Source organism: Hypanus sabinus, chromosome 27, assembly GCF_030144855.1.
Source record: "Hypanus sabinus isolate sHypSab1 chromosome 27, sHypSab1.hap1, whole genome shotgun sequence".
Lineage (NCBI taxonomy): Eukaryota > Metazoa > Chordata > Chondrichthyes > Myliobatiformes > Dasyatidae > Hypanus > Hypanus sabinus.
In genome coordinates, this window is record NC_082732.1 from 356,192 (window position 1) to 428,280 (window position 72,089).

Sequence of the window (72,089 nt, forward strand, 5' to 3'; positions counted from 1 at the left end):
GCAGGAGGCAAAGAGTGGGAATAAAGGGAGCCCTTTCTAGTTGGCCCTCAGTGACTAGTGGTGTTCCTAAGGGGTCTGTATTGAGACTGCTTTTTTTGTCTTATAAGTCAACAATTTGGTTGATGAAATTGATAGATTTGATGCAAAGTTTGCAGATGATATGAAGATAAGTGGAGGGGCAGGTAGTTTTGAGGAAGTAGAGAGGCTACAGAAGGACCAAAACAGATTAGGAGAATGGGTAACAAAGTGGCAGATGGCCTAACTCTGCTCCTATATCTTACAGTCTTACAGTTTAGAGCAGCGTGAACTGCCTTATCAGTTATTGCTTGGTGCGAGCCACACCTACTGTGATGAAAAAATTTGAGAGGTTGTTCACGGCTAGAATTAACCCCTGTCTGAACAAGTTCAAAGCTTAAAATAAAACTTATTATCAGAGTACATACATGTCACCACATACAACACTGAGATTCTTTTTCTGTGGGCATACTTAGCAAATCTATAGAATAACAGCAAATATGATCAGTAAACGGTAAATGAACTGTGCAAATGCAGATATAAATAAATAGCAATAAATAACTAGCATGAAATAACAAGATCAAAGAATCTTCAAATGAGTGTAGTTATCCCCTTTTGTTCAACAGCCTGATGGCTGAGGGGTTGTAACAGTTCTTGAACCTGATGGTGTGAGTCCTAAGGCACCTGTACCTTCTACCTGATGACAGCAATGATAAAAGAGCATGGCCTGGGTGGTGAAGATCTTTGATGATGGATGTTGCTTTTCATGTAGATCCACTCAATGGTTGGAAGGGTTTTACCCATTATGTATTGGGCTGAATCCACTACCTTTTGTAGGATTTTCCACTCAAAGGCATTGCTACTCCCTTACCAGACCGTGATGCAGCCAGTCAGCTCATCTTCCACCATACATCTATAGAAATTTACCAAGGTTTTTGATGATGCCAAATCTTCACAGACTCCTGAGGAAATAAATGTGCTGCTGTGCTTTCTTTGCCATTATATTTATATGATGGGATTATATGATGAGAACAAGGATCTGGACACGCTGAAATTTGAGCATTGCCATAACAGATCTACAGCAGATGCAATTTCACTGGCTCTTTACTCTGTTCTGGAGCACCTAGACAATGGTAAAATATATGTTCAGCAGCTGTTTATGGATTGCAACTCAGCTTTCAACATCTTCACCCCCTCACTTCTAATCAATAAGCTGCAATACTGAAGATCCCTTTGCAACTATACACTCAATTTCTTTATTTGGAGACCGGTAACAGCATCTTCTCATCACTAATATTAAACATAGGCGCACTTCAAGTATGTGTGTTTAGCCTACTCTCTCTGCACTTACATCTGTGTGGCTGGACACAGCCTAAATGCTATTTATAAATTTACCGATGATGCTACTTTTGTTGGCGGAATTTCGCATGGCAACAAGTTGGTGTACAGGAGTGAGGTAGATTAATTAGTTGTGTGGTCTCATAGCGACAATCTAGCACTGTGCTACTGCTGCAAGACAACAGATTTTCCCTTTAAGATGGCACTGGTGAAGCACAGTGTCTGCTTACTGGTAGCAAACAAAACTATAAATTACTGTATTAATCACCCTTTTTAATCAGATATAATCATTTCAATCAATAGTATGTATCTTCCCTTTCAGAGTCGAGCTTTTGAACTGTTTGTATAACCTGGCATTTCTGCGATGTGAACGGAAGTCTCAAAGGTGCAGGATAGTTGTGGTGTGGCATATATTGGTCAAATCGAGGCAATGAGGCCCGGACCCAAGAGCGGGGATTGAACTAATGTTTGGCCATTACTAGAGCAGACTTGGAGGTGATTCAATGTGGTTGAACCGAGGTGAGGCGAGTGGAAGCAAGGCAGAGTTCAGGCACTGGGGCCCAGACTTGGGCCCCAAAGCAAAGAAATAACCGAGGTTTGGTTGAGAAAAGCACGGGTTGATTGGAAAGGTTAGGGTTAAGTACAGGCCAAATCAAGGTGGCAGGGCCAGTGCTCACATGAGTATTGAAGCAGCAGTGTCCTGGTCCGAAAGTGTGGAATGACCCAAGCTATGGATGATCTAAGTGCTGGGTGGGGCTGATTGAAAAGGTCAAGGCGAAAGGGATAGAGATGAGGAATGGGCTGGTTCAGTTTGCTGATTCACAAGATTTGCTTGTCTTAGTACTAAAGTGGGCTCCTGAATTGGCAGCAGTGATGACTGGGTTTGTGGCTGTGGACTCATTTTCGTGAACTACAGTTCTGAATGTTATTTGCTTACCTTCACTGTTTGGATTTTTTTCTGTACATTGGAAGTTTGACAGTCTTTTTTAAATTCAAGTCTATTTGGTTTATTTGTTTTGTGGCTACCTGTAAAAAGACAAATCTCAAGTTCGTAGATAGTATATATACTTTGATAATAAATATACTTTGAACTTTGAACACGTGTCAGTGATAATAAACCTGATTCTGATTCTGATTCAAAGAACCCTTTAGCTCTCCTCATCCCAAAGATGCCATGATTAGACATCTGAAATGTCTGTAGTTTCCAGCTTTTTACCAATAGAAACTGATAACAGAATTCCAAAGGTCAACAAATCACAATACAAAAACACGGATAATACCTGTGAAAGAGTACATTCCTCAGATTTCCTCACTGCACCTGTAGGTGGCAGAATAAACCAAGTAAAATCTCCATCTTAAAGCTATTTGCTGGAAATGGAAGTTACTGGTCTCTTTGAGAGTTTAAACATGCAGTTGGTGATTTTGCTGTGCGCGTCTTTGAGATTAAGTGAACAGTTTATGATCCTGGTATGGACATGTTTATTTGAGCCATAATTCCCAAATCAAGGCTCATATCCAAAACAGTGATAATTGAAACACTATACCTATGAAGGCAGGACTGAATTAGCACAATGCAACAAGCACAGCCATGATACTAGAATGAGATGCTGCTGGATTTGTGGCTGGTTATCTTGCCATGAATACTCCAGTCTTCTCCACAATAAGAGTTTTCTGCACTACTAAATAATCATTCAAATAAGCTCTCAAAGGGATTTAGCCTCTGAACAAGAGTCAACTGCAACCCAGGTATATTCTTGAGCTCTGATACTGTGTGGGATAATTGTGCGTCAGTCTGCTTCTCTGCATCAGGAGGATATATGTTACAGATGGGGAGTGGCAGATGTTCACCAGATTGCCTCCTGAAGGCAGGACTGCCATAAGAGAAGAAACTGAAAAGTCTACGTTGAAAGTTGCTCGATATTTCACTGAAACAGAAAAACATAGAAAACCTACAACACAATACACGCCCTTTGGCCCACAAAGCTGTGCCAAACATGTCCCTACCTTGGAACTACATAGGCTTTACCCATAGTTCTCTATTTTATCTAAACTCCATGTAGCCATCCAGGAGTCCCTTAAAAGACCCTATCGTTTCTGCCTCCACCACCCATTCCATGCACTCACCACATTCTGCGTGAAAAACCTACCCCTAACATCTCCTTTGTACCTGTTTCCAAGCACCTTAAAACTATGCCCTCTTATGCTAGACAGTTCAGCCCTGGGTAAAAGCCTCTGACTATCCACACGAAATTTAGAAGAATGAGAAATTATTTCACTGAAATATACAAAACCCTGGTGGTGTTTTGTAGGAAAGTTGTAAGGATGATATTTTTAGAATCAGAAGTCAAATTGTTGTATAAATGTGAAGATGATTAACGTTTTACTGCATCCTGATGAAGGGTCTTGGCCCAATACATCCTGTGTACTCTTTTCCATAGATGCTGCCTGGCCTGCTGAGTTCCTCCAGCATTCTGTGTGTGTTTCATGGATTTCCAGCATCTGCAGATTTTCTCTTGTTTGTGATAACAATACTAGTGCAAGACTGAGTGAGAGAAAAATGGGAAAAATAGAATAGGGTAGCGTAGAATTTTGTTTGAGAATCTAACAGCAGTGGGTAAAAAGCTGATGTTGAACTTTGAATTGCCGTTTTTTAGGCTCCTGAACCTTCAGACATTGTGAACAGGGTATAGACGATAAGACTATTAGACATAGGAGCTGAATTAGACCATTCAGCCATTCAATTGAGTCTGATCTGTCATTCCATAATGGCTGATTTATTATCCCTCTCAACCACATTCTCCTGCCTCTCCCCACAACCTTTGATACCCTTTTTGATCAAGAGTCTATCAACCTCTGCTTTAAATATACCCAATTACTTTGGCCTCTACAGCTGTCTGTGCTCCAGATTCACCACCCTCTGGCTAAATAAATTCCTCCTCATCTCTGTTCTAAAGGAGCATCATTGTATTCAGAGTCTGTACACTCTGGTCCTAGACTCAACCACTATAGGAAACACCTTCTCCATGTCCACTTTAGCTAGGTCTTTCATGATCCCCTTTCATTCTTCTAAACTCCAGAGTACAGGTCCAGAGTCATCAAATGCTCCCCGTGCGTTAACCCTTACATTCCCAGGAACATTCTTATGAACCTTCTCTGGATCTTCTCCAATGTTTCTGATATAAGGGGCCCAAGACTGCTCATAATACTCCATGCAGTCTGACCAATGCCTTATAAACGTCAGTCTTACAGCCTTGCTTTTATATTCTTATCCTCTGGAAATGAATGCTATTCCTTTTCAAGAATACAACCTGTAAGTTAACCTTTAGGAAATCTTGCACGACAACTTCCACAACCCTTTGCACCTCTGATTTCTGAATTTGCTCCTTGTTTAGAAAATAGACTATGTCTTTATTCCTTCTTCCAAAGTACATGACCATACACTTCCCTACACTATATTCTATCTGAAACTTCTCTCCCCATTCTTCTAATCTGTGTAAGTCCTTTTACAGGCTCCCTATTTCCTCACCACTACCTGTCCCTTCATCTTATCTGTGTATTGTCTGCAAACTTGGCCACAAAACCATTAATTCTGTCATCTAATATGATATATATAACGCGGCACCTTGTCAAAGGCCTTTTGAAAATTCAAGTAAATGATACCCACAGACTTTCCTTTTTCTATCCTGCCTGTTATTTCCTCAAAAAAATCCAACAGATTTGTCAGGCAAAAATTTCCCTAAAGGAAATATAGGACTTCAGTCTATTTTAACATATACTTTTAAGCACCTTGAAACCTCATACTTAATGGACTCAAACATCTTAGCAACCATTGAAGTCTGGTTAACTGGCCAATAAATTCCTGTCTTCTTTCTTAAAGAGCAGAGTGGATTTGAAATGTTCTAGTCCTGGCATAGTGGGTGGGTGTACCTGATGATGGTGTCACCTTCTGAACACATCACCTCTTGTAGGTGTCCTTAGTGATGGGGAAAGCTGTCGTCATAGCTACAAACGTTTGTAAGTCTACCAGTCCTAGTGTCTTGCATTCCTGTGAATTTGAGTTGTCATATCAGGCTTGGTACAACCAGCCAGAACGTTTTGCACTTTTGAAATTTTTCAGAGTTTTCGATGCCAGGCTGAATCCCCTAAAACTTCTAAGGATGTGATAAGCCTTCTTCATTCAGTTTCTTCTTCAGGATGCATCTGTGCCCTGGTCTCAGGATGGATCCTCCAATATGCTGACACCCAGGAACCCTTTCTATTGCAGCCCCTTAATAAAGATTGGTGCCTGTTTGCCTGATTTCCTCTTTCTAAAGTTCCAAATCAGCTATTTGATTTTGCTGACATAGAGTGAGGGATTGTTGTTATGATACCACTCAACCAGTTGACCTATCTCACTCATGTACACCACCTTGTCACCATCTATAATTCTGCTAACAATAGTGGTGTCAGCGGTAAATATGCTTAGCCTCATAGCCATAGGTACAGATGGTGTAGAGCAGGGGCTGTGCATGCAACCCTGAGGCAGGTTGGTGTTGACGGTCATTGAGGAGGAGATGAGGTTCTGATCCATACAAATTGTGAAAGTTGAGGATCCAACTATGGAATGAGATGTAGAGGACCAGATACCGGAGTTTGTTAATGTAATTTGGGGAATGTTAGTGTTCATCACTGAGCTGTAATCAATAAAAACAGCCAGTCAGAGTTCAAAGTAAATTTATTATCAAAGTATATATGTCACCATGTATTTGCTTTCTTGCAGGCATACTCAGTAAATCCAATAAAAACACTGAAGGACCGCACGCAACAGGATGGACAATTAACCAGTGTGCAAACGACAACAAACTGTGCAAATGCAAAAGGAAAAATAAATAAGCAACAAGTATCAAGAATATGAGATGAAGAGTCTTGAAAGTTAGTCATAGGTTGTGGGAACAGTTCAGAGATGGGGCACATGAAGATGAGTGAAGTATCCCATTGGTTCAAGACCCTGATGGTTGAGGAGTGATAACTGTTTGTAAGCCTGATAGTGTGAATCCTGAGGCTCCTGTACCTTCTTCCTGGTGGCAGCAGTGAGAAGAGAGCAGAGCAAGGAGAACAGACGTAGGTGGTAGGGGTCGCTGATGATGGATGTTGATTTCCTGCATCTACCCTCCATGTATGTGTGCTCATTGGCAGGGAGTGATTTACCCATGATAGACTGGGTCATATCCACTATTTTTCATAGGATCTTCCATTCAAGGGCAGTGGTGCTTCCATACTAAGCTGTGATGCAGTCAGTCAATATACTCTCCATGACTCTCCACATATATGGAGGAATTTAAGGTGGAGGGTTATATGGGAAGCAGGGTTCAAGGGTCAGCACAACATTGTGCGCTGAAGGGCCTGTACTGTGCTGGATTGTTCTATGACTCATCTATAGAAGTTTGTCAAAGTTGTAGGTGTCATGCCAAATCTTCATAAACATCTGTGGAAGCAGAAATACTGCCGTACTTTCTTTATAATTGTACTTATGTGCTGGGCCCAAGTTGCTAACCCTCTCCACCTCTGATCCTGCAATAAAGACTAGCTCAAGGTCCTCTGACTTCCTCCTCCTGAAGTTAATAATTAGTTCCTAGGTTTCGCTGACATTGAGTGAGATGTTGTTGTGGCACCACTCAGCTAAATTTTCAATCTCTTCCTATATGCCGATTTGTCACCATTTTTGATTCCAGTTGTCCAGGTGGTTCAGGGAAGAATGGAAAGCCAGTGAACTAATGTCTCTCTTTGAGATAGGGATGAGATCCATAATTAGCTCAGTGATATAAATCCAACCTGAATGTACAATTAATGCCCTGGGTAGGGTGATGCAATAGAAAGACCTAGGAATACAAACAAATAGTTTGATGAAAGAGGGTCTACAAGTAATGAAGGTGTACAGCATACTGGCATTCATCAATCAGGGCAGTCAGTATGGTAGTTGGGAACTTCTGTGGCAGTTATATCCTGTATGATGTTAGTGAGACCTCACTTGGAATATTGCAAATAGCTTTGGTTACCCATTTATAAAAATGTTACTAACCAGAGAGAGTACAGTAAAAATTTACTACGATGTTGCCTGGACTTGGGGGCATGAGTTATTGTGAGAGTTTATGTAGACTAGTGTTGCGTATGTGACTGGTTACATGACAAAACTATAAATAAAAACACTAGAGACTGGAGCTAAGTTAACAGGGGTTCTTTACTTATGGAACCTGAACTAATGTCCTCAGTACAAGGTAGAGGATACTGTACAGTGCGGAGGACTGGGTTAACAGTCACTTTAAAATCTCCACAATGCACACCTTGCTTTGTTTTCCTGGTTTTATGCTGGAGGTTTTCTTCATCACTAGAACAACAGGTGTGACCCATTCACTCTAATCCACCTTTGACAGGACCCCAGTGTCCTCCAGTCTGCCTCTACTGTGGGACGGATTGCATATGGTACTGGCCTGGCTTTGTGAAATTTTGGACATGCATTTACCTCAATCTCAATCTTTGCTTTCATGCCCTGAAGTGTTCCTATTCCTTTCATGAACACTTCCTCAGAGTCAGCAAGTATTTGTGACAGTCACTCAGATGTAGCCTTGCTGCTTTCCTTTGCTGACACATCTAGTGCCTTGATGGGGTGCCAATCCAACTGGATTTTCCTGAGCTATTCACGTCCCAGCAACAGTCGTCCTCCATTTCTCAGTACGTAGAGGTTCAGCTGCTGCGTTTTACCTCTGTGGGTCACTGTCACTTTAATTTTGCCTTCGGGCCACACTTTCTGTCCTGTGTAAGTCTTTAGCGGTAGTTTAGATCATTTCAGAGGTATGTGAGGAAACAGTTATTTGTAGTTGTGTAAAGAGATCACTGTTAAAGCTGATCCTGTGTCCAATTCCGTTTTCAATCTCATGCCTGCCACTTGTGGAGTGATCCATATTACTCTTCGATCATCTCTCTCCTCCACGCTGTGAAGTGGCAGACAACACTTTTGTCTGAGTCATTTTCATCAGAATTGCTTTCTTTCGTTTTGTGCACATTGTTGTATTTTCCTTTCTGGAGTTTCTTGTTGCTCTGTATTTTGCCCTTTTTCTGCTGTTTAGCTTTGCATACTCTGCCAGTGTGACCCTGTTTGCCACAGTTTTGGCATTCTTTGTCTTTAAACCAACAACCATCAGGATAATTTGAACTGTTCCCACAATGATAACATTTCTATCCTTCATTTCTGCGCAGTAACAGTTTATTCATTGCATATTCCAGGGATTTTTATTGGAAGAGGTGCTAAAAACAAGAGAACATCAGTTTAAGATCAGAGGTGGGAGTCTGACCTTATGGCTCAGAAAAGTAGGGAAAGGAAGAGGAAGGCAGTAGTGAGAGGGGACCCTATAGTTATGGGGTCAGACAGGCAATTCTGTGGACGCAGGAAAGAAACGGATGGTAGCTTGCCTCCCAGATGCCAGGGTCCAGGATGTTTCAGATTGTGTCCAAGTTTTCTTGCAGTGGGAGGGAGATCAGCCAGAGGTTGTGGTACATATTGGTAGGAAAAGGGAAGAGTTCCTGAAAAATGAGTACAGAGAGTTAGGAAGGAAGTTGAGAAGCACGACCACAAAGGAAGTAATCTTGGGATTACTGCCTGTGCCACGTGACAGTGAGAATAGGAATAGGATGAGTTGGAGGATAAATGCATGGCTGAGGGATTGGAGCAGGGGGCAGGGATTCAGATTTCTGGATCATTGGGACCTCTTTTGGGGCAGGTGTGACCTGTACAAAAAGGATGGGTTGCATTTGAATTCCAGGGGGGCCAATAATCTGGCGGGGAGGTTTACTAAGGCTACTGGGGAGAGTTTAAACTAGAATTGTTGGGGGGTGGGTACCAAACAGAAGAGACTGGGGAAGAGGAGGTTGGCTCACAAATAGAGAAAGTTTGTAGACAGTGTGAGAGGGAGGATAGGCAGGTGATAGAGAAGGGACGCTGTAATAAATCTAGTCAAGAAGAAAAGAAAAAAATTTAAAAAAAGGTTCAGAGAGCTAGGCAATGTTAGAGATCTTGAAAATTATAAGGCTGCTATGAAGGAGCTTAAGAAGGAAATTAGGAGAGCCAGAAGGGGCCATGAGAAGGCCTTGGCGGGCAAGATTAAGGAAAACCCCAAGGCATTCTACAAGTATGCGAAGAGCAAGAGGATAAGACGTGAAAGAATAGGACCTATCAAGTGTGACAGTTGGAAAGTATGTATGGAACTGGGGGAAACAGCAGAGGTAGGTACTTAATGAATACTTTACTTCAGCATTCACTATGGAGAAGGATCTTGGTGATTGTCGTGATGACATGCAGCAGACTGAAAAGCTTGAGCATATAGATATTAAGAAAGAAGATGTGCTGGAGCTTTTGGAAAGCATCAAGTTGGATAAGTCACCGGGACTGGATGAGATGTACTCCAGGCTACTGTGGGAGGTGAAGGAGGAGATTGCTGAGCCACTGGCAATGATCTTTGCATCATCAGTGAGAATGGGAGAGGTTCCAGAGGATTGGAGGGTTGCAGATGTTGTTCCTTTATTCAAGCAAGGGAGTAGAGATAGCCCAGGAAACTATAGACCAGTGAGTCTTACCTCAGTGATGTTGATGGAGAAGATCGTTACAGGCAGGATTCATGAACATTTGGAGAGGCATAATATGATTAGGAATAGTCAGCATGTTGACGTGTAGCCAAGTGGTTAAGGCATTGGCCTAGTGATCTGAAGGTCGTTAGTTCGAGCCTCAGCTAAAGCAGTGTGTTGTGTCCTTGAGCAAGGCACTTAACCACACATTGCTCTGCAGTGACACTGGTGCCAAGCTGTATTGGCCCTTGCCCTTCCCTTCTACAACATTGGTGGCATGGAGTGGGGAGACTTGCAGCATGGACAACTGCCAGTCTCCCATACAACCCTGACCAGGCCTGTGCCCTGGAAACTTTCCAAGGCACAAATCCATGGTCTCTTGATGCCTATAAAAAAGGGCAGGTCATACCTTACGAGCCTGATTGAATTTTATGAGGATGTGACTAAACACATTGATGAAGGAAGAGTAGTAGATGTAGTGTATATGGATTTCAGCAATGCATTTGATAAGGTATCCCATGCAAGGCTTATTGAGAAAGTAAGGAAGCATGAAATCCAAGGGGACATTGCTTTGTGGATCCAGAACTGGCTTGCCCACAGAAGGCAAAGAGTTGTTGTAGTTGGATCATATTCTGCATGGAAGTCGCTCACCAGTGGAGTGCCTCAGGGATCTCTTCTGGGACTTACTCTTCGTGATTTTTATGAATGACCTGGATGAGGAAGTGGAGGAATGGGTTAGTAAGTTTGCTGATGACACAAAGGTTGGAGGTGTTGTGGATAGTATGCAGGGCTATCAGAGGTTACAGTAGGACATTGATAGGATGCAAAACTGGGCTGAGAAATGGCAGATGGAGTTCAACCCAGGTAAGTGTGAAGTGGTTCATTTTGATAGGTCAAATATGATGGCAGAATATAGTATTATTCTTGGCAGTGTGGAAGGATGAGAGGGATCTTGGGGTCCGAGTCCATAGGATGCTCAAAGCAGCTGCGCAGGTTGACCCTGCGGTTAAGAAGGCATACAGTGTACTGGCCTTCATCAATCATGGAATTGAATTTTGGAGCCGAGAGGTAATGTTGCAGCTATATAGGACCCTGGTCAGACCTGACTTGGAGTACTGTGCTCAGTTCTGGTTGCCATGTGGAAACCATAGAAAGGGTGCAGAGGAGATTTACAAGGATGTTGCCTGGATTGGGGAGCATGCATTATGCAAACAGGTTGAGTGAACTCGGCCTTTTCTCCTTGGAGTGATAGAGGATAAGAGGTGACCTGATAGAAGTGTATAAGATGATGAGAGGCATTGATCATGTGGATAGTCAAAGGCTTTTTCCCAGGGCTCAAACAGTTGCCACAAGAAGAAACAGGTTTAAGGTTCTTGGGAGTAGGTACAGAGGAGATGTCAGGGGTAAGTATTTTACTCAGAGAGTGGTGAGTGTGTGGAATGGGCTGCCAGCAACGGTGGTGGAGGCAGATATGATAGGGTCTTTTAAGAGACTTTTGAATAGGTACATGGAGCTTAGAAAAATAGAGGGCTATGGGTAACCCTAGTAATTTCTAAGGTAGAGACATGTTCAGCACAACTTTGTGGGCAGAAGGGCCTGTATTGTGCTGTAGATTTTCTATGTTTTTATTTTTCCATGGCTACTAGTGACCCTGATCAGGGGCTAAGCAAGTGCTACACCTTGTCCAAGGATGACCTGCAGGTTAACGAAGAGAAGGAGTGACTTACACCTCTTTTGGCAGAGACATATCTCCACATTGCCGCTGCTTAGACTCAATTACGCTAACACTCTCTTCAGTTTGTAAGATCAACCTTTACCTTCCAGCACCCTCTGTCTCACTTCCCCTGACTTCAGCCTCTTATACTGTAGGAATGAAAGCTGAAGGACAGCACCTGTACTGTGATGTATACAGAACTTGGAACCCAGGACCTCGTAGAGTAACTTCAGCAGATAAGTTTCCAGTTTGTTCCTCAGCATTCAGTCCTTCTCTTGCCTCCAGTCGGTGGTGACCATTTTGACATTGAGTTAGAGGGCAGGGTCAAGAGTTCCAAGAATGTATCCAACTCCTTAAGGGGAACGTCAGGAAATGTTACATCCACATTAGAAGTAAATGGTGACTGATGGGACCAGTCCTGGGACCAGGGAGTGACAGTGATGGAGAATGACAAAGTGATCTGAGGACATTCACCAGTCAGTCTGCTGTTGATGGGACATTTTTCCAAATGGTATTCAAGGTTTTTTCAAATGGTACTCAACATTTAAGGATTCAGAATAAAGTACAGGCCTCAAATTATAGGAGAAATATTTAGTCCAAATCTTATAAAGTCAATAACTTCATTTACTTGGCCAGCCTCCTTGTGGGATGACTTGGCAACCAATGTTCATCAACAACTACTTGGCTCAGCTTTGCCTTCATGTTGATGGGAATTCTGGATCAAGTTGTGCAACAAATGAGTCACCACCCCCCTCCCTCTCAGCAGAAGTTGTCATGAATGCTTCCACTTCTGTTTTCTTTACAGCAAGGACTTCTCCTTAAGGTAAGTTCTGATCTTTCCAAGAACAGTTCATTGGAAAATATATGCAGTTATATTGTAAGAAATGTGCAGATATGTGAACAGAATCTCTGAATTTAGACTGTTTTGCTTCATTTCTTGTAAGTTAGAAACCATCCAAAGAATTTAAGAGAGTAGTGTTACAAGGGATCTAGCTTCAGCAGTCTGTTCAAACTTTGGTCCACTTCTGTACTCTCACTTTTTCAAGTTTCAAGATTCAAGGTTATTTAATGTCATTTCCAGTACACAAGTGTAAGCAGACAAAATAATTGTTAGTCTAGATTCAATGCAGCACATAAAACCACAATAAAGATAAAGTACACAATAACAATAAAAAATACAATAATGGTGGTCCTGGCATGAAAGCATCTCTTAATAATGAAATTACATACTTCAGCATGCCATGAATCACTATTGAAAGTGGAATGAATATAATGTGATATATTTTAATGAAGTATTAATGATTAAGTACTTACAGATAATGTCACTTTTGAACTGACTTTGAAAACTGTTATATGAAGTTCTATCCATGTTTTGCTTATGTAGCTTTTAACTCCTTTTAAACTGTTCGAGTTGATGTAAAGGGATGGTTAAAAATCTGATGTGAAATGCCAGTGGTCTGACTAGATATGTGAAAATTCTATGGAATGAAGTGACCCTTAGGCAGGGCTGCATGATGTTCAGTCCACTGAAGTCAATAGAGACAGCTGTCCATCGTCACTATTTGTTTTCCATTTCTGTTCGGAGTGGAATCACTTGAAACAACCATGATCGATAGTGGAATATCGGAACCAGATGCTGGAAAGGCCATTCCATGCCTTTTCATACTAGGGGCGGAGTTTTTATCAGTGTGATCTTCCTGAACTACTCCAGATTCCTTCAGTCCCTTAGTAACCAAAAATCTGTTGATCTCGCTCACTCTCATTTTAAAACTCAATGTCTTTTCCTCCAGAGCCTTCTATCCATCTGTGCCTTGAATATGAACTGCAAAGGATCTTCAACACCCTTTTGGATAGTTTCAAGAGATCTATCATCCTGTGAGAGAAGATTTTCTTTCCTATTGCAGTCAGCCAGTCCCATATTCTGAGATGTGATCTTCTGGTTTTGACAGGAAAAATATCACTCCTACATCCACTCTGTCATGCCCAGTACAGATTTTAGCGTAATCTCTTCACCCAGATGCTGTCTATAACCATATAACAATTACAGCACTGAAACAGGCCATCTCAGTCCTTCTAGTCCGTGCCAAACGCTTACTCTCACATAGTCCCACCCACCTGCACTCAGCCCATAACCCTCCGTTCCTTTCCTGTCCATATACCTATCCAATTTTACTTTAAATGACAATATCTAACATGCCCTCTACCACTTCTACTGGAAACTCATTCCACACAGCTACCACCCTGAGTAAAGAAATTCCCCCTCGTGTTACCCCTAAATTTTTGCCCACTAACTCTCAACTCATGCCCTCTTGTTTGAATCTCCCCTAGCCTCAATGGAAAAAGCCTATCCATATCAACTCTATCTATCCCCTTCATAATTTTAAATACCTCTATCAAGAGCCCCCTCAACCTTCTACACTCCAAAGAATGAAGACCTAACTTGATGAATAGCTCAGACTCAGCAGAAAGCAGCTGACTGGGCAATCGAGGTCAGGTGACCAAGCAGTTTGAAAAGCTCAAACAAATAAATAGAGGGTTACCTCAAGCGGAGCGGCTTGTGGAAAGTGGCCAGTGAAGGAGTGGAGATTTGAGGCTTTGACTCGAGAGGCTTTGACAAGAAGAGGCGGAGGATGAGCTTGTTCCCAGTTAGTCTTTACAATGCCTCCTGAGACGGTGATGTGCCTCTACTGTGAGATGTGGCAGTCTTGGGGGAACTCCCCTCTCCCGCAGAGTCACACCTGCTGGAAGTGCTTGCGGCTGGGTGATCTGGAAGACCATATGAGGAATCTGGAGCAGCAGCTGGATGACCTTCGACTCATAAGGGAAAATGAGACAGTCACAGATGAGAGCTACAGGGAGGTAGTCACACCTAGGCTGCCGGAAGCAGGTCGTTGGGTGACAGTCCGAGGGGAGAAAGCAAAGGAGAGTAGACAGGTAGTGCAGAGCACCCCTGTAGCCATTCCCCTGAATAATAAGTTTACTGTCCTGGATGCTGTTGGCGAGGACGACCGACCAGGTGTGAGCCACGGTGGCAGGGCCTCTGGCACTGAGTCTGACCCTGTGATGCAGAAGGATGGGACGGAGAAGAGGAGAGCTGTCGTCATTGGAGACTCAATAGTCAGGGGAGCAGACAGGAGATTTTGTGGACGTGAGATGGACACCCACGTGGTTTGTTGCCTCCCGGGTGCCAGGGTCCGGGTTGTCTCTGACCGGGTGCATGACATCCTGGTATGAGAGGGAAAGCAACCAGAAGTCGTGATTCATGTTGGTACCAATGACATAGGCAGGAAGAGGGATGAGGTCCTGAAGTGTGAGTTTCGGGAACTGGGCAGAAGGCTGAAGAACAGGACCTCAAGGGTGGCATTCTCAGGATTGCTGCCAGTACTACGTGATAGTGATGGTAAGAATTGGAGGAGATGGCAGTTGAATGCATGGCTGAGGAGTTGGTGCAGGGGGCAGGGTTTTAGATTTTTGGACCATTGAGATCTCTTCTGGGGAAGGTGGGACCTGTACAGATTGGATAGGTTGCACCTGAACTCGAGGGGGAGCAATATCCTTGCTGGTAGGTTTGCTAGCATGGTTTGGGAGGGGTTAAACTAATTTGCAAGGGGGATGGGACCTGGAGTGATAGAGCAGTGAAAGAAGTGCATGGAGTAAAGCCAGATCTAACATATAGAGAGGCTTTGAGGAAAGAGCAGCAGAATAAAGGGTTTAAAGGTAGTAAGGTAGAAGGGCTAAAGTGTGTGTACTTCAATGCAAGAAGCATCAGGAACAAAGGAACAAAGATGAACTGAGAGCTTGGATACATACACGGAATTATGATGTAGTGGCCATTACAGAGACTTGGCTGGCACCAGGGCGGGAATGGATTCTCAATATTCCTGGATTTCAATGCTTTAAAAGGGATAGAGAGGGGGGATAAAGGGGAGGAGGGGTGGCATTACTGGTCAGGGATACTATTACAGCTGCAGAAAAGGTGGGTAATGTAGCAGGACTCTCTTTTGAGTCAGTATGGGTGGAAGTCAGGAACAGGAAGGGAGCTGTTACTCTACTGGGGGTATTCTATAGGCCCCCTGGTAGCAGCAGAAATACCAAGGAGCAGATTGGGAGGCAGATTTTGGAAAGGTGCAAAAATAACAGGGTTGTTATCATGGGTGACTTTAACATCCCTAATATTGATTGGCACTTGATTAGTTCCAAGGGTTTAGATGGGGCAGAGTTTGTTAAGTGTGTCCAGGATGGATTCCCGTCACAGTATGTTGACAGGCCGACTAGGGGGAATGCCATACTAGATCCAGTATTAGGTAACAAACTGGGTCAGGTCAGAGATCTGTCAGTGGGTGAGCATCTGGGGGACAGTGATCGCTGCTCCCTGACCTTTATCATGGAAAAGGATAGAATCAGAGGAGACAGGAAAATTTTTAATTGGGGAAGGGCAAAATATGAGGCTATAAGGCTAGAACTTGCGGGTGTGAACTGGGATGATTTTTTTGCAGGGAAATGTACTATGGACATGTGGTCGATGTTTAAGGATCAGAGGGCATGGATTGAGAATAAGAGGTCAGTTATTTAAAACAGAGTTGAGGAAAAACTTCTTCTCCCAGAGAGTTGTGGAGGTGTGGAATGCACAGCCTCGGAAGACGGTGGAGGCCAATTCTCTGGATGCTTTCAAGAAGGAGCTAGATAGATATCTGATGGATAGGGGAATCAAGGGATATGGGGACAAGGCAGGGACTGGGTATTGATAGTAAATGATCAGCCATGATCTCAGAATGGCGGTGCAGACTCGAGGGGCCAAATGGTCTACTTCTGCGCCTATTGTCTATTGTCTTGCAGGATGTTAGGGATAAATTTGTCCCGGTGAGGAAGATAAAGAATGGTAGGTTGATGGAACCATGGGTGACAAGTGAGGTGGAGAATCTAGTCAGGTGGAAGAAGGTAGCACACATGAGGTTTAGGAAGCAAGGATCAGATGGGTCTATTGAGGAATATAGGGTAGCAAGAAAGGAGCTTAAGAAGGGGCTGAGAAGAGCAAGAAGGGGGCATGAGAAGGCCTTGGTGAGTAGGGTAAAGGAAAACCCCAAGGCATTCTTCAATTATGTGAAGAACAAAAGGATGACAGGAGTGAAGGTAGGACTGATTAGAGATAAAAGTGGGAAGATGTGCCTGGAGGCTGTGGAAGTGAACGAGGTCCTCAATGAATACTTCTCTTTGATATTCACCACTGAGAGGGAACTTGATGATGGTGAGGACAATATGGCTTATTCAGAAAGTCAGAAGGCATGGGATCCAAGGAAGTTTGGCCAGGTGGATTCAGAATTAGATTGCCTGCAGAAGGCAGAGGGTCGTGGTGGAGGGAGTACATTCAGATTGAAGGGTTGTGACTAGTGGTGTCCCACAAGGATCTGTTCTGGGACTTCTACTTTCTGTGATTTTTATTAACCACCTGGATGTGGGGGTAGAAGGGTGGAATGGCAAGTTTGCAGATGACGCAAAGGTTGGTGGTGTTGTAGAGGATTGTTGAAGATTGCAGAGAGACTTTGATAGGATGCAGAAGTGGGCTGAGAAGTGATAGATGGAGTTCAACCCAGAGAAGTGTGAGGTGGTACACTTTGGAAGGACAAACTCCAAGGCAGAGTACAAAGTAAATGGCAGGATACTTGGTAGTGTGGAGGAGCAGAGGGATCTGGGGGTACATGTCCACAGATCCCTGAAAGTTGCCTCACAGGTAGATAGGGTAGTTAAGAAAACTAATGGGGTGTTAGCTTTCATAAATTGAGGGACAGAGTTTAAGAGACACGAGGTAATGATGCAGCTCTATAAAACTCTAGTTAGGCCACACTAGGAGTACTGTGTCCAGTGCTGGTCGACTCACTATAGGAAGGATGTGGAAGCATTGGAAAGGGTACAGAGGAGATTTACCAGGATGCTGCCTGGTTTAGAGAGTATGGATTATGATCAGAGATTAAGGGAGCTAGGGCTTTACTCTTTGGAGAGAAGGAGGATGAGAGGAGACATGATAGAGGTGTATAAGATATTAAGAGGAATAGACAGAGTGGACAGCCAGTGCCTCTTCCCCAGGACATCACTACTCAGTACAAGAGGACATGGCTTTAAGCTAGGGGGAAGGAAGTTCAAGGGGGATATTGGTGGAGGGTTTTTCATTCAGAGATTGGTTGGTGCGTGGAAGCACTGCCTGAGTCAGTGCTGGAGGCAGATACACTAGTGAAGTTTAAGAGACTACTAGACAGGTATATGGAGGAATTTAAGGTGGGGGGTTATATGGGAGGCAGGGTTTGAGGGTCGGCACAACATGGTGGGCCAAGGGGCCTGTAATGTGCTGTATTATTCTATGTTCTATGTTCTATGTTGTTCAACCTTTCTCTGTAACTTAGGTGCTGAAACCCAGGTAACATTCTAGAAAATCTTCTTCGTACTCTCTCAATTTTGTTGACATCTTTCCTATAATTCAGTGATCAGAACTGCACACAATACTCCAAATTTGGCCTTACCAATGCCTTGTACAATTTTAACATTACATCCCAACTGCTATACTCAATGCTCTGATTTATAAAGGCCAGCATACCAAAAGCTTTCTTCACCACCCTATCCACATGAGACTCCACCTTCAGGGAACTATGCACCATTATTCCTAGATCACTCTGTTCTACTGCATTCTTTAATGCCCTACCATTTACGATGTATGTCCTATTTTGATTATTCCTACCAAAATGTAGCACCTCACACTTATCAGCATTAAACTCCATCTGCCATCATTCAGCCCACTCTTCTAACTGGCCTAAATCTCTCTGCAAGCTTTGAAAACCTACTTCATTAACCACAACGCCACCTATCTTAGCTTCATCTGCATACTTACTAATCCAATTTACAACCCCATCATCCAGATCATTAATGTATATGAGAAACAACATTGGACCCAGTACAGATCCCTGAGGCACACCACTAGACACCGACCTCCAACCTGACAAACAGTTATCGACCACTACTCTCTGGCATCTCCCATCCAGCCACTGTTGAATCCATTTTACAACTTCAATATTAATACCTAATGATTGATACTTCCTAACTAACCTTCCATGTGGAACCTTGTCAAAGGCCTTACTGAAGTCCATACATCCACTGCTTTACCCTTGTCAACTTTCCTAGTAACCTCTTCAAAAATTCAATAAGATTTGTCAAACATGACCTTCCATGCAAATCCATGTTGACTGTTCCTAGTCAGACCCTGTCTATCCAGATAATTATATATCCCATCGCTAAGAATACTTTCCATCAATTTACCCACCACTGATGTCAAACTTACAGGCCTATAATTGCTAAGTTTACTCTTAGAACCCTTTTTAAACAATGGAACAATGTGAGCAATATGCCAATCCTCCAGCACCATCCCCATTTATAATGACAATTGAAATATTTCTGTCCAAGCCCCTGCTATTTCTACACTAACTTCCCTCAAGGTCCTAGGGAATATCCTGTCAGGACTCAGAGATTTATCCACTTTTATATTCCTTAAAAGTGCCAGTACTTCCTCCTCTTTAATCGTCATAGTTTCCATAATTTCTCTACTGGTTTCCCTTACCTTACATAATTCAATATCCTTCTCCTTAGTGAACACCGGAGAAAAGAAATTGTTCAAAATCTCCCCCATCTCTTTTGGCTCCACACATAGCTGTCCACTCTGATTCTTTAAGGGACCAATTTTATCCCTTATTATCCTTTTGCTATTAATATAACCGTAGAAACCCTTTGGATTTATTTTCACCTTACTTGCCAAAGCAACCTCGCATCTTCTTTTAGCTTTTCTAATTTCTTTCTTAAGATTCTTTTTACATTCTTTATATTCCTCAAGCATCTCATTTACTCCATGCTGCCTATATTTATTGTAGATCCCCCTCTTTTTCTGAACCAAGTTTCCAATATCCCTTGAAAATCATTGCTCTCTCAAACTTTTAATCTTTCCTTTCAACCTAACGGAGACATGAAGATTCTGTACCCTCAAATATCACCTTTAAATGATGTCCATTTCTCTATTACATCCTTCCCATAAAACAACTTGACCCAATCCACTCTCTCTAAATCCCTTCGCATCTCCTCAAAGTTAGCCTTTCTCCAATCAAAGATCTCAACTCTAGGTCCTGTCCTGTCCTTCTCCATAATTATATTGAAGCTAATGCTATTGTGATCACTGGACCCGAAGTGCTTCCCAACACATACATCTGTCAGCTGACCTATCACATTCCCTAACAGGAGATCCAACACCGCTCCTTCTCTAGTTGGTACCTCAATGTATTGCTGCAAAAAACTATCCTGCACACATTTTACAAACTCCTAACCATCCAGTCCTTTTACAGTATGGGCTTCCCAGTCTATGTGTGGAAAATTAAAATCTCCCACAATCACAACCCTGTGTTTACTACAAATATCTCCTTACAAATTTGCTCCTCCAATTCTCGCTCCCCATTAGGTGGTCTATAATACACCTTTATAAGTGTTACTATACCTTTTCCATTCCTCAATTCCACCCAAACAGTCTCCCTAGACAAGCCCTCTAATCCATCCTGCCAGAGCACCGCTGTAATATTTTCTCTTACAAGCAATGCAACACCTCCCCCTCTTGTCCTTCCGATTGTATCACACCTGAATCAATGAAATCCAGGAATATTTAGTTGCCAATCACACCCCTCCTGCAACCATGTTTCACTCATAGCTACAACATCATATTTCCAGGTATCAGTCAATGCGCTAAGCTCATCCACCTTTCTTACAATGCTAACCTGTTCAACTTCCTGGTATTTTTATTTCAGATTTCTAATATTTGCTGTTCTTTTTGGATTCCCATGGAAATGGTGTATGTTTCTATGATTTCTATGCTAATTAGAAACAAAGTTGTAAATACATAAGAGGTTGTGAAGATGCTGGAAATCTTGACCTGGAGAAGCAAATCAGGAGGAAAATAAACAGTCCAATGGCCTTCGCCTAGAATATCTGCTGTTTATTTCCCTTCAAAAGTTTCTGAGTTCCTCCAGCATTTTTCAGGTGTTGCCCAAGAATTATAGGCATGGAATCTGTACTTGAATTGGCAAAGTTTGGGAGGATATGCACCGAAGGTGGGCAAATGGATTAGTATAGATGGACAGAATGGTGAGCATGTTCATGGTGGATCAGGGAATCCCTTTTTGTACTCTACAATTCAATGACTCAATGCGTATGCACAGAGACATTTAGTATTGATGAGGAAAGCTTGGAGAGCATGAATAACTTCCCACACCTCTGTAGCCATGTGCAGGAATAACAAGAGAACTTTTGTTCCATTATATACCAAAATAATAGTATATTGTTAATGTTTTTCATCTTAGGCTGTTCACTGGGATCAGATAACATTTTTGTGAGCATGGAGTACCAATGAGACCAACACAGGGCCTGCTAAATTTTCTGCTGATGGACAGGATGAACCAGTTTGTGATGTAGGTCCCTCAAAACTTTCCCCTCAAATCCCTTTAATTCTCCTTCCTCTCACCTTAAATCTATGCCTTCTTGTTTTTGATACTTCCACCTAGGGAAATGATTCTGCCCATGTCCCCTTTCCATTTGATACTTCCACAGAGGGAAATGATTCTGCCCATGTCCCCTTTCCATTTGATACTTCCACAGAGGGAAATGATTCTGCCCATGTACCCTTTCCATTTGATACTTCCACAGAGGGAAATGATTCTGACCATGTACCCTTTCCATGACATATAGAATTTGATATACCTCAGATCAGTTTGGTATCTCCTGGACTCCAGGGCAAAACAAACAATACCTTTTTAAACATTCCTTATCACTAAAGGCCACCAATCAAACCAACATCCTGATGAGTCTCCTCTACACTCACTTCAGTGTAACTATATTCATCCTACAGACTGGTTTCCAAAACTGCACATAATACTCTGTGTGGCCTAACCAATGCACTGTAAAGTGACAACGCAATGTCCCAACTCATATATTCCATGTTCTGATCTTTGAAGGCAAGCATGCCATATGCCTCCTTCATCACCCCATCCTCTTGTATTCCTGCCTTCAGGGAACTTTGGACTCAGGTCATGCTGCTCATTAGCACTCACTTGTGCCCTGCCATTTGCAAGATGTGTCCTACCCCTATTTGACTTCTCAAATTGATCATAAAGTACAGGAGCAGAATTAGAGCCATTTGGTCATTGAGTCAGACCCTATGTGGAGTACTGGTCACCTCACTACAGGAAGGATGTGGAAGCCATAGAAAGGGTGCAGAGGAGATTTACAAGGATGTTGCCTGTATTGGGGAGCATGCCTCATGAGAATAGGTTGAGTGAACCCGGCCTTTTCTCCTTGGAGTGACGGAGGATGAGAAGTGACCTGGTAGAGGTGTACAAGATGATGAGAGGTATTGATCGTGTAGACAGTCAGAGACTCTGGTTTAGGCTTCCCCACAATAGGAAGCATCCTTTCCACATCCATGCTGTCGAGGCCTTTCAAAATTTGATAGTTTTCAATGAAGTCACCCCTCACTCTTCTGAATTCCAGAACCACCAAACGCTCATCTAGCCTTTCAATCATGGATTCATTTTTGTGAACCTCCTTTGAAACTTCTTCAATATCAGTATATCTGTTTTTTAAACAAGGGGCCCAAAACTTCTCACAATATTCCAAGTGAGGCCTCACCAGTGCTTTATGAAGCCTTGGCATTCCGTCCTTGCTTTCATATTCTGGTCCTCTCAAAATGAATGCTAATATTGTCTTTGCCTTCCTCACTACTGACTCAACCTGCAAATTAACCCTTAAAGAATCCTGCAAGTATCTTTGCAACCCATATTTTTTGAACTTTCTCGCCATTGAGAAAGTAGACTATACTTTTATTTCTTCTACCAAAGTGCAAGACCATACACTTCCCGACACTCCAGTCCTTCTGCTACTTCTTTGCCCATTCTCCTAGTCTGTCTAAGTCCTTCTGTAGTCTCTGTGCTTCCTCAAAACTACCTTCCCCTCCATCTATCCCTATTATCTACAAATCTGGCCACAAAGCCATCAAATCTATCCTTGTAAAAGGAAACGGTCAAAAACACAGACCCCTGTGGAAAATCTCTAGTCACTGACAGCCAACCAGAAATGCTCCCTTTATTCCCACTCTTTGCCTCCTTTGAATCCCTAATGCCCTATCCATGCTTGAGTCTTTCCTGTAATACCACAGGTTCCTAACTTGTTAAGCAGCCTCATGTGTGACATCCTGTTAAAGGCCATCTGAAAACCCAAGTACACAACATCCATCAATTCTCCCTTGTCTATCCTGCATGTTATTTCTTCAAGGAATCCAAGCAAGTTCGTTAGACAAGATTTTCCCCTGGTTTTATGTTGGTTTGGACTTGTTAGCCACAGTTGTGTTGTACTGCCTTAAAATACTTCTTTGGTATGATATATCTTTGGGATATATATATATATATATCCTGCACTTTCCAAATGTGGAAAATTACTTGTCACTGACTCCCTTAATATTCCCACTCTGCATATCTGCCTGTCCTTTTGATACAATGTGTGTTCTTGGATGTTAAGCTGCCAGCTATAATCTTCTTTCAGCCAGTATTCAGTGATGCCCACAACATCATTCATGCTAATCTGTAATTTCATCAGCCTTATTTTGTATACTGCATACATTCAAGTATAACATCTTTAGTCATAATTTACCTGTTTTGATTTTGTCTGGCTTTTACATTGCAACTCATACCATTGAATGCAATTTTGCCCTGTCATCAGCCTGTCCTTGCTAGCAGTCTCACTACATATTGCACCTGTTTGCAAACCAACTACCCCACCCTCGGCACTATCACTCTGGTTCTTACCCTCTGTTAAATTAGTTTCAACCTTCCCAAACAGCTCTAGCAAACCTACCCACAAGGATAATGGTCTCCTTCAGGTTCAGGTGTATCCCAACCCTTTTGTACAGGTCATATTTTCCACAGAAGAGATCCGAATGATCCATAAATCTGAAACGCTGTTCTCTGCACCCGTTCCTCAGCCACACAGACATCTGCCAAATCATCCCATTCTCGCCCTCACTGGTGCATAACACAGACAGCAATTGAGAGGTTATTACTCTGGAGGTCCTGGTTTTCAGATTTTGCTCGCTAAAATCTCTTTTCAGGACCTCCTCACCCTTCCTATCTATGTCATTGGTACCAACGTGTACAAGATTTCTGGCTGGTCATCCCTCCCCCTTTAGAACAGTGCGGGCCTGATCCAAGACATCCGTGACCCTGACTACGGAATCTCCTATCATCAGTTAGACCTCTTCACCTCTGTTCTCTTCTGAGACACAATGCCATAGTCAGTGCCAGAAACTTGATCACGGTGGCTCTCCCCTGGTAAGTCAACCCTCTCAACAATTTCCAAAGTGGTATATTTATTATTGAGGGGAATAGCCACAGGGGTACTTCACACTCGTGGCCCATTTCCTTTCCTCCTCCTGACAGTCACCCAGTTACCTGCCCCCTGCAATTTACCTCCCTGTAGCCCCTATTTATCACTTCCTCATTCTCCCTTATGAACTGCATTACCTTTCACTTGTCAGGACTAAACTTCATCTGCATTAGCAACATCTGCTAATGCTTTGCTCAAGTTTCCATTTGATCTATCTCCTGCTGTAGCATTAGACAACTTTCCTGAATATCCACAACACCACCAATTTTCACATCATTTACAAACATTTTCCAAATTCCATGACTGGTAAAAAAAATTAAGGTTTACTATTGGGCAAATGAATATTGCTCATGAGCTGCTTCTACAGAAGCAATTATAGCATCATGACTACAAACCCAAAACTTGAAGGATCATATTACAGTAATTATAGATCATAAAAAGCTTCAGATGTTCTTATCTAGTGTAGGAACCCTTAAAGCTTAGAACATAACTGTTTGAGTCAATGTGTTAATAAAGGATTAACACTGCTGCTTGGGATTTTCCTTGCCCTTGTCAACCATGTCACAAGATACTGACTCTGATGGATGTGCATCAGAATGCAGAGTGTAAACTGGATTGAGTTAATGGTGCTGTAGCCATTCAGGCTGAGAGGGATGGTTGCACTGGCAGAACCAGATGATGACCTTCACTCCACTTCTTCCATGGATGGGTTCATCTTGTTAAGATATGTGGAAGATTGCAGATGTCACTCCACTCTTTAAGAAGGGAGGAAGGCAAAAGAAATGAAATTATAGGCCAGTTAGCCCAACCTCAGTGATTGGGAAAGTGTTGGAATCCATTATTAAAGATGAGGTTTTGGGATACTGAGAGATTAATTATAAAGTAAGTCAAATTCAGCATGGTTTCTGTTAAGGGAAATTTTGCCTGACAAATCTGTTAGAATTCTTCAAGGAAGTAGCAAGCAGGATGGACAAAGGAGAGGTAGTGGATGTCATTCACTTGGATCTTCAGAAGCCATTTGATAATGTGTCACATATGAGGCTGCTTAATAAGATAAAATCCTATGGTGTTCCAGGAAAGATACTGGCATGGCTGTCAGGCAGGAGGCAGTGTGTGGGAACAAAGGGGTTTTTTCCTGGTTGGCTGCCAGAGACTAGTGGTGTTCCTTCTGGGTCAGTATTGGTACCACTACTTTTCATATTATTTGTCAATAATTTGGATAATAGAGTTGATGGCTTTGTGACAAACTTTGCGGACGATATGAAGATAAGTGGAGGGGTAGGTAGTGCTGAAGAAGCAATGCGATTGCAGCAGGACTTAGACAAATTGGAAGAATGGGCAAAAAATGGCAGATGGGATGCAGTGTTGGGAAATGTTCATACATGGTTCATACATTTTGGTAAAAAGAATAATAGTGCGGACTATTTTTAAATGGCGAGAATATTCAAGCATCAGAGGTGCAGAGGGACTTAGGAGTCCTCGTGCAAGACTCCCATAACGTTAATTTACAGGTTGAGTCTGTGGTAAAGAAGGCAAATACTATGTTGGCAATTATTTCAAGGGAAATTGAATATAAAAACAAGGGTACAATGCTGGGGCTTTATAAGACACTAGTCAGGCTGCCCTTGGAGTATTGTCAACAGATTTGGGCCCCATATCTCAGAAAAGATGTGTTATCATTGGTGAGAGTCCAGAAGAGGTTCATGAGGATGATTCCAGAAATGAAGAGGTTAACACATGAAGAGTGTTTGGGAACTTTGTGCCTGTACTCACTGGAATTTAGAAGAATGCTGGGGGAATCTCATTGGAACCTCATTGAAAGGACTAGTTAAGGTGGATGTGTTTTCTGTGGTGGGGTTATCTAGAACTAGAGGAGTAAAGCCAGATAGTAGTGAATCTGTGGAATGCTCTGCCACAGACTGAGGTGAAGGCCAAGCCCATGGGTATACTTCAGTCAGAAGTTGACAGTTTCCTAGGGCTGAGTAGGATCCGAGATCAGACATGATGGAATAGTGGAGCAGATTTGATAGGCTGAATGGCCTAATTCTGCTCCTATGTCTTATGTGTGTGTGAAAGGATGCTATTCTTTTCCCACCAGCCCTCCACATCCTTAAACCAGCTGTTTCTCAGATGATCAAATCAGAAATTAAAAGATGACAGTCAAGTTCAGAAACTCACTTCCCATGCATCCGTTGTTCTTTTTGTGATCCACTCAGGTTTAATATTCTGTCTCACACAATCAAAAATCCTCCTTCCTTTCAAAGGGATACTTGCTTTTAGGCACAAGTTCTGTCCCCATTTTCTGAATTATACCACAACACGACAGCGCCAACACTCCATACAATTCCAAGATTTGAAGATATAGACTGTTGGGGGTGAGCTGTTGATTCACTTCAGAGAGGGCAGCAATTGCTTCAGTGCAATGCTTGCTTATATGGAGGTGTCAATATGTATGTTCCAAGCAGATATGTTCATCTGCAAGACTACGGACGCTAACTTTTCTGTGATGCTGTGTGTTTTTCTGTTGTGTGCAGGCACAATGGAGTGTGTTGGACTGGTGCTGTTCCTGCTGATGGCAGAAACTGCTGCTGCTGCTGAGTGCCGTGCACCTGATGGTCAGGATGGTAAACCTGGCAACCAAGGCCCACCTGGCAGAGATGGCAGACGTGGAGAGAAAGGTGACACAGGCGATCCAGGTAACACACAGCTTCAGTTACAAAATACACACATCACACAGCAAGGATGTAATAGCGATACACTAATTGTTACTATAAGACCATAAGACATAGGAACAGAATTAGGTCATTCAGTCCATTGAGTCTGCTCCACCATTCAGTCATTGCTGATCCTTTTTTCTCCTCCTCAGCCCCACTCCCTGGCCTTCTCCCCATTCCCTTTGATGCCATTTCCAATCAAGAACCTATCAGGCTCTGTCTTAAATAACCCAAAGATCTAGCCTCAGCAGCTGCCTGTGGTAATAAATTCCACAAATTCACCACCCTTTAGCTCCACATCTCTGTTTGAAATGGATGCCCCTCTATCCTGAGGCTGTGCCCTCTTGTCCTAGACTCCCCACAATGGGAAACATCCTTTCCACATCTACTCTGTCTAGGCCAGGGGTCAGCAACCTTTACCACTGAAAGAGCCACTTGGACCCGTTTCCCACAGAAAAGAAAACACTGGGAGCCGCAAAACCCGTTTGACATTTAAAATGAAATAATACTGCATACAACGTTTTGTTTTGCCTTTATGCTATGTATAAACAAACTATAATGTGTTGCATTTATGAAATTGATGAACTCCTGCAGAGAAAACGAAATTACATTTCTGCATGCAACAAAAACATTTTGACCTCCGAAAAAAAGACGTTGGGTTGAAGGTTACTTTTAAGTAAAATACTCAATGTCTATTTGAGTCCTTCTTGTATTTATGAAAAACGCCAAACTTAAATTTGCCGCCAGCAGCAAACCAAAAATAACGTCAGCCAGCTGTCAACCTGAAAAATAAAAGGACTATTTCACTGAACAATGAAAACATATAAATATACGCAAAATAATAGGCAATTAAAATATTTATCATCCTTGTTCAGGTTGACTCACACCTGACAATGCAGTCGTATTCAGTAGGGATGGATCGATGCTTAGGGGAGTGACCGGGAAGGATAATGTGTTTTTTTCCTCTCTGAACTCACAGAAGCGTTTCCCAAACGATGTTTGCATTGCGATGATTGCCAAATGTAAATACTCCGAATTTATCAAGTCGTGACCTTGTTTGAACTCTCTCAAATTGGGGAAGTGAGACAATGTGCCTTTCTGTAAATCTCTGGCAAGCACTGTCAACTTGCGCTCGAATGCCAAAACATCCTCCAACATGTGCAGGGCTGTACGTCCTTACCCCGTTGAAGAGCTGTGTTCAGCGTGTTCAGGTGCGCTGTCATGTCTACCATGAAGTGTAGCTTTTCCAGCCACTCTGGCTGTTCCAGCTCATGAAAGGTGAGCCCTTTGCTGCCCAGGAAAGTTTTCACTTCTTCCAGACACGCGACAAAGCATTTCAGCACCTCCCCTCTGGACAGCCAGCGATAAAAACACGTTGCAGTGGTGTGCTACACGCAGTCAGTAAACTGCAGTCAAAGATAGCTTTATTCAAACTAAACAGCCTTGCTTTTAAGCCTCCCTCAACCCGCCCCCCATGGGCGCGGATGCTGCAAAAGACACGTACTCACAAACCCCCGTAGGCTATCTCCCTTAGCCTGAACGCTGGCTAATTGTGAGCCGGTTCAGATGTGTCAGGAAATGGGTCGCCACAATGTCTTATTTAGATTGTACAAGATCACCATAATCTTCAAATTTAGATTTACATTTCAAAAACTAACAAACCAACATAAAATACATTTTAATTAAATACTGACCATGTAGCGGTGTGCTACATGCAGCGCTAAAATTACGACACGGAGTCGGTAACTGCAGTCGAAGGAAAAAACTTTATTCAAAATCTTCAGCCTCACTTTTAAGCCTCTGTCAACCTGCCCCCATGGCGCAGAGGCTCCAAAGCTCTGTGCTCGCAAACCCCCGTAGGCTATCTAATTGTGAGTCGGTTCGGATGTGCCAGGAAAAGGGTCGCCACAACCAATTATTTCTCAAAGCAACAGGGAGCCGCAGCACAGACGTAAAAGAGCCACATGTGGCTCCGGAGCCGCGGGTTGCCGACCCCCGGTCTAGGCCTTTCAACATTTGAAAGGTTTCAATGAGATTCCCCCCCTTCCATTATTCTAAATTCCAGTGAGTACAGACCCAGAGCTCTCAAACATTCCTCATATGATAACCCCTTTGTTCCCGGAATCATCCTTGTGAACCTCCTCTGAATCCTCTCCAATGCCATCACATCTCTTCTTCGATGAGGAGCCCAAAATTGTTCACAATATTCAAGGTGAGTCCTCACCAGTTCTAATCTGTTTAAGTCCTTCTGCAGCCTTCCTTTTTCCTCAACACTACCTGCCCCTCCACCAATCTTTGTATCATCTGCAAACTTGACATAGAATCAGGAGATGTTGAGTCAGGTTGGATAGAACTGAGAAATTGTAAGGGCAAAAAAACCCTATGGGAGTTATCTACAGGCCCCCAAACAATAGCCTGGATATAGGGTGCAAGTTGAATCAAGAATTAAAATTGGCATGACACAAAGCATTACTATGGTTGTTATGGGAGATTTCAACATGCAGGTAGACTAGGAAAATCAGGTTGGTACTGGACCCCAAGGAAGAGAGTTTGTGGGGTGCCTCCGAGATGGATTCTTAGAGCAGCTTGTACTGGAGCCTACCAGGCAGAAAGAAATTCTGGATTTTGTGTTATGTAATGAACTGGATTTGATAAGGGAACTCGAGGTAAAGGAGCCATTAGGAGGTAGTGACCATAATATGTTAAGTTTTAATCTACAATTTGAGAGGGAGAAGGGAAAATCGGAAGTGTCAGTATTACAGTTGAACAAAGGGGCCTACGGAGCCATGAGGGACGAGCTAGCCAAAGTTGACTGGAAAGATACCTTAGCTGGGATGACAGTGGAACAATGGCAGGTATTTCTGGGAATAATGCAGAAGGTGCAGGATCGGTTCATTCCAAAGAGGCAGAAAGATTCTAAGGAGAGTAGGGGGCAACCGTGGCTGACAAAGGAGATGGCTCTAGAAATAGTGGACGCATTGGTAATCATTTTCCAATGTTCTATAGATTCTGGATCAGTTTCTGACAATTGAAGGGTAGCTAATGTTATCCCACTTTTTAAAGCAGGGAATTATAGACCAGTTAGCCTGACCTCAGTGGTGGGGAAGATGCTGGAGTCAATTATAAAAGATGAAACAGTGGCACATTTGGATAGCAGTAACAGGATCAGTCCGAATCAGCATGGATTTATGAAGGGGAAATCATGCTTGACTACTTCTGGAATTTTTTGAGGATGTAACTATGAAAATGGACAAGGGAGGGCCAGTGGATGTAGTGTACCTGGACTTTCAGAAAGCTTTTGATAAGATCCCACATAGGAGATTATTGGGGTTAGGGTACTGGCATGGATAGAAAATTGGTTGGCAGATAGGAAACAAAGAGTAGGGATTAACAGGTCCCTTTCAGAATGGCAGGCAGTGACTAGTGGGGTAGCGCAAGGGTCGGTGCCTGGACCGCATCTATTTACAATATATATTAATGATTTAGATGAAGGGATTAAAAGTAATATTAGCAAATTTGCAGATGACACAAAGCTGGGTGGCAGTGTGAAATGTGAGGAGGATGTTAGGAGAATGCAGGGTGACTTGGACAGGTTGGGTGAGTGGGCAGATGCATGGCAGATGCAGTTTAATGTGCATAAATGTGTGGTGGCAAGAACAGGAGGGCAGATTACTATCTGAATAGTGTCAAGTTAGGAAGAGGGAAAGTACGAGATCTAGGTGTCCTCGTTCATCAGTCACTGAAAGTAAGCATGCAGGTACAGCAGGTTGCTGTACCTAAAGCTAATGGCATGTTGGCCTTCATAACAAGAGGAATTGAGTATAGGAGCAAAGAGCAGTTGTACAGGGCTCTACTGAGACCACACCTGGAGTATTGTGTGCTGTTTTGGTCTCCAAATTTGAGGAAGGACATTCTTGCTATTGAGGGAGTGCAGCGTAGGTTCACGAGGTTAATTCCCAGGATGGCAGGACTGTCATATGTTGAAAGATTGGTGCGATTGGGCTTGTATACACTGGAATTTAGAAGGATGAGAGGGGATCTGATTGAAACATATTAGATTATTAAGGGATTAGACACATCAGAGGCAGGAAACATGTTCCTGATGTTGGGGGAGTCCAGAACCAGAGGCCACAGTTTAAGAATAAGGGGTAGGCCATTTAGAATGGAATTGAGGAAAAACTTTTTCACCCAGAGAGCTGTGGATCTGTGGAACGCTCTGCCTCAGAAGGCAGTGGAGGCTTGTTCTCTGGATGCTTTCAAGAAAGAGTTAGATAGGGCTCTTAAAGATAGTAGAGTCAAGGGATATGGGGAGAAAGCAGGAACGGGGTACTGATTGTGGATGATCAGCCATGATCTCAGTGAATGGTGGTGCTGGTTTGAAGGGCCAAATTGCCTACTCCAGCACCTATTGCCTGTTGTCTATTGGCAGCAAAGCCATCTATTCAATCATCTAAATTATTGATGTTCAGCATAAAAAGAAGTCCCAACATCAACCCCTGCGAACACACCTAGTCACTGGCAGCCAACCTGAAAAGGATCATTTTATTCTCACTTGCTGACTCCTACCAATCAGCTGATGCCAGTAACTTTCCTCAAATACCATGGGCTCTTAATTTGGTAAGCAATTTCATGTGTGGCACCTTGTCAAAGGCCTTCTGAAAGTCCAAATATACAACATCCACTATGTCCCCTTTATCTATTCTACTTGTAATCTCCTCAAAGAATTCCAACAGGTTCATCAGGTAAGTTTTTCCCTTAAGGAAACCATTGCGACTTTGTCTTATCTTGTCCTGTGTCACCAAGTACTCGGTAACCTCATCCTTAACAATTGACTCCAACATCTTCCCAATCATTGAGGTCAGACTAACTGGTCTATAATTTAATTTCTGCTGCTTTCCTCCTTTCTTAAAGACATTTGCACTTTTCCATTCCTCTGGCACCATGCCAAAGTCCAATGATATTTGAAAAGTTATTATAATGCCTCCACAATCTCTACTGCTATCTCTTTCAGAATCAAAGGGTGCAGTTCATATGGTCTGGGTGACTTGTGTACTTTCGGCTTTTCAGTTTTTTGAGCACCCTTCTCCCTTGTAATTGTCTCATTTTCTAGCAGTTCCATATCCATTCTCATCTCTTTTGTTTTTTTAGATACTTGAAAAAGCTAAGGAGCACCAGGCCACTGTCTCCTGTACCATCACCAACTTTATCAGCTCTGGGGATCTCCCATCCACTGCCACCAACCTCATAGTTCCCACACCCCACACTTCCCGTTTCTACCTCCTACCCAAGATCCATAAACCTGCCTGTCCAGGTAGACCTATTGTCTCAGCTTGCTCCTGCCCCACTGAACTCATTTCTGCATACCTTGACACTGTCTTATCCCCCCTTGTTCAATCTCTTCCCACCTACGTTTGTGACACTTCTCACGCTTTGAATTTTTTCAATGATTTTAAGTTCCCTGGCCCCCACCGTCTTATTTTCACCATGGACATCCAGTCCCTATATACCTCCATCCCCCACCGAGATGGTCTCGAAGCTCTTCGCTTTTTTTTGGATTTCAGACCTAACCAATTCCCCTCTACCACCACTCTCCTCCGTCTAGCGGAATTAGTTCTTACTCTCAATAATTTCTCCTTTGGCTCCTCCCACTTCCTCCAAACCAAGGGTGTAGCCATGGGCACTCGTATGGGTCCCGGTTATGCCTGCCTTTTGGCTTTGTGGAACAGTCCATGTTCCAAGGCTATACCAGTATCCATCCCCCTCTTTTCCTTTGCTACGTCGACAACTGCATTGGCAGTGCTTCCTGCACGCATGCTGAGCTCGTCGACTTCATTAACTTTGCCTCCAACTTTCACCCTGCCCTCAAATTTACCTGGTCCATTTCCGACACCTCCCTCCCCTTTCTTGATCTTTCTGTTTCCATCTCTGGAGACGGCCTATCTACTGATATCTACTGTAAGCCTACAGACTCTCACAGTTACCTGGACTATTTCTCTTCCCACCCTGTCTCTTGCAAAAATGCCATCCCCTTCTCACAATTCCTCCATCTCCGCCGCATCTGCTCTCAGGATGAGGCTTTTCATTCCAGGACGAAGGAGATGTCTTCCTTTTTTAAACAAAGGAACCTTCGTCCCCCATCAACTCTGCTCTCAAACGCATCTCTCCCATTTCCCGCACATCTGCCCTCACCACACTCGGGATAGGGTTCCCCTTGTCCTTACCTACCACCCCACCAGCCTCCAGGTCCAACGTATAATTCTCCATAACTTCCGCCACCTCCAATGGGATCCCACTACCAAACACATTTTTCCCTCCCCCACTCTTTCTGCTTTTCGCAGGGATTGCTCCCTATGCGACTCCCTTGTCCACTCATCCCCCCCCATCCCTTCCCACCGATCTCCCTCCTGGCACTTATCCTTGTAAATGGAACAAGTGCTACACCTGCCCTTACACTTCCTCCCTCACCACCATTCACGGCCCCAGACAGTCCTTCCAGGTAAGGTGACACTTCACCTGTGAGTCGGCTGGTGTGGTATACTGCGTCTGGTGCTCCTGGTGTGGCCTTTTATATATTGGTGAGACCTGAAGCAGACTGGGAGACTGTTTCGCTGAACACCTATGCTCGGTCTGCCAGAAAAAGCAGGACCTCCCAGTGGCCACACATTTTAATTCCACGTCCCATTCCCATTCTGATATGTCTATCCATGGCCTCCTCTATTGTCAAAATGAATCCAAACTCAGGTTGGAGGAACAACACCTTATATACCGGCTGGGTAGCCTCCAAACTGATGGCATGAACATTGACTTCTCTAACTTCCGTTAATGCCCCTCCTCCCCTTCTTACCCCATCCCTGACATATTTAGTTGTTTGCCTGTTCTCCATCTCCCTCTAGTGCTTCCCCCACCTTTCTTTCTCCCGAGGCCTCCAGTCCCATGATCCTTTCCCTTCTCCAGCTCTGTATCACTTTCGCCAATCACCTTTCCAGCTCTTAGCTTCACTCCACCCCCTCAGGTCTTCTCCTAACATTTTGCATTTCCCCCTCCCCCCACTACTTTCAAATCTCTTACTATCTTTCCTTTCAGTTAGTCCTGACGAAGGGTCTTGGCCCGAAATGTCGACAGTGCTATAGATGCTGCCTGGCCTGCTGTGTTCCAGCAGCATTTTGTGTGTGTTGTTGTTTGAATTTCCAGCATCTGCAGATTTCCTTGTGTTTGCTCTTTTGACATGCTTTTTCTATTTCCTATTGTAATCTGTGGTCCACATCTCAGCTACTGTATATAACGGTCATCAGGGTCCTTTTACTTTGCAGTTTTTTAACTTAACCCACAGGGTTTCAATATCTTCTGATCCTATGTCACTGATTTGATGCTATTCTTTACCAGCAGAGCCACGCCACCCCCTCTGTCTACCTTCTTAGCCCTCCGATACAATGCATAACGTAGGACATTCAGCTCCCAACTACAACCACCCTTCAGACACGATTCAGTGTCAGCCACAACATCATACCCGGCAATCTGTAATATTGCAACAAGGTTATCCACCTTATTTCTCATGCTACGCGGATTTAGATACCATACCTTGAGTACCGTATTTGTTGTCCTTTCTGATACTGCATCGCTAATGATTTGAGAGTCAGCCTGCTGGATACAACTAAACCCCCCCATTACCTGTCTGCCTTTCCTGTCAGTCTGACTACAGGCTATCTTTACTTTTTTACCATCCATCCTATCCTGAGTCCCACCCCCTGCCAAATTAGTTTAAATCCTCCCCAAAAGCTCTAACAAACCTGCCCGCGAGAATATTGGTCCCCCTCAGGTTCAGGTGCAACCTGTCACTTTTGAACAGGTCTTACCTCCCCGATAAAAGATCCCAATGATCCAAGAGTCTGAAGCTATGCCTCCTGCACCAGCTTCTCAGTCACACATTTATCTGCCAAATCATCCTGTTTCTTCCCTCATTGCCACATGGCACAGGCAACAATCCAGAAATTACTATCCAGGAGATCCTGCTTCTCAGCCTTTCACCTAGCTCTCTAAATTCACTTTTCAGGAGCTCTTTGCTTTTTGTTCCTATGTCATTGATACCGATACGTAACAAGGCATCTGGCTGCTCTCCCTCCAAAATGCTGTGAAGATGATCTGAGATGTCCCTGACCCTGGTAACTGGGAGACACCATACTATTCGTGTGTTCTGTTCATGTCCACAGTATGTCCTGTCTGTTTCCTGATTACTGAGTCCTTATTACTACCTCTCCCCTCTTCCTCTTTTCCTTCTGCACCATGAACCCATGCTCAGTTCCCATGTCTCATCCGACATCATATTTTGAATGTGGAACTCTGGGCATTGCTCATCTTCTGTGCATCAGGAGGCAGAAGTGTTGAATGCAGTTTGGAACAGGTAACATTTAGATGTAAGCAAATTCACAGCAGTGAAGACTGTTCAGCTTTGGGGCAGTGTGATGGATTTCCCAGCTATTGATTACAAAAAGACAGGGCTGAAAAGGCTCTTCTTGATTTTACCAGGAAATTGAGTGTTACACAAATGTCACACGCAGATGTACATGGAAGTAGATGCAAAATATTATAGAATTTTCTTTCAAAGTACAGAATACATAGAAATATACAGGAGAGGTTTTGAGGCATTTGAAGTTTTAGACTTTAGATGGAGTGCAGCTTTCTCTTTTGTACAAGCCTGAAATTAGAGATACAACTATAATCACAGAACAGATGTTGGCTCATCAAGGCAAATCAAATCACAGAAATGTACAGCACAGAAACAGGCCCTTTCAGCCACGGTGTCCATGCTGCTTGTGATACCTGTCCATATTTGTTTAATCTGCCTGCACAAGGCACTCATCATTTTCTTCTGGGCATACTTAATAAATCCTCTTTGAATAATAACCATAATAGAATTGATGAAAGATCACACAAATATAGGTGCTCAATCAGTGTGTAAAAGACAACAAACTGTACAAATACTAAAAGAAAGAAATATAACAAAAGTATATATGCCATCAATATCAAGAACATGAGGTAAAGAGTCCTTGAAAGCGAGTCCATAGATTGTGGGAACATTTCAATATGGAGCAAATGAAGTTGAATGAAGTTATCCCCTTGGATAACTTGAAGAGCCTTGGGTCTGATTGCTGTATCTGGTCAGCAAGGAGTTAGCCACATCTCGTTCAAACATAGAACACAACAATTTCTCATTTCCCTTCAATACAGCAATCTTGCCATCAGATCCTCAATTTTGTTCTCCAGCGACTGCACATTTGCTAACAAAATGCTGGTAAGAGGGGTTCACATCCTTCTGCATTTCAGTCTGGCTTGGAGTACGGGAATCTAGTATGGGAATTTCAGACAGACAGACATACTTTATTGATCCCGAGAGAAATTGTGTTTTGTTACAGCCGCACCAACCAAGAATAGTGAAGGAATATAGCAATATAAAACCATAAATAATTAAATAATAATAAGCTAATCATGCCAAGTGGAAATAATTCCAGGACCAGCCTATTGGCTCAGGTGTCTCACACTCCGAGGGAGGAGTTGTTAAGTTTGATGGCCACAGGCAGGAATGACTTCCTATGACGCTCAGTGTTACATCTCGATGGAATGAGTCTCTGGTTGAATGTACTCCTGTGCCTAACCATTACATTATGGAGTGGATGGATGGCATGCAACTTGGACAGCATCCATACTAGATCTAGTATTAGGTAACGAACCTGGTCAAGTCACAGATCTGTCAGTGGGTGAGCATCTGGGGGACAATGATCACCACTCCCTGGCCTTTAGCATTATCATGGAAAAGGATAGAATCAGAGAGGACAGGAAAATTTTTAATTGGGGAAGGGCAAATTATGATGCTATAAGGCTAGAACTTGTGGGCGTGAATTGGGATGATGTTTTTGCAGGGAAATGTACGATGGACATGTGGTCAATGTTTAAGGATCTTTTGCAGGATGTTAGGGATAAACTTGTCCTGGTGAGGAAGATAAAGAATGGTAGGGTGAAGGAACCATGGTTGATGAGTGAGGTGGAAAATCTAGTCAGGTGGAAGAAGGCAGCATACATGACGTTTAGGAAGCAAGGATCAGATGGATCTATTGAGGAATATAGGGTAGCAAGAAAGGAGCTTAAGAAGGGGCTGAGGAGAGCAAGAAGGGGCATGAGAAGGCCTTGGCAAGTAGGGTAAAGGAAAACCCCAAGGCATTCTTCAATTATGTGAAGAACAAAAGGATGACAGGAGTGAAGGAAGGACTGATTAGAGATAAAAGTGGGAAGATGTGCCTGGAGGCTATGGAAGTGAGTAAGGTCCTCAATGAATACTTCTCTTCGATATTCACCAATGAGAGGGAACTTGATGACGGTGAGGACAAAATGAGTGAGGTTGATGTTCTGGAGCATGTTAATATTAAGGGAGAGGAGGTGTTGGAGTTGTTAAAATACATTAGGACGGATAAGTCCCCAGGGCCTGATGGAATATTCCCCAGGCTGCTCCACAAGGTGAGGGAAGAGATGGCTGAGCCTCTGGCTAGGATCTTTATGTCCTCATTGTCCATGGGAATGGTACCAGAGGATTGGAGGGAGGCAAATGTTGTCCCCTTGTTCAGAAAAGGTAGTAGGGATAGTCCAGGTAATTATAGACCAGTGAGCCTTATGTCTGTGGTGGGAAAGCTGTTGGAAAAGATTCTTAGAAATAAGATCTGATCAGGGACAGTTAGCATGGATTTGTGAAGGGCAGATCGTGCCTAACAACCTGATAAAGTTCTTTGAGGAGGTGACCAGGCATATAGATGAGGGTAGTGCAGTGGATGTGAACTACATGGATTTTAGTAAGACATTTGACAAGGTTCCACACGGTAGGCTTATTCAGAAAATCAGAAGGCATGGGATCCAGGGAAGTTTGGCCAGGTGGATTCAGAATTGGCTTGCCTGCAGAAGGCAGAGGGTCGTAGTGGAGGCAGTACATTCAGATTGCAGTTTGATGACTAGTGGTGTCCCACAAGGGTCTGTTCTGGGACTTCTACTTTTCATGATTTTTATTGACGACTTGGATGTGGGTGTAGAAGGGTGGGTTGGCAAGTTTGCAGATGACACAAAGGTTGCTGGTGTTATAGATAGTGTAGAGGATTGTCAAAGATTGCAGAGACACATTGATAGGATGCAGAAGTGGGCTGAGAAGTGGCAGATGGAGTTTAACCTGGAGAAGTGTGAGGTGGTACACTTTGGAAGGACAAACTCCAAGGCAGAGTACAAAGTAAATGGCAGGATACTTGGGTGTGTGGAGGTGCAGATGGATCTGGGGGTACATGTCCACAGATCCCTGAAAGTTTCCTCACAGGTAGATAGGGTAGTTATGAAAGCTTATGCGGTGTTACTTTCATAAGTCGAGGGATAGAGTTTAAGAGATGCGATGTAATGATGCAGCTGTGTAAAACTATAGTTAGGCCACACTTGGAGTACTGTGTCCAGTTCTGGTCGCCTCACTATAGGAAGGATGTGGAAGCATTGGAAAGGGTACAGAGGAGATTTACCAGGATGCTGCCTGATTTAGAGAGTATGAATTATGATCAGAGATTAAGGGAGCTAGTGCTTTACTCTTTGGAGAGAAGGAGGATGAGAGGAGACATGATAGAGGTGTACAAGATATTAAGAGGAATAGAGATAGTGGACAGCCAGCGCCTCTTCCCCAGGCCACCACTGCTCAGTATAAGAGGACATGTCTTTAAGGTAATGGGTAGGAAGTTCAAGGGGGATTTTAGAGGAAGGTTTTTCACTCAGAGAGTAGTTGGTGCATGGAATGCACTGCCTGAGTCAGTGCTGGAGGCAGATACACTAGTGAAGTTTAAGAGACTACTAGACAGGTATATGGAGGAATTTAAGGTGGGGGGGTTATATAGGAGGCAGAGTTTGAGGGTCGACACAACATTGTGGGCCGAAGGGCCTGTAATGTGCTGTACTGTTCTAACTATCTATCTTACTGCCTCACTTCTAGCCATGGTGATGGATGTACATCTGCTTAAAAGTGTGGGTAGTACAGCAGACAAACAGTTTGGTGTAGCATTCTATAGTTCCCAGACTCACAGTTGCTACCCTTCCTACAAGTGCTGCAAGAAGGCAACATTATCCTTCAGTCTTTTGTACATCACTCATGGCTAATGAAAATGCAAAAATATCAGTCAGAGCCTTAGAAATCTCCTCCATTGGGTATTGGGGATTTATCCAGTGCTTTATAATTACTATAAATTTATAATGTGCTCCAATATTTTTAACACATTTTCCTTCCTGATACGGATGTGTTCCAGAATATTGATGTACCCCTCACTTAATGCACCATTCTTCACGTTCTGGTGAATCCTAATATTAAGAAGCACTTGGAAAGGTACATGTATTGGTGGTTCGTAGAGGGATATAGGCCGAATACAAGAGATTGGGACTAGATGTGTCGAGCCATGGCTGATGTGGATTGGGCCAAAGGGTATAAATCCATGCTGTACTGCTCTAGGACTCCAAGATCTCGTTCAGCTTCAATGGCTCCATACACTCCTCTCTGGTCATTGAGGAGATCTATTCCTCCTTACCTACCTTCCTGCTGCTGATATACTTCATAAAACATTTTAGAATTCTCCTTATTCCTATTTGCCAAGATCATGACACGGGTCCTCTTACTCTCCTAATTTCTTTCTTATCTTTTCTCCTATAAACTGTTCTGTAAATTGCTTGATCGCAACTCTTTCTAAAGGGTATATACTTCTTCTTCTCCCTGAAAAAAAGCCTTAAGCATTCTTTATTAAGCAGGATTCTCTAATATTTCCATCTTTGCCTCTCACCCTTATAGAGGCAGGCTGACCCTGACCTTGGCATCCTTGAAATAGCTCCCACTTGCTAGAAGTTGTTCCCTCTCTCGTTGCCCTTGTGTACTTTGTTGACAAGACTGCTTAAGTGACTTTTGAGACAGGAAGCCAAACCAAGGTGTTTCCCAAACTTTTGGACTAATTTTTAAAAATCAACGTAAAACTTCTTTGTACTTCATTTTGACTGAGTGACATGTTGCAGACATTTTCCTTAGTGGTTGATTATATAAGTTTGTTGAAAATTTATGGCCTTTATTCATTCTGTGCCTATCTTTTTTTTTTAACTTTTTTTATTGCATTTTTAAATGATTACTATCTGTGCTGATCCAGACTTCATCCAAACCACTCTGAAGTGTGGTGGAGTTGTGGGAGAGGTGACTAGGTGTGGCTTTAAAGACTGCCAAATATGCTCCACCTGCTGCAGGAATTTGATTCTACTCCTCAAAGCTGAGCACCTTACTGTGCTGTGAACACATAAGTATAAAGGAGCAGTAACTCCAGAGCTCAGTGGCCCTGGCCTCCAGTTCAGTTCCAATAAAACTTGCAAAACGTCTGCAGTTCTAACTGATATGAGTGGTCACAAAAGAAAATGCTTCCGATTGCATTTTACTGGTGCTCAAGCGTATTGTTCATGCTGCTGCCATTCTGTTTGATAGAATCAGCATGGAGACAGCCCTCTGTTCCCATGGTAGTCATCAAGTGTTAATCCTCTGTCTTCTATGTCAGGCTATTTCGGTGTTTCTTCATCTAAATACTCTCTCTGATAAATAGAGACATTTGTAAAACGATGTTGCTTATCTCTCACTCTTCTTTCCCTCAGGAATGGCCAGTCACATTCTTGGTGAACCAAGAAAGAAGGGACAACCAGGAGACCCAGGACTGCCAGGAGCTCATGGCCCCAGAGGATATGTTGGTCGAATGGGACCAAAAGGTGAACCAGGGCCTCCTGGGCCAAAAGGACAGAAAGGACAATCTGGGAGGGGTAGCGGTCTAGTGGGTGTAGACAGACCGGCTTTCTCTGTTGTCAGAACCATTGCTACTCAACACAATCCAAAACACCGTGTGATTTTCAACAGAAATATCACCAATGAAGGAGGTTGTTTTCAAATTAATTCTGGGACATTCCTCACTTGTAAAGCAGGCTGGTATTTCTTCACATACAATGTAGTTACTACAGGGGAGCTTTGCATAAACATTATGAAAAATAACAAAAAGGAAGCTGGATTCTGTGACCTTGCTGCAAGGAGCAGTACTAGGGCCAACTATCAGATGAATTCTGGTGGGACTGTGCTGAAGCTGAATATAAATGATCAAGTGTGGCTCCAAACAAAACCAGGTTTCCACAACATTGTTGGATCAGATGAGGTCAACAGTGTTTTTTCTGGCTTCCTTCTCTTTCCAGATGAATAGATGACCACAAATTCAGAAGACATGAACTTTTCATTTAGATAATCTGCTCACTGCTTCAAATCACCAGATACAAAATGAGCCATCAAGTCTAGCCTTTTTCTCTTAATATGTTAGATTATTTTGACAGGGAAGAAGTGAAGCACTGATGAACTGAAGCCAATTATTTTCATGTAGTCAAACATGGGCATGTCTCAAAAAATGAATCACAAAAATAGAATTGCATTTCAGTGAGGGCTTCAAGTCCTGCTGAACAGCCCTAAGCCTGTCAAACCCAATGAAGGAATACAGAGGTTAAATCAATCTTTCATTCATTCTCACAGAAAGGAGGAGCATGCATTCCATGAATTAGGATTTATCTACTCTACAGGCTTAATTTCAGATGAATGACACTGGTCATTTGCTCACCTGCTTCTGTGAATTATCCAGTGCTCAAAGTCACTGTTATTTTATGCAAGTGACAAGAAGAAGCACATTGAGGACAAGCAGCATACAATATGAACACCTTTGTGTGCTCAGTGCTTTTTATTTAAAAGTTTTGGCAAAATAACCACTTCTAGATTATTTTGGATAAGAATTGCACATTTCCATTTCAAAACTGCATTGCTAATTCTGTCCAAAGGTTTCAAAGGTACATTCAATGACAGAGAAATGTATACAATATATATCCTGAAATGCTTTTTCTTCACAACTATCCACAAAAACAGAGGAGTGCCCCAAAGAATGAATGACAGTTAAATGTTAGAACCTCAAAGTACCCCCAGCTCCCCTCCCTCCTGAGCGTATGGAGCAGAAAGCAACAATCCCCCCTCCCCCCTGCAAAAAAAAGCATCAACCCCCATCACTGAACACTCAAGCATGAATGAAGCAACAGCAAAGACACAGACTTGGAGTTAGCCCGAAGACTACATTGTTCACCCGGCATTCGACATACCGCAGGTTCTCTCTCTCTCCCTAGTAAGGGAGAAAGAGGTGTCTCCTTAGATTTGCTCAATTCTATTCAAAAATTTCAACACCCGAATATCTTCATGTAAACAAAGGAGATAGCATACTCTTACACTTCGCTCCAGTTATAGAAATACTCCCCTCAACCCATCACCCCAACTCTTCCAGCTCTCATAGAGCACAGAAGCAGGTCTTTTGGCCCATCATGTTCATGCTAACACTGCCAATTCACCTGCACTAAGCCATTTACCTGAAAATGTATCACACCTTCCCCACTCACCCTCCTCTGCTCTGAGGAAAACAAACCTAGCCTTTCCCACCTCTTCCTAGAAATGAAGTGCTTCATCCTGACAAACGCCCTAGTGAATCACTTTTCACTCTCTCCATTCAATGACCTCCTTAGAGTGTACAAACAGTATTCCACTGTGGCTTAACAATTGTTTTATAAAGTTGTGCTATTTAGTGTATATGTCTCACCTTTATTAGTCCTAACTCTAATTTACAGCTATAAGTGTCCCAATCATGGCTTCTAGAGCATGGCTGGGGTTAATATTTTGCTTTTGAAATAAAAATTGATGAGGATGAAAATGAAACAGTTTTATTCAGACACAATACATCACATGTAATTAAAAACAAGCAGCACCTTTGAGTACATTCTACTGTCCGGAAATGTAAATAGCAAGGGTTCAAAATGTTTCACTGGTCGATTTACTCCCCAAAATTCCAAAGTTCTATATTGATTTTTCAAATGGACTTATGTGAGATAAATTGTAAGCTTCTACAGCTAATCCAGCCAGCATTCCACAGATTCACTACCCTTTGGCTAAAAAAAAATTCTCCCTTACTTCTGTACTAAAAGGATGCCCCTCAATTTTGAGGCTGTTCCCTCTAGTTCTGGATACCCCCATTACAGCAAGCATCCCCTCCACATCCACTTTATCTAATCCTTCCACCATTTGGTAGGTTTCAATGAGATCCCTGCGCATTCTTGTAAATTTCAGTGGGTACAGGCCAAAGCTGCCAAATACTCCTCATATGTTAATTCTCCCCCTCCCCCCGTTCCCAGAATATTCCTCATGAGCCTCCTCTGGACTCTCTCCAATGACAACACACCCTTTCTGAGACAAGGGCCCAAAACTATTGACAATAATCCAAGTGTGGCCTGACTAAAGTTTCAATTACAAGCACTATTTCCTTGTTTTTATATTCTCTTCCCCCTGAAACAAATGCTAACTTTGCATTTGCCTTCTTTAACACAGACTCAACCTGTGTATTAACCTTCTGGAGACTTGCACGAGCACTTCTAAGTCCCTTTGCACCTCTGATGTTTGAATTTTCTCTCCATTTAGATATTAGTCTGCACTATTGTTCATTTTACAAAATGTATTATCATACATGTCCCAGCACTGTATTCCATCTGCCACTTTTTATGCTCATTCTTCCAATTTGTCCAAGTCCTGTAGCAATAGCATTGCTCTACCTACTCCTCCACATATCTTTGGATCATCCACAAACTTTACCACAAATCTACTATCTGAATGATAGGCAGTGGTCCCAATACTGACCCTGGAGGAACACCACTAGTCACTGGCAGTCAACCAGAAAAGGCCCCCTTTATTCTCACTTGCTGCCTACTGCCTGCCAGCTGTTCTTCTATCCATGCCAGTATATTTCCTGTAACACCATAGGACTTTATCTTGTTAGAAACCTCATGTGAGGGACCTTATCAGATGCTTTCTGAAAATCAAAGTAAATTACATCCACTGCCTCTCCTTTGTCCACCCTACTTGTTACTTCCTTGAATAATTCTAACAGATTTGTCAGGCAACATTTCCCTTTACAGAATTCATGTTGACTTTGACTTATTTTATCATTAGTCTCCAAGTATCCTGAAACCTCAGTCTTAATTATGGACTCCAACACTTTCGCAACCACTGAGGTTAGACTAACTGGTCTATAATTTTGTCTCATTTGTCTACCTCCCTTCTTAAGGAGTGGAGTGACATTTGCAATTTTATAGTTCTCCAGACTATGCCAGAATCAAGTGATTCTTGAAAGGTCATGACTAATGCATCCGTTACTTCTTCAGCAACTGGACTCTGGGATGTCATCCATCTGGTCCATCTATCCACTTTAAGACCTTTGAGTTTGCCTGACACTTTTTTCTTTGTAATAGCAATGGCTGTCACTCCTGCTCCCTGACACTAATGATGTCTGGCATACAGCTGGTGTCTTTCACAGTACAGACTGAAGCAAAGATCTTATTAAGTTCAGCTGCCATTTCTTTGTCCCTCATTACTACCTCACCAGCTTCATTTTCCAGTGGTCCAATATCAACTCTCACTCCCTTTTATTCTTTAAATAACTGGAAAAACTTTTAGTATCCCGCTTTATATTATTGGACAGTTTGCCCTCATATTTTATCTTTTCCCTTCTTATAACTTTTTTATTTGTCTTTTGTTGAATTTTATAAGCTTCCCAATCATCCTTATAGTGAATCTGTGGAACGCTCTGCCACAGACTGCAGTGGAGGCCAAGTTCGTGCGTATACTTAAGGCGGAAGTTGATCGCTTCCTGGTTGGTCAGGGCATCAAAGGATATGGCAAGAAAACAGTTAAGCATGAAAGGTTTAAAAAGGCAAGGAATCTTCAACGATTTTTGATTCAGAGTAAGAAGGCTGTGAGTAAATGGCTGATTTTTTGGAGTGAAGGGAGACTTTACTACTCGGGGTTAAAGAGAGGCGAGACCGCACAGGTCAGCCAGTTGAGCACGAAAGGTTTAAAATGAAGACCGCCCTATCCAGCACGCAGTGTAATGAGAGGTAGCAGAGTGGTAGGGCTTTGGCTCAACGGGTTTAGGCGGTGATGAGACGAGGTGACGTAGGTTTAACTGTGTTAATTGTGGGAAGGAGGTAGTATGTGTGTGAGACCAGTTTTCTGCACTCGGTGTCAGATGTGGGGTTTCCTGGAGTCTCCCAGCCTGTACAGACAAACAGACATACTCCAGGACCAGCCTATTGGCTCAGGGTGTCTGACACTCCGAGGAAGGAGTTGTGAAGTTTGATGGCCACAGGCTGGAATGACTTCCTATGATGTGTAGCTCCTGAGGGACCGAGTTAGGGAACTGGAGATGCAGCTCGATGATCTTTACCTGGTCAGGGAGAGTGAGGAGGTGATAGAGAGGAGTTATAGGCAGGAGGTCACACCAGGGCCAAGGGAGATGTACAAGTGGGTCACAGTCAGGAGGGGGAAGGGGAAGAGTCAGGTACTAGGGAGTACCCCTTGGCTGTACCCCTTGACAATAAGTACTTCTGTTTGAGTACTGTTGGGGGAGACAACCTAGCTGGGGAAGCAACAGTGGCTGTACCTCTAGCACAGTCTGGCCCTGTGGCTCAGAAGGGTAGGGAAAGGAAGAAAAAGGCAGTAATGCTAGTGGACTCTATAGTTAGGGGGTCAGACAGGTGATTCTGTGGATGTAGGAAAGAAACTCGGATGGTAGTTTGCCTCCCAGGTGCCAGGGTCCGGGATGTTTCAGATCGCATCCACGATACCCTGCAGTGGGAGGGAGAACAGCCAGAGGTTGTGGTACATATTGGTACCAATGACAGAGGTAGGAAAAGGGAAGAGGTCCTGAAAAAAGAGTACAGGGAGTTAGGAAGGAAGTTGAGAAGCAGGACTGCAAAGGTAGTAATCTCGGGATTACTGCCTGTGCGATGCGACACTGAGAATGGGAATAGAATGAGATGGAGGATAAATGTGTGGCTGAGGGATTGGAGCAGAGGGCAGGGATTTAGATTTCTGGATCATTGGGACCTCTTTTGGGGCAGGTGTGACCTGTATGAAAAGGACGGGTTGTACTTGAATCCCAGGGGTACCAATACCTGGCGGGGAGATTTGCTAAGGCTACTGGGGAGAGTTTAAACTAGAATTGTTGGGGGGTGGAAACTGAACTGAAGAGACTGGGGAAGAAGCAGCTGGCTCACAAATAGAGAAACCTTGCAGACAGTGTGAGAGGGAGGATAGGCAGGTGATAGAAAAGGGATGGACTCGGTCCAAAGATTTGAGATGTGTCTATTTTAACGCAAGGAGTGTTGTGAACAAAGTGGATGAGCTTAGAGCATGGATAAGTACTTGGAGATACAATGTGGTGGCCATTACAGAAACTTGGATGGCTTAGGGACAGGAGCAGTTACTTCAAGTGCCAGAATTTAGATGTTTCAGAAAGGATAGGGAAGGAGGCAAAAGAGATGGGGGCATGGCACTGTTGATCAGAGATAGTGTCACGGCTGCAGAAAAGTGGACGCCATGGAGGGATTGTCTACGGAGTCTCTGTGGGTGGAGGTTAGGAACAAGAAGGGGTCAATAGCTTTACTGGGTGTTGTTTATAGGCCGCCCAATAGTAACAGGGATATCGAGGAGCAGATAGGGAAATAGATCCTGGAAAGGTGTAACAATAACAGAGTTGTCGAGATGGAAGATTTTAATTTCCCAAATATCGACTGGCATCTTCCTAGAGTAAGGAGTTTAGATAGGATGGAGTTTGTTAGGTGTGTTCGGGAAGGTTTCTTGACACAGTCTGTAGATAAGCCTACAAGAGGAGAGGCCGTACTTGATCTGGTATTGGGAAATGAACCTGGTCAGGTGTCAGATCTCTCAGTGGGTGAGCATTTTGGAGACAGTGATCATAATTCTATCTCCTTTACAACAGCATTGGAGAGAGATAGGTACAAACAGGTTAGAAAAGCATTTAATTGGAATAAGGGGAATTATGAGGCTATCAGGCAGGAAATTGGAGGCTTAAATCAGAAACAGATGTTCTCAGGGAAAAGTACGGAAGAAATGTGACAAATATTCAGGGGATTTGTGTAGAGTTCTGTATAGGTACCTTCCAATGAGACAGGGAAGTTATGGTAGGGTACAGGAACTGTGATGTACAAAGACTGCAATAAATCTAGTCAAGAAGAAAAGAAAAGCTTACAAAAGGTTCAGAGATCTAGGTAATGTTAGACATCTAGAAGACGTGAAAGTATAGGACCTATCAAGTGTGACAGTGGGAAAGTACCTATGGAACCAGAGGAAATAGCAAAGATACTTAATGAATACTTTACTTCAGTATTCACTATACAAAAGGATCTTAGTGATTGTAGTGATGATTTGCAGCAGACTGAAAAGCTTGAGCATGTAGATATTAAGAAAGAGGATGTGCTGGAGCTTTTTGAAAGCATTAAGTTGGATAAGTTGCCGAGACTGGACAAAATGTACCCCAGGCTACTGTGAGAGGCAAGGGTGAGATTGCTGAGCCTCTGGTGATGATCTTTGCATCATCAATAGGGGCAGGAGAGGTTCTGGAAGATTGAGGGTTTTGGATGGTGTTCCTTCATTCAAGAAAGGGAGTAGAGATAGCCCAGGAAATTATATACCAGTGAGTCTTACCTCAATGGTTGGTAAGTTGATGGAGACAATCTTGAGAGGTAGGATTTATGTATATTTGGAGAGGTATAATATGATTAGGAGTAGTCAGCATGGCTTTGTTAAGGGCAAGTCGTGCCTTACGAGCCTGATTGGATCTTTTGAGGATGTGACTAAACACATTGATGAAGGAAGAGCAGTAGATGTAATGTACATGGATTTCAGCAAGGCATTTGATAAGGTACCCCATTGCAAGGCTTATTGAGAAAGTAAGGAGAAATGGGATCCAAGGGGAAATTGCTTTGTGGATCCAGAACTGGCTTGTTCACAGAAGGCAAAGAGTGGTTGTAGACAGGTCATATTCTGCATGGAGGTCAGTGACCAGTGGAGTGCCTCAGGGATCTGCTCTGGGACCCCTACTCTTTGTGATTTTTATAAATGACCTGGATGAGGAAGTGGAGGGATGGGTTAGTAAGTTTGCTGATGACACAATAGTTGGAGGTGTTGTGGATAGTGTGGAGGGCTGTCAGAGACAACGGGACATTGATAGGATGCAACACTGGGCTGAGAAGTGATAGATGGAGTTCAACCCAGGGAAGTGTGAAGTAGTTCGTTTTGGTAGGTCAAATATGATGGCAGAATATAATATTAATGGTAAGACTCTTGGCAGTGTGGGAGGATCAGAGGGATCTTGGGGTCCAAGTCCATCTGACACTCAAAGCAGCTGTGCAGGTTGACTCTGGCTCTTCACACTCTACGAGTTCCCCATGACAACATCGAGAGGAAAAGCAACAAGCACCTGTGGAGATGGCAGGAGTTCCTCCAAGATTCTCTTCAATGGGCCTCTATTTTCAATCCTGACAACCGCAGCTTCCCATGTCATCTGTTGTGGAGGAATTCAAAGTGGCTAAATGCAGAGCCTTATTAAGCTTGAGAGATTCCAATGACGACCTGGTAAAGCAAGCAGATGTTACAACCACACCTGGGCTCAAGTGGGCAGCCAAGAAAGCAGTAGAGCAGGCAGTGTGTTCTCTGAAGCTGCGAGATATCATCGGCAACCCCTGTGTCGGGCGGCAAGGTCTCGGCTCAGTTCACTTCCAGCAGTGGGGAAATGTAAGCATGAGGAACAGGTGAGACATGGTACAGGCAGAAGTAAGGATCCGTGAGGAAGAGGAGCAGATGTCAAAGGCAGTGGAACAAGTGTCTGAACATAGTGATCATAATATGATTGAATTCATGCTGCAATTTGAGAGGGAGAAGTATAAGTCACGTGTCAGTATTGCAATGGAATAAAGGGAATTACAGAGGCATGAGAGATGAGTTTGTCCAGGTAGATTGGAGGGGGAAACTGGCAGGGATGACAGCAGGAAAATGAAACAAGGAAGCTAAATATCAAGAAAGTTGCTGGCCCTGACTCTGTTTCCCTATGACCTATGTTCCTGCATGGCTTAAGACATCTGTCATTATTCCAGTCCCCAGAAAAAAGATCATTGGACTCAATGACTACAAACCCTTTGCACTCATAATGAAGGCTTTTGAAAGGCTGGTCATGTAATTTCACAAATCCATAACTCAAAATTTTCTAGATCCACTGCAGTTTGCTTACAGAGCCAACAAATCTGTAGTTGATGCAGTTAATATTGCTTTTGATTTCAAATTACAGCAACTCGCCTCCCCTGCCACATATGGCAGGGTACTTTATTAATTTCATCTCAGTCTTCAATACCATTATCCCTGAGCTTCTGCAAGAGAAACTCTCCAAGCTTAATGTACTAGCTCCAATCTGTTGGTGGATCATCATAAACTTCCTCTCTGATAGAAGACAGTATGTGTTAGATACATGGATTATGACCAAACAGAAAATGGCTGGAGTCATTTGGCACTTTATTAGGTACATCAAAAACACAGAAATTGGTGAAAATAGTGAAAAGAAAACTGCTAATATTTACAAAATGAATTTACTTCAAGAATACTTAATAATAGCTCCATACTTATTCTTGTCCAGTGAGGACTCCTGACAGCCCTGATCTCTCCCCACTACTAAGGGTGAAGAGCTCTATTTATTAGGCATCAGGACATACCGTATTTAATTACTCACAGTTAATTTAGGACTGCACAAAATTAGAATATGATAAACTCCACAATGTAGTTACAATCGTCTTACAAAATCAGCAGAAGCATCAATCTTAAATACAATATTTGAAACAACATATATGTACACATTTACACGTTCCGATTATGAAAGAAATGGAATATTCTGCCATGTATGGTGGGAAAGGCACCATAAAGTCAATGCTAGCCCATCAGCTTGGTATAGGACTGAGCAGTGAAACAGCAGAACTCTCAACACAATCACACACTTATATTCAAGTACAAATAAAGAATAAAATTAAATTAAACTTTGCTGTCTGACCAAATGAATGTATGTAACAATGCTGAGAGAAATCAGTGGGTTCATTTTGAGAATACTGTATACAGGAGAAGACATTGAAGTAACATTCACCACAATAACAGCAGAATGATAAGGCGATGTTTGTTTGTGAGTGAATGTGCATGTGTAAGGAGTGTGTTTTTTCCAAGTGCTTTCCGTCACATTAGGCCAGTACATGTGTATGTGTAGGGAGTGTGTTTTCCAAGTGCTCTCCGTCACTTTAGGCCAGTACATGTGCACGTGCAAGGAGTGTGTTTATCAAATGCTCTTCATCACATTAAACGGAGGTAAGCACATCTCTTTACTTCCTACTCACTTAGCACTGGTGCACCACAGGGGTGTCCTGCCTTCTTTCTCACCAATGACTGTGTTTCCAGTGATCCATCAAATATACTGATAAAGTTTGTGAAGAACACTTGTGAAGTAAGTGATCTTAACTTTCCACATATGAACTCATGGAATATGGAACACATATGGAACTCCCATACTGTAAAAGGGCAGGGTGGGATAGAGTTTGTAAAATGTGCTCAGGAAAGTTTTCTTAAACAACGTTTAGAGGTCCAACCAAAGAGAATGTAATGCTGTATTTTCTATTAGGGAACAAGACAGGGCAGGAGACAAAACAGTGTATAGGGGACATTTTGGAGCTAGTGATTAGAATGCCATTAGTTTCAAGATAACTATGGAGAAGATAGGTCTGGTTCTTAGGCTAAGATTCTAAATTGGAGAAAGCCAAGTTTTGATGTTGCAAGAAAGGATTTAGCACAGATGAATTGAGATAGATTGTTTTCTGGTAAAGGTGTGTGCAGCAACTGGGAGGTCTTCAAAAGTGAAATTTGGAGAGTTTGTGTGTGTGTTTACCAAGTGCTCTCTGTCACAGGAGGGCTCTAACAGACTACATAAAGGAGAATCTCAAGGGCATCTGTGGAAATATTTAGAGCAAAGAGAGAGTGAAGGACAAAATTATTCCTCTTCATATTTTCAGTATTATTAATTTACATATTTATTTATTATTTTATTAGTTTATTTTTTTATTAGCAGAGTTTTGTCTTGCACGTTGGTTGCTTGTCACTCTTGGTTAATGTGCAGTTTTTCATTGATTATATTGTACTTCATTACTCTACTGTGAAATCCAGCAAGAAAATGCATCTCAGTAGTATCTGGTGACATATATGTACTTGGATAATAAAGTTACTTTGAACTTTGAAGATCAAAGTCATTATCAATACATAGAGCAGAAAGAGATGGGGGAGATCTTAAATGGATTTTTTGCATCTGTATTTACTCAGAGATGGAGATGGTCTATAGAAGTGAGATAAGATGGCAGTAAGGCCATGGATTACAGCTGCATAGAAAAGAGAGGAAAGAAAGAACAAGCGAAAGGAGAAAACTATGTACAAGTAGGGAGTGATCTTTTTTTTACAACATATTCATTCAAATGTGAGAATAAAATCAGGCCTATGAGGTGTTATGTAGTTAAACCATTTTTCCCACTATGAATCAAATTGTTCCAACTTATGATTAACAGATGCTGTTATCTTCTCCATTTTGTAAATATCCATTGTAATTTCCATCCGTGCATTTAAGGTTGGGCTCTCCGGTGATAACCATTTCCTAGTAAGGGTCTTCTAACCAGCCATCAACAGTATATTCATTAAATATTTATCTCTTTTCAACCATTCTTGAGGTATGTATCCAAAATATATGGTCTTACTTTCTAAGGGTATTTCACATTTAAAGATGTCTTGTAGGGCATTGTGTATCCCACTCCAGTCTTTGATAACGGGGCATTCCCAGAAAATATGATAATGGTTTACATTTTGATTTCCACAATTTCTCCAGCAAACAGGGAGGTTACTATCATAATGGGATTTCTGAAAGGGTGTAATAAAATATCTTATCAAATTTTTCCATCCAAACTCCCTCCAATTTGTGAACTGGTACATTTCCATTGATAGCTCCATATTACTGTCCATTCTTCCTCAGATATAAGTATCCCTCCCTCCTTCTCCCATTTTCTTTTAATGTATGAAGTCAAATGTGTTTTAAGATCTGACAAACACTTATACACACTTGAAATGATTCTACTACCATTATCTGAATTATATGTTTTTCTAAATAGCTCTATCAAATATGTACTTGCCTTGGTTACAGTTTTAACCATCCTAATAACGTAATGTCACATCTGTAAATACCAATAACAGTCTTGTTTTTTCTAATAAGTGTTTCTCTTTAAGCATTTCAAAACTGAACAGTGTTCCTTCTTTCATTATATTGCAAAGAACTGCTATTTCTTTAGCTGTCCAGTCCTTAAATCTAGCATCCAGTTTAATAGAATAGAACAGCACATTACAGGCTCTTCAGCCCACAATGTTGTGCCGACCCTCAAACCCTGCCTCCCATATAACCCCCCCACCTTAAATTCCTCCATATACCTGTCTAGTAGTCTCTTAAACTTCACTAGTGTGTCTGCCTCCAGCACTGATTCAGGCAGTGCATTCCACACACCAACCACTCTCTGAGTGAAAAACCTTCCTCTAAAATCCCCCTTGAACTTCCCTCCCCTTACCTTCAAGCCATGTCCTCTTGTACTGAGCAGTGGTGCCCTGGGGAAGAGGCACTGGCTGTCCACTATCTCTATTCCTCTTAATATCTTATACACCTCTATCATGTCTCCTCTCATCCTCCTTCTCTCCAAAGAGTAAAGCCCTAGCTCCCTTAATCTCTGATCATAATCCATACTCTCTAAATCAGGCAGCATCCTGCTAAATCTCCTCTGTACCCTTTCCTATAGTGAGGCGACCAGAACTGGACACAGTACTCCAAGTGTGGCCTAACTATAGTTTTACACAGCTGCATCATTACATCGCAACTCTTAAACTCTATCCCTCGACTTATGAAAGTAACACCGCATAAGCTTTCATAACTACCCTATCTACCTGTGAGGCAACTTTCAGGGATCTGTAGACATGTACCCCCAGATCCATCTGCACCTCCACACACACAAGTATCCTGCCATTTACTTTGTACCCTGCCTTGGAGTTTGTCCTTCCAAAGGCTACCACCTCACACTTCCCCGGGTTGAACTCCATCTGCCACTTCTCAGCCCACTACTGTATCCTATCAATGTTTCTCTGCAATCTTTGACAATCCTCATCACGATCCACAACACCACCAACTTTTGTGTCATCTGCAAACTTGCCAACCCACCCTTCTACCCCCACATCCAGGTCATTAAAAAAAAATCATGAAAAGTAGAGGTCCCAGTACAGATCCTTGTGTGGACTCCACTAGTCACAACCCTCCAATCTGAATGTACTCCCTCCACCACAACACTCTGTCTTCTGCAGTCAAGCCAATTCTGAATCCACCTGGCCAAACTTCCCTGGATCCCATGCCTTCTGACTTTCTGAATAAGCCTACCGTGGAACCTTGTCAAATGCCTTACTAAAATCCATGTAGATCACATCCACTGCACTACCCTCATCTATATGCCTGGTCACCTCCTCAAAGAACTCTATCAGGCTGGTTAGGCATGATCTGCCCTTCACAAAGCCATGCTGACTGTCTCTGATCAGACCATGATTCTCTAAATGCCCATAGATCCTATCTCTAAGAATCTTTTCCAACAGCTTTCCCACCCCAGACGTAAGGCTCACTGGTCTATAATTACCTGGATTAACCCTACTACCTTTTTGAACAAGGGGACAACATTCACCTCCCTCCAATCCTCTGGTACCATTCCCGTGGACAATGAGGACATAAAGATCCTAGCCAGAGGCTCAGCAATCTCTTCCCTCACCTCATGGAGCAGACTGGGGAATATTCCATCAGGCCCCAGGGACTTATCCGTCCTAATGTATTTTAACAACTCTAACACCTCCTCTCCCTTCATATCAACATGCTCCAGAACATCAACCTCACTCATATTGTCCTCACCATCATCAAGTTCCCTCTCATTGGTGAATACCGAAGAGAAGTATTCATTGAGGACCTCACTCACTTCCACAGTCTGCAGGCATCTCTTCCCACTTTTATCTCTAATTGGTCCTACCTTCACTCCTGTCACCCTTTTGTTCTTCATATAGTTGAAGAATGCATTGGGGTTTTCTTTTACTCCACTCGCCAAGGCCTTCTCATGCCCCCTTCTTGCTCTTCTCAGCCCCTTCTTAAGCCCCTTCCTTGTTACCCTATATTCCTCAATAGACCCACCTGATCCTTGCTTCCTAAACGTCATGTATGCTGCCTTCTTCCACTTCACCCTACCATTTTTTATCTTCCTCACCTGGACAAATTTATCCCTAACATTCTGCAAAAGATCCTTAAATATTGACCACATGCCCTTAGTACATTTCCCTGCAAAAACCTCATCCCAATGCACACCCGCAAGTTCTAGCCTTATAGCCTCATAATTTGCCCTTCACCAATTAAAAATTTTCCTGTCCACTCTGATTCTATCCTTTTCCACGATAATGCTAAAGGTCAGGGCAGCGGTGATCACTGTCCCCCAGATGCTCCACCCACTGACAGATCTGTGACCTGACCCGGTTCGTTACCTAATACTAGATCTAGTATGGCATTCCTCCTAGTCGGCCTGTCAACATACTGTGACAGGAATCCATCCTGGATACAGTTAACAAACACTGCCCCATCTAAACCCTTGGAACTAATCAAGTGCCAATCAATATTAGGGATGTTAAAGTCACCCATGATAACAACCCTGTTATTTTTGCACCTTTCCAAAATCTGCCTCCCAATCTGCTCCTCGGTATCTCTGCTGCTACCAGGGGGCCTATAAAATACCCCCAGTAGAGTAACTGCTCCCTTCCTGTTCCTGACTTCCACCCATACTGACTCAAAAGAGGATCCTGCTTTATTACCCACCCTTTCTGCAGCTGTAATAGTATCCCTGACCAGTAATGCCATCCCTCCTCCCCTTTTCCCCCCTCTCTATCCCTTTTAAAGCACTGAAATACAGGAATATTGAGAATCCATTCCCGCCCTGGTGCCAGCCAAGTCTCCATAATGGCCACTACATCATAATTCCATGTACGTATCCAAGCTCTCAGTTCATCACCTTTGTTCCTGATGCTTCTTGCATTGAAGTACACACACTTTAGCCCTTCTACCTTACTACCTTTACACCCTTTATTCTGCTTCTCTTTCCTCAAAGCCTCTCTATATGTTAGATCTGGCTTTACTCCATGCACTTCTTTCACTGCCCTATTGCTCCGGGTCCCATCCCCCTTGAAAATTAGTTTAAACCCTCCCAAACCATGCTAGCAAACCTACCTGCAAGGACATTGTTCCCCCTCAAGTTCAGCTGCAACCCATCCAATCTGTACAGGTCCCACCTTCCCAAAAAGAAATCCCAATGATCCAAAAATCTAAAACCCTGCCCCCTGCACCAACTCCTCAGCCACGCATTCAACTGCCATCTCCTCCAATTCTTACCATCACTATCACGTAGTACTGGCAGCAATCCTGAGAACGCCACCCTTGAGGTCCTGTTCTTCAGTCTCCTGCCTGGTTCCCAGGAGTCACACTTCAGGACCTCATCCCTCTTCCTGCCTATGTCATTGGTACCAACATGAATCACGACTTCTGGTTGCTTTCCCTCTCGTACCAGGATGTCATGCACCCGGTCAGAGACAACCCGGACCCTGGCACCCGGGAGGCAACAAACCATGCGGGTTTCCTTCTCACGTCCACAAAATCTTCTGTCTGCTCCCCGACTATAGAGTCTCCAATGACGACAGCTCTCCTCTTCTCCGTCCCATCATTGGTACCAACATGTATCACGACGGTCGGGAAGCGGCTTGGTCGAGGGAAATGCCTGGTTTGAAAAGTGCTATTCTTTGGCTCAAGAGTCTTCGGCGAGGAGACTACGCCAGGCACAATTGCAGAAGGGTGAAGACGTGACTGCTAAGCTGATTCAGTGTGCTATGTGCATGATGTGGTAGCTCAGGGACACTGATGGTGTCAGCTGCTACAGCTGTGGAAAGTGTGTCCAGATTCAGCTTCTGAAGGAGCATGATGCAGCACTGAAGAAAGAAATGGATGACCTCTGGTTTATCCACGAAAATGAGGGTTTTCTGGACAGGACCTACTGTGGGGTCGTAACACTGAGGATACCGGAAGAGAGAAAGGGGGCGACGATGAGGAAGGAAAGGATGCTTGAAGTACAGGAGATCCCAGCGGATGTACCTCTCGTAAACAGGTTCACCTTCTTGGAAGCTGTCAGGACAGAAGATACTGCCAGTCTGAGAGACGGACGGGTCTGCAAGTCAAAAATTGGTGCAGAAGCAGAGCCAAGGAGTCAGACATCAGGAAGAGCCATGGTAGTAGGGACTCCATAGTAAGAGGTACGGAAAGGGGTTTCTTCGGCAACAGGCGAGATTTAAGGCTGGTGTGTTGCCTCCCTGGTGCTAGGATCCAGGACATCACGGACCGATTGTAGGAAATCCTCAAAGGTGAAGGTGAACAGCCGGAAGTGGTAGTGCATGTTGGCACAAATGACATCGGGAAAAAGAGGAAGGACATTCTGCAGCGGGACTTCAGAGAACTCGGAAGAAGGCTGAAAAGCAGGGCTTCCAGGGTAGTTATCTCTGGTTTGCTTCCAGTTCCTCATGCCGGAGAGGGCAGGAACAGGGAGATAATGGATCTGAATGTGTGGCTGAGGAACTGGTGCAGGAAGCAAGGATTTACATTCTTGGACCACTGGGATCTGTTTTGGGGTAGTGATGAATTGTACAAAAGGGACGGGTTGCACCTTAATAGGTGGGGGGCCAGCATTCTGGCAGACAGGTTTGCCACTGCAACACGAATGTGTTTAAACTAAGTAGTGTGGGGGAGGGGATGAACTGGAAATATAAGGATGGAGTTAAAGGGAAAGTGAAAATAAGAAAAGTTAAAAAGGACAACAGAATCAATGGAGTAGAAAGCTCAAGAAGAGATCATACAGTGTGGCCAAGTGAAATAGCAATTGATATGAAAGGAGAGGGGAATACTGAATTAAAAGTATTATATATGAATGCACAAAGTATAAGGAATAAAGTAGATGAGCTTGAGACTCAGTTGAAAATTGGCAAGTATGATGTTGTGGGAATAACTGAGACATGGCTTCAAGCAGACGGGGCCTGGGAAATGAATATTCAAGGATATACATCTTATCAAAAGGACAGACTGACTGGCAGAGGGGGTGGGGTGGCTCTGTTGGTGAGGAATGATATTCAGTCCCTTGCGAGGGGGGACATAGAATCAGGGGATGTAGAGTCAGTATGGATAGAACTGAGAAATTCTAAGGGTAGAAAGACCATAATGGAAGTTACCTACAGGCCCCCAAACAGCAGTCTGGATGTAGGGTGTAAGTTGAATGAAGAGTTAAAATTGGCATGTCGCAAAGGTAATGATACAGTTGTCATGGGGGATTTCAACATGCAGGTAGACTGGGAGAATCAGAATGGTACTGGACCCCAAGAAAGGGAATTTGTGGAGTGCCTCCGAGATGGATTCTTAGAACAGCTTGTACTGGAGCCTACCAGGGAGAAGGCAATTCTAAATGTAGTATTGTGCAATGAACCGGATTTGATCAGGGACCATTAAAGGAACCATTAAGAGGTAGTTACCATATTATGATACGTTTTAACCTACAATCTGAGAAGGAGAAGGGAAAATCGGATGTGTCAATATTACAGTTGAACAAAGGGAACTATGGAGCTATGTGGGAGGAGCTGGCCAAAGTTCAATGGAACAAGGGAAGACAGTGGAACAAAAATGGCAGGTATTTCTGGGAATAATGCAGGAGGTGCAGGATCGGTTCATTCCAAAGAGGAAGAAAGATCCTAAAGGGAGTAAGGGGTGGCAGTGGGAAGTAAAGGGCAGTATAAAAATAAAAGAGAAGTATAACATAGCAAAGATGAGCAGGAAACCAGAGGACTGGGAAGCTTTTAAAGAGCAACAGAAGATAACTAAAAAGGCAATACACCAAGAAAAAATGAGGTATGAAGGTAAACTAGCCAAGAATATAAAGGCGGATAGTAAAAGCTTCTTTAGGTATGTGAATAGCAAAAAAATAGTTAAGACCAAAATTGGGCCATTGAAGACAGAAACGGGTGAATTTATTATGGGGAACAAGGAAATGGCAGATGAGTTGAACAGGTACTTTGGATCTGTCTTCACTAGGGAAGATACAAACAATCTCCCAGATGTAATAGTGGCCAAAGGAACAAGGGTAAAGGATGAACAGAAGGAAATTTATATTAGGCAAGAAATGGTGTTGAATAGACTGTTGAGTCTGGAGGCTGATATGTCCCTGGGACCTGATGGTCTGCATCACAGGATACTTAAAGAGGTGGCTCTAGAAATCGTGGACACATTGGTAATCATTTTCCAATGTTCTATAGATTCTGGATCAGTTCCTGCTGATTGGAGGGTGGCTAATGTTGTCCCACTTTTCAAGAAAGGAGGGAGAGAGAAAACATGGAATTATAGACCGGTTAGCCTGACGTCAGTGGTGGGAAAGATGCTGGAGTCAATTATAAAAGAGGAAATTATGACACATTTGGATAGCAGTAAAAGGATCAGTCAGAGTCAGCATGGATTTATGAAGGGAAAATCATGCTTGACTAATCTTCTGGAGTTTTTTGAGGATGCAACTATGAAAATGGACAAGGGAGAGCCAGTGGATGTAGTGTACCTGGACTTCCAGAAAGCTTTTGATAAAGTCCCACATAGGAGATTAGTGGGAAAAATTAGAGCACATGGTATTGGGGGCAAAGTACTGACATGGATTGAAAATTGGCTGGTTGACAGGAAACAAAGAGTAGTGATTAACGGGTCCCTTTCGGCATGGCAGGCTGTGACCAGTGGGGTACTTCAAGGTTTGGTGCTGGGACTGCAGCTGTTTACAATATACAGTAATGATTTATATGAAGGGATTAAAAGTAACATTAGCAAATTTGCTGATGACACAAAGCTGGGTGGCAGTGTGAAATGTCAGGAGGATGTTATGAGAATGCAGGGTGACTTGGACAGGTTGGGTGAGTGGGCAGATGCATGGCAGATGCAGCTTAATGTGGATAAATGTGAGGTTATCCACTTTGGTGGCAAGAACAGGAAGGCAGATTACTATCTAAATGGAGTCAAGTTAGGAAAAGGGGAAGTACAACGAGATCTAGGTGTTCTTGTACATCAGTCAATGAAAGCAAGCATGCAGGTACAGCAAGCAGTGAAGAAAGCTAATGGCATGCTGGCTTTTATAACAAGAGGATTGAGTATCAGAGTAAAGAGGTCCTTCTGCAGCTGTACAGGGCCCTGGTGAGACCCCACCTGGAGTATTGTGTGCAGTTTTGGTCTCCAAATTTGAGGAAGGACATTCTTGCTATTGAGGGAGTGCAGCATAGGTTCACAAGGTTAATTCCCAGGATGGCGGGACAGTCATATGTCGAAAGATTGGAGCGACTGGGCTTGTATACACTGGAATTTAGAAGGATGAGAGGGGATCTGATTGAAAGATATAAGATTATTAAGGGATTGGACACGATGGAGGCAGGATGCATGTTCCCGCTGATGGGTGAGTCCAGAACTAGAGGCCACAGTTTAAGAATAAGAAGTAGGCCATTTAGAACAGAGATGTGGAAAAACTTTTTCACCCAGAGAGTGGAGGATATGTGGAATGCTCTGCTCCAGAAGGCAGTGCAGGCCAAGTCTCTGGATGCATTCAAGAGAGAGTTAGATAGAGCTCTTATAGATAGCAGGGTCAAGGGATATGGGGAGAGGGCAGATACGGGGTACTGATTTTGTATGATCAGCCATGATCACAGTGAATGGCGGTGCTGGCTAGAAGGGCTGAATGGCCTACTCCTGCACCTACTGTCTATTGTCTATTGACCTGGTTGCTTTCCCTCTCATACCAGGATGTCATGCACCCAGTCAGAGACATCCCAGACCCTGGCAGCTGGGAGGCAACTAACCATCCGGGTATCCTTCAAACGTCCACAAAATCTCCTGTCTTAAAATCTGAGTTATATGCACACCATTTAAGAATTGCAATGTTTCGCTCTAGTTTATATTCTTTTATAATAGTTTTCCATATTTTAAGAGTCCATTTCACCCATGGGTTATCGATAGCATTTATGTACCTTTGTAGGTTGTTACCCACAAAGATTGCCAGTAAGGGGATGGGAAGTATCCCCATCTCAATGTTTTTCCATTGAGCATCATATGATGGGTTGTACCAACACATCACAGCTTACAACTGTGCTGCAAAATAATAATCTCTAAGAGAAGGTAGGCCCCATCCCCCCTTTTCCTTGGCTAATTGCAAAGTTTTGAAATGACCTCTGCGCCTTTTACCTTGCCAAATATATCTTGATAACATCTTGTTCCTTTCATTGAACTGATTTTGATTAATCTCTATTGGTAGGGTTTGGAAGACATATAATAGTCTGGGCAGTATATTCATTTTAATAGATTCAATCCTTGAACTGAAACTAAAAGAAGGAATTAGGTTCCATAGAACCATAGAACATTACAGCACAGAAACAGGCCTTTTGGCCCTTCTTGGCTGTGCCGAACCATTTTTCTGCCTAGTCCCATTGACCTGCATACGCCTCTCATCCATGTACCTGTCCAAGTTTTTCTTAAAAGTTAAAAGTGAGCCCACATTTACCACTTCATCTGGCAACTCATTCCACACTCCCACCACTCTCTGTGTGAAGTAGCTCCCCCCCAATGTTCACTTTAAACTTTTCCCCCTTCACCCTTAACCCATGTCCTCTGTTTTTTTTCCCCTACCCTCAGTGGAAAAAGCCTGTTTGCATTCACTCTATCTATACCCATCATAATTTTATATACCTCTATCGTCTCCCCTCATTCTTCTACGCTCCAGGGAATAAAGTCCTAACCTATTCAACCTTTCTCTGTAACTCAATTTCTCAAGTCCCAGCAACATCCTTGTAAACCTTCTCTGTACTTTTTTAACCTTATTAATATTCTTCCTGCAATTTGGTGACCAAAACTGTACACAATACTCCAAATTTGTCCTCACCAATGCCTTATACAACTTCACCATAACATTCCAACTCTTATACCCAATACTTTGATTTATAAAGGCCAATATACCAAAAGCTCTCTTTACTGCTCTATCTACCTGTGATGCTACTTTTAGGGAATTTTTTATCTGTATTCCTAGATCCCTCTGTTCCACTGCACTCCTCTGTGCCCTACCATTTACCTTGTATGTTCTACCTTCATTTTTCCTTCCAAAGTGCAATGCCTCACACTTATCTGTATTAAACTCCATCTGCCATTTTTTAGCCCATTTTTCCAGCTGGTCCAAATCCCTCTGCAAGCTTTGAAAACCTTTACCACTGTCCACTACACCTCCAATCTTTGTATCATCAGCAAATTTGCTGATCCAATTTACCACATTATCATCCAGATCATTGATATAGACGACAAATAACAATGGACCCAGCACTGATCCCTGTGGCAGACCACTGGTCACAGGCCTCCACTCAGAGTAACAATCCTCCACTACCACTCTCTGACTTCTCCCATTGAGCCAATGTCTAATCCAATTTACTACCTCACCATGTATATCTAGCGACTGAATCTTCCTAACTAACTTCTCATGCGGGGCCTTGTCAAAGGCCTTACTGAAATCCATGAAGACATCAGCCACTGCCTTCCTTTCACCCTCTTTCCTTGTAACCTCTTCAAAAGACTCTAATAGATTTGTTGAACATGACCTACCACGCACAAAGCCATGTTGACTGTACTTCTCCAAATGCTTGTAGATCCTATCGTTAAGAATCCTTTCCAGTACTTTGCATACCACCGACATAAGACTCACCGGTCTATAGTTCAAACACGAGGAAATCTGCAGATGCTGGAAATACAAACAACACACACAAAACGGTGGTGGAACACAGCAGGCCAGGCAGTATCTATAAGGAGAAGCACTGTCGACGTTTCGGGCCAAGACCCTACGTCAGGACTTCGCCGGTCTATAGTTCCCAGGTTTCTCCCTATTACCTTTTTTAAACAGGGGAACTAGATTTGCCATTCTCCAGTCCTCCAGCACTTACCCTGCAGCCAAAGAGGATTCAAAGATCATGGCTAATGCTCCTGCGATCTCTTCTCTCAATTCCCACAACAACCTGGGGTGTATCATATCCGGCTCTGGGGATTTATCAATCTTAACGTTTTTAAGAAGATTTAGCTTCGTTTAGCTCTTAAGCTTTTAAAGTTAGACTTATGAAAGAACCTTATGGCTCTTCTGGAGGGGGTGAGGGCTGCCTTTGGAAAACTCACAGTCTCTTCCTTATATGCTTCTCGCCCTCCTCCCATCCCCTGCTTTCTCGATTCTCTCAGTATTTCCCAAGCAGAGCAGGATAACTGCTCAGCCAGGCTTTCCCCTGGTTTGATCCCACTGACGGGCAACCCTCTGGCCTTCATGTCTTTAGTCCCCTCTTCCACTGTCTGATACAGTTGGATCCCATCGTCATAAAACACCTGCAGTTTAGCAGGGTACAGAGTTTGAAATCTAATCTTTCCTTGCTTTAATATTTGCTTTACTTCAGAGTATTCATTACGTCTCTGCAGGACCGCCGGGGGGTAATCTTGATCGAAATATATTAATTTCATGTCCAAAAACACCCTCTTCTTACCCCTCTTCTTTTTCAGATATTTTCGAAAGATCTTATATTTGATGGATTAGTGTGGCAAAATATGTGTTTTTCAGGAGGAGCTATTGACTTAAGCCGCCATTCTGGACGATGACGTCACTGGAACCTCTTGAAATGAATACTGTATTAAAATTGTGTTTGCCTTCCTCACCACAGACTCAACCTGCAAATGAACCTTTTAAGGAATCATGCACAAGCACTCCCAAATTCTTCTGCACCTCAGTTTTTTAAAATATTTTCTCTCCAAATGAAAGCCTCCCCTTTCATTTCTTCTACCAAAGTGCATGACCATGCACTTCCTAACACAGTATTCCATCTGCCATTTCTTTCTCTGTTCTCCTGATCCTTCTGCAGCCTCTCTATTTCCTCAAAACTGCCTTCCCCACCACCTATCTTCATATTGTCTGCAAACTTTTCAACAAAGCCTTCAATTCCAACATTTACATTAGTGGTTACCAACCTTTTTAAGCCCAAGATCCCCAACCTCGGCCTTAGTGAAAGGCGAGATCGACCCCAGATCGATTAGTTACGCGCATAAAGACCGGAAGTAGAAATAATGCATAAACACCGGGGTACTCACCCTTTTTTGCACCGCGGACTGGTTTAAAATTGACAATATTTTTGCGGACCAGCCAACGGGGGGGGGGGGGGGTTGTTGTGGTTGTTAAACATGACTGGAACACAGCGATAATCGAAGCAGGTTCCTTATGTCCAGTCTATTCCACAATTTAGTTTTTGTGGCTCTCAGCACTTAGCTGCTGTCCCGCGCTGCTCACGTTTTATCCACTGAAAAAAATTTAGCGGGTTCGTCTTTAAGTGCGGGGTGCTTGGACTCAGGATACCGAAGCAGTTTTGAGGGCTTCATTGCCTCATTAGACAGCCTCCCGGCCCGAACTCCAGCCTCCCACCCGCCCGCCGCCAGACGCCTTGGCCAGGTGCGGCTGATTGTGGGTGGGGTGAGAGGATGAGGTAAGGGCCGAAGGTCCCCATGCTGGGGCCACGGCAGTCGCGGTCCGGAGAGAGCAACTGACCGAGTGAGGAGAGCAACAGGCCCGTGCCTGCCCCCCTTGTAGGATCTATCGGCCGACAAAAGTTTGTTTCAGTAGATCGCAGCAAGGTAGCTGCTCTGCTACTTACAGAACCCTGAGCCCAAATTAGGTCATTTGCGAATATTTTAACACTGGGTTCCCCATGAAAGTTCGGTGTGCTAAACAGGTTTAGAGCAGGAGCCTATCTGTCTGCGCTCCAGGCCAGTAGCATCGGCGGTTCTCACCGGCCGCGCTCCAGGCCAGTAGCATCGGCGGTTCTCACCGGCCGCGCTCCAGGCCAGTAGCATCGGCGGTTCTCACCGGCCGCGCTCCAGGCCAGTAGCATCGGCGGTTCTCACCGGCCGCGCTCCAGGCCAGTAGCATCGGCGGTTCTCACCGGCCGCGCTCCAGGCCAGTAGCATCGGCGGTTCTCACCGGCCGCGCTCCAGGCCAGTAGCATCGGCGGTTCTCACCGGCCGCGCTCCAGGCCAGTAGCATCGGCGGTTCTCACCGGCCGCGCTCCAGGCCAGTAGCATCGGCGGTTCTCACCGGCCGCGCTCCAGGCCAGTAGCATCGGCGGTTCTCACCGGCCGCGCTCCAGGCCAGTAGCATCGGCGGTTCTCACCGGCCGCGCTCCAGGCCAGTAGCATCGGCGGTTCTCACCGGCCGCGCTCCAGGCCAGTAGCATCGGCGGTTCTCACCGGCCGCGCTCCAGGCCAGTAGCATCGGCGGTTCTCACCGGCCGCGCTCCAGGCCAGTAGCATCGGCGGTTCTCACCGGCCGCGCTCCAGGCCAGTAGCATCGGCGGTTCTCACCGGCCGCGCTCCAGGCCAGTAGCATCGGCGGTTCTCACCGGCCGCGCTCCAGGCCAGTAGCATCGGCGGTTCTCACCGGCCGCGCTCCAGGCCAGTAGCATCGGCGGTTCTCACCGGCCGCGCTCCAGGCCAGTAGCATCGGCGGTTCTCACCGGCCGCGCTCCAGGCCAGTAGCATCGGCGGTTCTCACCGGCCGCGCTCCAGGCCAGTAGCATCGGCGGTTCTCACCGGCCGCGCTCCAGGCCAGTAGCATCGGCGGTTCTCACCGGCCGCGCTCCAGGCCAGTAGCATCGGCGGTTCTCACCGGCCGCGCTCCAGGCCAGTAGCATCGGCGGTTCTCACCGGCCGCGCTCCAGGCCAGTAGCATCGGCGGTTCTCACTGGCCATGTGAGGTGAACACTGGTGCGAGGGTATCACTGCGTTTAGGTTACTGAGAACCTCGCGTGCATTCAAGTTCAACAGTGGGTGTGACAGGGAATGAGGAAAGGTGCAGCTGACTCATATTGTTTCCTCGCTGGTAGTTGGGGACCACTGAATTACACTGTGTAGTGCAGGGGAGCTACACGCATGCGCACTGGACAGAAAGAACAGAACTAAAACCCCGCAACCCAGAAACAATCTCTCAACAGTATTTGTTTATTTATTTTTCGTTTTCTTTTTCGGGATCTACTGGGAAAGTCTCAAAGATCGACCAGTCAATCACGATCGACGGGTTGGCGACCACTAATATTAGAATATTTCCTGTAACATGATGGGTTCGCAGCTTGTTAAGCAGCCTCATGTGTGGCACCTTGTAAAAGGTCTTCTGAAAATCCAGATGTAACACCCAGCTCTATCAACCCCTGTTCGTCTAGGGGAAACCGCCGTCTGCCCACCAAACTGTGTCTCACATTTGCGTAGATGCTGTGTAATGACCCTCGGTACAACCCACAGGCAGTACACAAGGTACATTTAAATGATTACACTTTATAGATTTAACTGTGACTATGGGGTTAGTAAAGAAACAAAAATATAAAATAAAAAAGCGCCAAGAATAGGGATTATACAGTTTGTCCACAATGTTGGAGCTCACACAATACCCTTGAACCACCATTCGATTTCCTCTGAACTCCTCGACCCTCGGACTGGGACCAATCATGGTGATCTAGCTGATGTTACAGTGAAGGCGCCATTGCACAGTGCTGGACCTGCGCTACCCAATGACTTGGAGAGGCTTTGTTTAGTACTTCTTACTGACATGACGCAAGTGGTGCATTCTGCCCTAAAAAGAGAACTTGAAGATGCTTTGTCACCAGTGAATGCTACCATGAAACAAATTATGTCTAACTACGAGTCACATGATGAACGCATTCGTGAGGTTGAAGATGGCCTGAATGATTATAGTGACCGACTGGTGAGTGCTGGAGCCACCGTTGCAGCGCTGCAGAGCGAAAATGCATTTCTGAAGGGAAACCAGATGATCTCGAAAATCGGTCGCGGAGATCCAATTTGAGAGTGGTTGGCATTCCTGAAAATTTGGAAGGTTCGGACCCTGTTAAATTTATGACTGAGTTTTTTGACGAAGTGCTGGGGACAAATTTCTTCCCAAGGCCTCTCATACTTCCGCGCGCTCACCGAGTGGGGCCTAAACCATCCGGTGTCTCTGAAGCCAAGCAAACGAGACCAAGAACGTTCCTGGTTCCCTTTCACTTTTTTCAAGATAAGCAACGTATCATAAATAGGCAGAAGCAGGAGCTGTATTTACATGGACATGGAGGGTTTTTTCATGAAGATTTTGGTGTGGAGCTGGGGTAAAAACAAGCAGCTTTCAAGGAGATGAAATGCCTGCTTTACAGGAAAGGGGTCAGGTTCGGCCTCTTGTATCCTGCCCGGATCCGGGTCATCCATGAAGGTAAAAAACATTTTGATACACCAGAGACGGCCAAGGAGTTTAACCATTCGCGCTGGGGAGAAGAAGAACGAGAAGTGCAATGACTTTTTTTTAGTTTATTCATGCAGCATTGAAGGGTCCTCCTGCCGAGGCAAACTGTTAATTTTCACAATTCACTTTTTTTGTTCATTTTTTCCAGTTTAATTTGTGGAACGTGATTGGGTCAAACTGCTATGCTGCGGAATGTAATAAACAAAAACTTTCAAACAGCAAAATGTAAATATTTGGGATTTGTATCTCTGGCATTTAGTTTCCTAGGTTTTTTTTGTGTTTTTAATGCTTCGCTTGACCTGAGTTCTCTTTAGCCTATATATATTAAAGGTAGAATAAGTGCTGGTATAAATTCTGAGGGAAGCCACCCTAGATTAGATTGAAGGGGAACACTTTGGAAGTTTTTTGTTTGGTAATGTCTACGATCATCCTCAGTTGGGGAGGTAGATCTAGGTTTCAGGGGCTAATTGTTTTTTCTTGTTTGTATAAAGGGGTGGGAGAGTGTTTTGGGGGATTACCATGGCAGCTTATTCTTTTGTGTGTTACAGATTGGCCAGACTTTCTTTTCATTGTGCGTTATTGTGTGCAGCTTGTGCCCCCGCACTGTTTTGGATTGTGGGCCCGGTGTGTCTTTTGATATGGTTAACATGAGTGCTGCTGATGGAGGCCACACTGTGAGGTTTATTTCTTGGAATGTAAAGGGGCTCAATGGTCCTGTTAAAAGAACTAAAGTTTTCTCTCATCTGAAGCAATTAAAAGCAGATATATTATTTCTACAAGAGACACATTTAAGAGTGGAAGACCATAATAGACTCCATAAAGCATGGATTAGTCAGGTTTTTCATTCCAGATTTAATAGTAGGTCCGGGGTTGGCAATATTAATCACCAAAAGAATGCAGTTTACACCACCTGATGTAATCAGTGACCCTAATGGTTGCTTTATTATGGTTTCTGGACCTTTCTTTCAGATACCTGTCATTTTGGGAAATATTTATGGCCCTAATTGGGATGACGTCCACTTTGCAAATAAGGTTTTGTCATTAATACCTAACCTGAATACACACCAGCTAATCTTTTCAGGAGATCTGAACTGTGCTATTGATCCACTGCTTGATAGGTCTAGCTCTAGGGGAACTTCTTCTGGTATGGCAAAGGTGTTCTTGATGTTTATGAAACAAAAGCCTTGGAGATATTTGAATCCATCAGTTAGGCAATTCTCTTTCTTTTCTCATGTTCACCACTCCTATTTCAGGCTAGACTATTTCTTTATAGATAGCTCCTTGATATCAATGATCAGACAAATTGAGTACACTGCTATACACTTACTTGAGGGGTCAAATAATATTTTATACTTCACATGCCAATAAAGAGCATAGGAAGGAAATGCAAGTGTTATCACAATCTATTTTGGACATGGATAGGCAATATTCTGAGGCACCCACTGTGGAATTATATAAAAGCTGGGCTGATTTGTAAGTGAAGTTTAATCTTCTATCTACAAACCTATCAGAACAATTAATTCTTAAGACACGTGGCCTCTATTATGGTGACAAGGCTTAATGCTCCTCAATTGAAGCATCAAGCTGCATCACAACTTATTCCCCAGATAAGAGACACGCACCAAAACTTGACAAGCAATCCAAAAGAGATTAATAACATCTTTGCAACTTTTTATTCCTGTCTGTATACCTCAGTTTCCCTCAGATATAACAAATATGGAACATTTTTTAGATAATTTTGAAATACCAACTCTTGAACCAGAGGAGGTGGAGAATTTAGATCGGGTTCTTGGGCAGGAAGAGATTAATAATGCCATTATGGCTATGTAGAGTGGTAAGTCCCCGGGTCCTGATGGTTATCCGATAGAATTATATAAGAAATTTAAGGATAAACTCATACCGGTTCTTCTAGAAGTGTCTCAGGAATCTTTGGAGAAAAGTTTGTTACCCCCTGCTCTTTCACAGGCATCTATTTCACTTCTTCTTAAAAAGGACAATATGGATCATATTGCCCCATCTCACTTTTGAATGTGGATGTAAAAATTTTGGTTAAAGTGCTTGCGTGCTGTTTAGAACGCCCCCTTCCCAAGATAATCTCAGATGATCAAACAGGTTTTATTAAAAATCACCATTTTTTTAATATCCATCGACTGGCTGATTTGGTTTATTCACCCAGTGACTCTCCGAGTCCGGAGGTTGTTATCTCCTTGGATGCGGAGAAGGCGTTTGATAGAGTGGAGTGGGTGTACTTGTTTAATGTTTTTGAGAAATTTGGATTTGGCAGAATATTTGTAGCTTGGATTAAGCTATTATATCACTTGCCTTTAGTGTTTGTACAGACGAATTATTTTTGATCTATTTCCCATTAACATGTGGCACTTGCCAAGGCTACCCATTGTCTCCTCTTCTTTTTGCAATTGCAATTGAGCCTCTTTCTATTGCACTTAGGTCAACTACATTATTTCAAGGCGTTAGAAGAAGGGACATGGAACACCATGTATCCCTATATGCTGACAACCTCTTACTTTATGTCAGCGACTCTGTAGGTAGCAGTCCTGCGATTATGTCATCAATTTGAGTCTTCTCTGTCTATAAGCTGAACCTTCAAAAAAAGCAAATGCTTTCCCATTAATAACTTGGCCCTACAGATCCAACGGGAATCTTTGCCTTTTCCTTTATCTCAAGATGGTTTTGTATATCTAGAAATACACGTTACGTGCTCTTCTATATCTCTGTTTGAAGCTAACTACAGGCCTCAGGTTAGCCAAATGAACGTTGATTTGAGAGATGGCACAGATTACTCCTTACTATAGCTGGGAGAATTCAATCAGTAAAAGTGACTATACTTCCCAGGTTTCTTTATTTGTTCCAGTGTTTGCCAGTTTTCTTACCCAAGTTATTTTTCAAATAAGTTGACCAAGCTATAACCTCCTTTATTTGGGAAAATACGGTCCCAAGGGTTAATAAGCACATTCTCCAAAGAGGTTGTGACGTAGGTGGAATGGGCCTTCCTAGCTTTATTCATTATTACTGGGCATTGAATATTCAAAAGGTATTATTTTGGCTTCACCGGCCAGATACACACTGGTACCTGCTTGATACGGTCTTCCCACTCCTCGTCTCTCCAAGCTTTAGTGTATACTTCCTTGCCATTGAAATCCTCTCAATTCACATCTAACCTGGTCGTGCTCTCCATCCTTAAAATTTTTGATCAATTTTGCTGCCACTATAAGTTCACATCAGCTTCAGTTTTGGGTCCCATTCAGAGAAACCATCTATTTCTTCCCTCCACACTCGATTCAGTTTTTAGACAATGGGGTTTGAATGGTCTTCTGCACATTAAGGATTTGTACACTGGTAATATATTTGCATTTGCAAGTTTTGATAACCTGCACAGTAAATGTTGCCTTCCGCATAATCATTTTTTAAATTATCCGCAGATTCGCCACTTTGTCAAGGAAAAATTTCCCTCTTTTCCTGATCTACCACCTGCTATATTGTGGGAAAAACTCACCCTTAGCTTTAATGATAAAGGGCTGATCTCTGTTCTATACTCTCAGCTGATGACTTTAGAAGTTCAAGATTTAAACAAAACTAAGACTAGATGGGAGGATGACCTTGGTATGGATCTAGCTGAGGAATATTGGGCAAAAGCATTGAATAGAGTTCATTCCTTGTCATCGTGTGCTAGACTGGGGCTCATACAATTTAAAATTTTACACAGGGTACACTTAAGTAAAGCCAGGCATGCTGACATATATCCCGGGACAAATGCTGGCTGTAACAGGTGTTCCTTCTCTCCGGCTGGTTTAGAGCATGTGTTTTGTTCTTGCCCTTGGCTTGATGGCTATTGGGCACTGGTTTTTAAAAGTATCAGTGAGGTTTTGGGGGTGACACTGAGACCTTGCCGCTTATGGCTGCATTTGGTGTGGCAGATGATGATTTGGGTTTAAATGCAAACCAGTCGGATATCATTGCATTTACATTGCTTTTGGTCCGTAGGAGAATCTTGCTGGTCTGGAAATCTGCCACTCCCCCATCTGCTGCTGCTTGGTTAGAGGACGTAATATTTTTTTCTGAAATTAGAAAAGATTAAATTCATTTTGAGGAGGTTTGTGAAAAAGTTCTATTCAAAATGGGGACCTTTCTTGTCATATTTTGGGAGTCTTAAGGAATTACCCACTAGTTGAGGGCATCTGATTGTACTTGGGAAGTTGCCTCTCTTTTAACACACATATGGTTTACCTCACAGGGTGGTTAATGAATTGTAATATGAGTACAGTTGGCCCTCCTTATCCGCGGGGGAATTGGTTCCAGGACCCCCCCCCCCCCCACGAATACCAGAATTCGCGGATGCTCAAGTCCCTTATTTAACATGTATCACAGTGCGGTTGTCTTTAGGACCCAGCGGAACCCCGAACTTTATTTAACTTGTCCCCGTGCGGCGGATATTAGGACCTGCGGTCGCAGCTCTGAATCCGCAGTGTTTTTGTTCACAAAAATAATCACGATCACGATTGAAAATAAGGTGGAAGTAATAAAGCGATCGGAAAGAGGTGAAACGCCATCGGTCATTGGAAGAGCGTTAGGATGCAATCGGACAACGATCGGAACAATTTTAATGGAGCATAGAAAAGGCTACGATGAAAGCTACAATTATTACTAAGCAACACAGTGGTTAAATTATTGAAATACGTATGTTTCTTAAGTGTTTTATATGCAAAGAAAGGTAAAATATGTCTTATATACTGAGAAAAACGTTTGACTAATTGAGCTAAATAATACCGGATGTTCCCGTTCTGACTTCAAATCCGACTTAAAGACGGACTCAGGAACAGAACTCATTCAGAACCCGGGGACTGCCTGTACTTTTAAGTCATTTCTAGATTACTTATAATAACTAATACAATGTAAATGTTATATAAATAGTTGTTATACTGTGTTGTTTAGGGAATAATGACAAGGAAAAATAGTCTGTACATGCTCAAGCAAAGAGTGCTGGGGAGAGAACTTACGGGTTTTCCCGATCTGCGGTTGGTTGAATCCGCGCATAAGGAAGGCCAACTGTAACTGTATATTCTGGATCATCTGACATGTTGTGAATGTGCGTGGGCCTTCATCTTGTGGGGGTATGGCTGGGAAATGTCCGTACTTGTATTTGTGAATTGTTGTATTGTAAATACATTAGCTACCATGGTATGTGAGGGGAGGTTTGTTTAGGGGTAAGATATAAAAGAAAAATGGAGGAAAATGTAATCCATTATGTATTCTGTATTGCGTCATTCCTTCAATAAAAATATTTTAAAACTTTGTCAGAGGCATCGGGGGCAGCGGAAGGCAGGCGAAGCGCCAGCAAACGCAGTGAGTTCTTTCTCTTTGCGTGGGTTTTTTTTCTTATTTTTAAACCATAAAAGAGAGATGGGGTCTAGCGGAGTAGCCATCATTGGAGTGAGAGTTGGAACTCAGAGGCTTTGATGAAAAGAGGCTGAGGCCAAAGAAACAGGTAAGAAGGATAAGTTTTCCTTTAGTATTTGCTGATTTAGTCAGTTGCCCATACTACAGTGCAGGCTGGTTAGCAGATATGGCAGTGCATGCCCCTCCTGTAGGAATGGGAATTCATGGAACCTGATGTTCTCCTTGATGTCTGCTTACACCTGTGCAGCCAACTCCAGATCATGAAAGACCACATTAAGGAGCTGGAGTTGAACATCTGGGAGGCAGAGCAATTGACAGATGGTTTGAGCAGGAGGTTACACCGA

The 72,089-nt window shown here is 43.4% G+C and overlaps 1 protein-coding gene across 2 annotated transcripts; it reads left to right on the top strand.

Annotated features, from left to right (window-relative positions):
- The first annotated feature begins 12,406 nt into the window (after positions 1-12,406).
- Positions 12,407-42,647, top strand: LOC132381964 (complement C1q subcomponent subunit A-like). 2 transcript variants are annotated; one of them, XM_059951666.1, is made up of 3 exons: positions 12,407-12,485; positions 26,647-26,808; positions 40,504-42,646. In XM_059951666.1, the coding sequence occupies exons 2-3, from the start codon at positions 26,652-26,654 to the stop codon at positions 41,091-41,093; spliced, it is 747 nt and encodes a 248-aa protein (XP_059807649.1). In that variant the 5' UTR covers positions 12,407-12,485; positions 26,647-26,651; the 3' UTR covers positions 41,094-42,646. The 2 variants fall into 2 exon arrangements, with proteins under 2 accessions (XP_059807649.1, XP_059807648.1); XM_059951665.1 differs by lacking the exon at positions 12,407-12,485 and adding an exon at positions 13,447-13,537 and having other exon boundaries at positions 40,504-42,647.
- The last annotated feature ends 29,442 nt before the right edge of the window (positions 42,648-72,089 follow it).

Excerpts from the sequence above, each read along its gene's own strand:
- LOC132381964 (XM_059951665.1), top strand. The coding sequence starts at position 13,480 with ATGAACTGCAAAGGATCTTCAACACCCTTTTGGATAGTTTCAAGAGAT. Across the intron at positions 13,538-26,646 it reads TTCAAGAGATCTATCATCCT|GCACAATGGAGTGTGTTGGA; the intron begins GTGAGAGAAGAT and ends TGTTGTGTGCAG. Across the intron at positions 26,809-40,503 it reads AGGTGACACAGGCGATCCAG|GAATGGCCAGTCACATTCTT; the intron begins GTAACACACAGC and ends TCTTTCCCTCAG.